This window comes from Paramacrobiotus metropolitanus, unplaced genomic scaffold (genome assembly GCF_019649055.1).
Source record: "Paramacrobiotus metropolitanus isolate TYO unplaced genomic scaffold, Prichtersi_v1.0 Parri_scaffold0000096, whole genome shotgun sequence".
In the NCBI taxonomy this organism is placed as follows: Eukaryota; Metazoa; Tardigrada; class Eutardigrada; order Parachela; family Macrobiotidae; genus Paramacrobiotus; species Paramacrobiotus metropolitanus.
Window position 1 is genome coordinate 469983 of NW_026570316.1, and position 69762 is coordinate 539744.

General features: G+C 43.4%; 8 protein-coding genes across 17 annotated transcripts in view; 4 read left to right on the forward strand and 4 right to left on the reverse strand.

The window, feature by feature from the left end:
- Nucleotides 1-1088, forward strand: part of LOC129596789 (ATP-binding cassette sub-family G member 4-like) — a 7169-nt gene extending 6081 nt beyond the window's left edge. For 2 of the 4 annotated variants that reach the window (XM_055494137.1, XM_055494136.1), the window contains exon 3: nucleotides 1-738. This exon is cut by the window's left edge and continues 224 nt beyond it. In XM_055494137.1, coding sequence (XP_055350112.1) covers nucleotides 1-408 — 408 coding nt within the window. In that variant the 3' untranslated portion in view covers nucleotides 409-738. Of the gene's footprint in view, nucleotides 740-830 lie in introns of those variants that run through there. The other 2 variants (XR_008691485.1, XM_055494138.1) reach the window with 2 other exon arrangements.
- Nucleotides 1089-2636: 1548 nt separating this feature from the next.
- Nucleotides 2637-19676, reverse strand: LOC129596788 (clustered mitochondria protein homolog). 3 transcript variants are annotated; one of them, XM_055494132.1, is made up of 22 exons: nucleotides 19445-19676; nucleotides 18184-18360; nucleotides 13963-14369; nucleotides 13265-13436; nucleotides 12506-12652; nucleotides 11913-12180; nucleotides 11307-11435; nucleotides 10916-11019; nucleotides 10483-10634; nucleotides 9766-9960; nucleotides 9381-9504; nucleotides 9090-9277; nucleotides 8799-8883; nucleotides 8626-8732; nucleotides 8479-8535; nucleotides 7678-8098; nucleotides 6796-6944; nucleotides 6192-6533; nucleotides 5243-5434; nucleotides 5058-5147; nucleotides 4190-4669; nucleotides 2637-3378 (listed from the first exon to the last, which is right to left on the reverse strand). In XM_055494132.1, exons 2-22 carry the CDS (start codon nucleotides 18242-18244, stop codon nucleotides 3094-3096), a joined length of 4155 nt encoding a protein of 1384 aa, XP_055350107.1. In that variant the 5' UTR covers nucleotides 18245-18360; nucleotides 19445-19676; the 3' UTR covers nucleotides 2637-3093. The 3 variants fall into 3 exon arrangements, with proteins under 3 accessions (XP_055350107.1, XP_055350110.1, XP_055350108.1); XM_055494135.1 differs by lacking the exon at nucleotides 19445-19676 and adding an exon at nucleotides 19063-19390; XM_055494133.1 differs by lacking the exon at nucleotides 19445-19676 and adding an exon at nucleotides 18923-19052.
- An 877-nt stretch (nucleotides 19677-20553) lies between these two features.
- Nucleotides 20554-22464, forward strand: LOC129596843 (traB domain-containing protein-like). The gene is made up of 3 exons (XM_055494222.1): nucleotides 20554-20909; nucleotides 21327-21423; nucleotides 21625-22464. Exons 1-3 carry the CDS (start codon nucleotides 20739-20741, stop codon nucleotides 22380-22382), a joined length of 1026 nt encoding a protein of 341 aa, XP_055350197.1. The 5' UTR covers nucleotides 20554-20738; the 3' UTR covers nucleotides 22383-22464.
- An 8618-nt stretch (nucleotides 22465-31082) lies between these two features.
- LOC129596809 (proton-coupled folate transporter-like) lies at nucleotides 31083-34134 on the forward strand. Its single transcript, XM_055494180.1, has 6 exons — nucleotides 31083-31821; nucleotides 32002-32158; nucleotides 32273-32412; nucleotides 32760-33165; nucleotides 33227-33491; nucleotides 33603-34134. The coding sequence occupies exons 1-6, from the start codon at nucleotides 31588-31590 to the stop codon at nucleotides 33922-33924; spliced, it is 1524 nt and encodes a 507-aa protein (XP_055350155.1). The 5' UTR covers nucleotides 31083-31587; the 3' UTR covers nucleotides 33925-34134.
- Nucleotides 34135-35855: 1721 nt separating this feature from the next.
- On the reverse strand, nucleotides 35856-38903 carry LOC129596840 (uncharacterized). Its single transcript, XM_055494218.1, has 4 exons — nucleotides 37788-38903; nucleotides 37336-37471; nucleotides 36480-37232; nucleotides 35856-36190 (listed from the first exon to the last, which is right to left on the reverse strand). Exons 1-4 carry the CDS (start codon nucleotides 38671-38673, stop codon nucleotides 35971-35973), a joined length of 1995 nt encoding a protein of 664 aa, XP_055350193.1. The 5' UTR covers nucleotides 38674-38903; the 3' UTR covers nucleotides 35856-35970.
- Nucleotides 38904-43743: 4840 nt separating this feature from the next.
- Nucleotides 43744-49610, reverse strand: LOC129596810 (uncharacterized). Of its 5 annotated transcripts, none has more exons than XM_055494182.1 (6): nucleotides 49468-49610; nucleotides 48392-49308; nucleotides 46435-46552; nucleotides 45711-46298; nucleotides 44353-44565; nucleotides 43744-44253 (listed from the first exon to the last, which is right to left on the reverse strand). In XM_055494182.1, exons 2-6 carry the CDS (start codon nucleotides 49302-49304, stop codon nucleotides 44040-44042), a joined length of 2046 nt encoding a protein of 681 aa, XP_055350157.1. In that variant the 5' UTR covers nucleotides 49305-49308; nucleotides 49468-49610; the 3' UTR covers nucleotides 43744-44039. The 5 variants fall into 5 exon arrangements, with proteins under 5 accessions (XP_055350157.1, XP_055350159.1, XP_055350158.1 ...); XM_055494184.1 differs by having other exon boundaries at nucleotides 44353-44520; nucleotides 49377-49610; XM_055494183.1 differs by having other exon boundaries at nucleotides 44353-44529; nucleotides 49377-49610.
- Nucleotides 49611-54259: 4649 nt separating this feature from the next.
- LOC129596828 (proton-coupled folate transporter-like) lies at nucleotides 54260-56956 on the forward strand. The gene is made up of 6 exons (XM_055494202.1): nucleotides 54260-54599; nucleotides 55171-55327; nucleotides 55433-55572; nucleotides 55923-56328; nucleotides 56399-56663; nucleotides 56740-56956. Exons 1-6 carry the CDS (start codon nucleotides 54360-54362, stop codon nucleotides 56954-56956), a joined length of 1425 nt encoding a protein of 474 aa, XP_055350177.1. The 5' UTR covers nucleotides 54260-54359.
- A 7129-nt stretch (nucleotides 56957-64085) lies between these two features.
- Nucleotides 64086-65666, reverse strand: LOC129596829 (uncharacterized). The gene is made up of 2 exons (XM_055494203.1): nucleotides 64918-65666; nucleotides 64086-64579 (listed from the first exon to the last, which is right to left on the reverse strand). The coding sequence occupies exons 1-2, from the start codon at nucleotides 65507-65509 to the stop codon at nucleotides 64086-64088; spliced, it is 1086 nt and encodes a 361-aa protein (XP_055350178.1). The 5' UTR covers nucleotides 65510-65666.
- Between the last annotated feature and the right edge of the window lie 4096 nt (nucleotides 65667-69762).

Genomic DNA, 69762 nt, shown 5'->3' on the forward strand with positions numbered 1-69762 from the left:
GCCAATGTCATGTCAGTGGGCGTATACCTGTTCAACTTGCTTCTCTGTGGATTCTTTGCCCCCCTTGATAACTTACCACCAGCAATTTCCTGGGCGCAGTATTTGTCCTTTTCTAAACAAACATATGAATTGGAAATGTACGTCATTTACGGGTCGGATCGCTGCCCGGATGGGTTAGTGTCCAAAGCGTTGATCATCCTTGACATTCAGGATTACAGCGCCACCGAATTAAACCTATATATTCTGATTGCTCACTTGGTTCTAGTAAGAATTACGGCATTTTTCTTTCTGGTGTGCAAGGCGAACCACTACAAACTGGAGCAGCTGATTTACAAACTAAAGGTATTGATGCGTTGTTGTGCATCGCGGTGTGGTGGATCGTCTCGTTTAGTCGAAGACACCGTTTGAAAGCAAAGAATGGTCCCAGTCTTTGAGGTTGGTGGATAATTATTTCAAGGGAGCGCTAGAAAAACCATAATGGTTGTCGACTATAACAACTGCTCGGAAATGACATAATATTTTTATCGCATTTGATTCAAAGTTTTATACCACCCATCGTTCGGTAAATTTATTTCTCCTACAGAAATGTTTTTTTAACCACAACGATTTCAGTTGTATTAAGTTATGCTGACATTGTTTTACCGGCAATAAATGGAGCAATAAGTTGTTTTTGTTTTCTTTATTCTGAAAAAGAATTGTGTGTGTGTGTGTGTGTGTGTGTGTTAAAATACCCAAAAAAAATGCATGATTGTTTGTAAATTACTGAATACACTTCGTCCGGCTTAACATACAGCTGCTCTTTGTCAGATTGTAAGATGCATTACTTGCAGATATTGCACGGTGTCATTGGTACGAACCCATCGGAATATCATTTTTACGAACAGCTGTGGATTTCGCATTCGGCAGCTCCGAAAACTGTCGTTAATGGCAGTTCTGGTGGCTGTTTAGAACTTTAGAGCGGAGGCCTTGTGGTCAATTTTTCGGAAACGATGAAATCGTTTCGAATAGTAACGATGGCTGTTTCTGAGAGTACGATTAAATACTGCTCGTTTACCACCTAGACGATTGGTAATTGGCGCTACCCGTCTGTTTTACTGCTATAGAAATTCTGCTGGCGAGGATGCCTCCGGAATTATACCGCAAGCAATAGTCGAAAATACAGAGCTGTTGCGCATGTCTACTCTGTACGTAAAACCGGCATAGCGTGTGCCGACAAAATTCATCGTTCTGTACCGTTCCGTACCATACGGTTGCCTTCTCTTAAATTTGTTTTTTTAAAATTTCCCATTCCTTATGTACTTAATGATGTAGCGTGGTACGATATCTCATAAAATCAAAATGAACACATTTTCATATTCAAAGCAGATGGTAACCTACCGCACAGAGAAGGCTATAAGCGCCGGCCGCACTCTTTCGTTCAATCATTTTTCGATATATGTACTCGTACATAACATTATTATCAAGAGCAGACAACCCGGTTAACGGGACTTCAGTGTTTGGTCGTGTATTTATCAGGCCGCTTGTTAAATCACTGGATACATATCTGTATGTTCTATACCGGATGCTCATTAATATTTTTTTGTATAAGTTTTCCATTTTTTTTTACATAATTTTCTACTTTTTTTCTTTTTTTTTATTTTTCTTTACATAAGTTTAATATTATGATGAATTACAGTTTAACACACAATTGCGGTGTACTGCTTAAACCTTGTAAGTACCAAAATTAACCCTTGTATTCTGAACTAGCGCAAGCGCGCAGTTGCGGTGGTATAAGCGGACGCCGGTATTTCCACTGATCGCTGATGTCACAGCAATGTGTGCGAAGCGTGACTAGCGGCCTGATATCGCTGCACTGAACAAACCTTTACACGGGCCATGGAATTTTCGGTTACAAATCTGACAGTGTCAACAGAAAGTGGGGATCGTTACAGTATTTGTATTTTCTGGTATCCCGCTAATTTTAGCAAAAACCATCATTTCTCTTTATCGCAGTGAAATGCGGCAATAATGCGGAGTAAACAGTATAGGCCTGAATTACTGATAAATCACGCGGCCCTCGTGCAGACGGGAAACCAGTTAAGTAAAAGCAGAATACCGTACCTTGTTTGCGTAGCGATAATCTAACGGATGTATTCTTACACTATATGTGTATGTTCAAGACGTGAACCGTAATTATCGAATTTGCCGCACTGGGCGGCAAATAGTTCGAATACCATGGAGCAGGTGCGCTTATTTCGGGGAGGTGCCTTTATTTTCCAAACAATAAATTTTAGAAGGGGCCGTTATTTTTCAAACATAAATTTCGGGAAAGGACCGTTGTTTTTCGATATCTATATAACAGGCATCCTGCTCTATTGTAACTGAGCGCAGTTGGTCTGCTCAAAGGCATAAAAATAAACTGAATCTGTATTTACCGCCATACATTTTGGTACAAGCTTGTACAGGCTGCAGATCTGTAGTGTAACACGCCGAAAAACTTTGCTGGATTTGCTTTTTGCGCACGTCAGTGACTTAATCATTTCTAATCGTAGTAATCGCTATCGCTGCCTGTGCCCGGAAATCTAGTTACGCGAATTCAAACCATTAAAGTGTCAGCAACGCAGCAAACGTGGAAGTACGGCTGAACCCGTACAAAATACGAACCACATTAATTTTATCCCAATAATATTATCAATCCGCGCGACCAATATTAACTGATCAGTTAAGTTATTAACCCAGAGCAAAATACTATCAAATAGAAAAAAAAGAAACAACTGGGGGGTGCCGTCCATCACACATCCAAAGTGCATTACTATTAAAGCGCTCACATTCCCATCGAAAAAAAACGCTAACAAGAAGAAAAAAACAGGGAACACGCACACGCACACACCGCCGAAATAATCCACCACACACCGAAGAAACCACCATCCTCACTGTCCGCTCTCATCCGGCCCATCCTCTCACCAAATCCACTCCTCCTCCCTTCTTCCGCCGCACCAACACGATAACAAAGTAAAACAAACCAACAACATTTGTGTCAGAAGAACGCCATAACCCCGCCCAACCAATCCACCACAGCAAACATCTATTAAAATCCCCTCCCTCACGCACAATTTAGTCCAATTCCTCGGTGGATAAGGGCGCGTACTCGTGTCCGTTTTCCTGCGGCGTTTTGACCAGGGCGGCCGTCGCGCTTTTCTCCTCCGTGATGGCCGGAGTGTTGTTGGCGTTGTTGGAAGAGTTGACGAGGAGGGCGGCCACCTGGTTGAGCACATCGGCTTCCGGGGTGGGCGCGCAACTGCACAGGTACAGGCCCGGCGTGAGATTGGCCACGCGGTAGCGCATGTCGTTCTTGATGGACAGGATCTCGCAGATGGACATGTGGGTCAGCGGCAAAATCTATCCAAAACACCGCAAAATTACTAAGTGGAAAACAAATTATGACAGAAGTTCAAAGTTATATTATTTTATTAAGACAGCAAATTTAATGCATTATTTATGTCAGTAAATTTCTGTTATGAGGATTTTCTAATATTAAAATACAAATTTCGGTTTTGGTATCATGCTGGTGATCACTTTCATGAAAATTCGCTTATTTACTTACTTTAATTATCAACAACTAGGAACTATTTCCAATTAGGCTACTAGATTTAAAAACATAATTTTGAAAATGCAAAGTGTCATCGATCGATCTGTAGTATAATCACGCAGACAGGATACTTTTTTTCTAGGTACATCTATATTACTATAGCCAATAAAATTAGATACCGTTTCCAAAAAACCTCAATCAAAACTGCTACCAATTTAGACGATCTTTCGATTTTTTGGCGATTTTAGAACAAGCAGCTAACGATTTGCGAGCTGAGGTGACAACCTGCCACTGCACTACAAAACTCAGTTAACAGCAGACATCAAGTAAGCTGAATTCCGTCCGCTGCATGCTTTGTATATCATATTAAAATTAATAATTAACGGTGATCACAATTATTATTATATATTATATACTAAAACCAGAAACATCTACAGCTTTCCCAGAAAAACAACTTGCTGAATTTTGTTCTGTACAGTTCAGTTGCGTTTCCGTTGTTCAACGTTCAACAAGTGTCCCAAACTGCTACAAAGCGGTTGTCCTGTACATCAAGTTATTATATTCTTCTAATGCTGTTCAAATTTAATTTCCTAATGAAAAAGCACAGTAGCTGCAACTTACAAAGCTGTTCTGCATGAAGGTAATGGCCTTGGCGCCCTTGCGCTGGATCTCGTTCAACTGTCGCGCATAATTGACGCCCTGCTCCGTCAGCTGGCCATAGATCTGGCAGGCCTCCAGCGTCTTGACGGCCGTCTCGCCGAGGATCTTCTTGTACACGCCCACCACCACTTTCTGGTGCTGCAGAGCCTCGCGGAATTCCCCGCGGCAGGCCTTGTCGCGGGCCAGGATGTAGTGCGCCAACGCCGTCTCCAGGTGCTCGGGCCCGTACAGCTTCTCGGCCACGTGGACGGCGCTGGTGAGGAAGGCCACCGAGTGCTGGTGGTAGCGCAGCCCGTGCAGCATCACGCCGATGGACAGATCGATGCGGAAGAGAAAGCCGTGCGCTTCCGTGGACGGGTTCAGCAGATTGAGGAGGTAGCGGGCGCGATAGGCCAGACGTAGGCCTAGTAACGGGTTCTCATGATGATACAGCATCACCGCCTGCAAACGAATCGATTTGTCATAATTTGCACTATCAGACACATTTTACGATAATCTTACAAAATCATTCAGCTTTTACATTCTGAAATTATATTTTCAAAAAAATAAAAAACAAAAACGCATCAAAAACAGACAAAACGAGTTTCGCAAAATATCTGAGAAAATTACTGTAGTTTCAAAAATTCAAGAACTAATAAAATTTTACAATCACAAGTTTCTGTTTAATGCAAAATCAGCGGTTCCCATTTTCGTTCATGTCAAGAAATCCATAACCAATGCGCGAATAACATTAGTAATTCTAGATAATTCGAATTAAGCGGCTTTTTTAAAAATAGTTAATAAATAAATTAAACAGTTCCATTCGGAAAACCTTGGTTGATTTTCTTACCAAAACCAGCGTATACTGGAACGTGGTCTCGTCGTCGATCCCACGTGCTCGTTCCGCACACACCAACGCCTTTTCCATTTCCAATACAGCCTGCAGAAACCACACAAGGTCATATCTTCGTAATTTTACCGACATGGAGCAGTTTCTTAAAAAAACATTAAACTGCTTATCAGCGCAACACTTACGAAGCCGACTTCCTCCGACAGATAGTGCAGCTGAGCCGTTTCGTAATACAGCAGCGCCAGTTCCATGGAAATGCCGCCCTGGATGACACTCTGACTGGATAGGCACTCGGACAGCACATCCAGAGCACCGCGGATATTCCCCGTCTTGAAGGCCGCCGCCGACAGTGTCCGTGCTTCGTGAATGATTTTCAACTGCAAAGAGTATCCGGAAAACATTAACGTAAAATCCCCATGCAGTTAACAGACCAACGTAATCATCAATGAAAGTTAAATAACTAGGGAAGTGCACCGCCGTTTGCTAGCACTGAAAGACCGAAGCGAAGCTAAAAATATTTTAAATAGTGCCTAAAACTTGTAAAGTAAATTACATGTTGAACTAATTACAAAGAATAAACAATCAAATTCTGCCCCAAATTACCAAATTCACCATACCATTAATTTTATCAAAAGCGTGTACAAAGAAGAAAACAAAACACAAGAACGCGACGCATTATTACGTACTGAACCTAGTCGTGTAAAATAGAAATTGTTCTTTAAAAAATTAATTGAACTACTACCCAAATATCATGCCATCACAATTCTTTCCATTTATATGCTATGAGCAAGCCAGTATCCAGTTTCTTACGATTTCTTTCCGCTGCCACTACACTACACTACACACATATTAGCCGACTAAGTTGCTAGCTATTAAAACGCTTGAGAAAAATTCTAATTAAAACTCAACGACCAGTCAATTAGCAGATTCTTCGATTTTTCTATTTACAGTTCAGTATATTGCATTCGCAAAATCGCTTCCCTTACCACTGAACCATTGCACTACAACTCGCGCGACAAGCACCGCTCCAATGTTTTATATTTAATTATTTCAAAACTTTTTCGCGCATCTTACCTGCGCACTTTTGTACCTGAGACTTTTTAGCCCTTTTATTTCTTTTTTATCTGAGCTTACCAACGGACTGACGCATTTGACCAGCGGGAACAAATTGACGATATCGTCCTCGGTGAAGGGCGGCGCCCGTTTATTGGTGAAATTGTAGTCCTTCTGCGCGATCTGGATGCCCACCTTCTTGCAGACCAGACGCAGTAAAAACACCCGCCGCAGATTGTACGCCGCCAGCACCGTGTCGCAGGAATCACCGTCCAGCGTAAAACCGTAATAATCGGCCATATCCGCCTTCAGTCGCGACCACAGGGTCTTGGGCGTGAAACTGCGATAGTCGATGGACTGCTGCCGGTGCACTTCGGCCTGGGCGCCCTTCTTGGCACGCCGCTTCCGCACCTGGACGTTGGCCTGCAAAAATACCCGCCACAAAATCAAATCATTTTATCCGTCAATAATTCCGAATTATTGCAGCACTTCCAATTATTCCATGAAATAAAACCAATGGAAAAATAGCATGAATTATATTTATCGACTGTTATTTTTATTTATCGCATCGCCGAATTATTGCAGAAGTTCCCATAATGTCAAAAAATCAAATCAATAAAAAATGTTGTGCAATACATTTATCATCAGGATTTTTGTTTACAGAATCGTCAGTTTGTCTTCTTACCAAACTTTGCGGCGTGGGGGCCTGCGGACTCGGGCAGGATCCGAACATGCAATTGAGGAAATGGCTGACGGCCCCGGCCAAATTCTGCTGTCCCACGGACTGGCTGTACTGGCGGAACAAATGTTTGGCTGATCGGCCAATTAATTCCCCTGTTTGACGAAAACGAACTCATGAAAAACCTGATCCAACACCATCTATTCATATAAAAATTTTATCCATTTTTATACAATATTACATAAATAAAACCGTCATAAAAAATTTCGAATTACCGCGATACCAACAAAAACTTTTGTATAGATCTGCAAATTTATTATCACGTACAGCCAATAATATATATATTCTAGCTAGCATATAGAGACTTAAGAAAATCCCCCCTGGAAGCCATTACACTACGCTAAGTTCATAACGCTAACCTACTCTATATTGTACATTGAGAAATCGGTGAGAAATGGGCAATAAGGAAAACGGCGGACAACGGGTTTGATGTGTAAAAGCAGTAAAAAAACGCCGACTACAGAGTCTACCGAAATAAAATCCTGACAAAGTAACATTTTAATTAACAAACTACACTCGCATTAAAAAGCAATTTTTTTGTGTGGATTTGTAAATCAGTAGACAAACAACTCTAACTGCAATTTTGCCCGTTGTCGTTAGCACAATCAATGGAACACAATCAATGGAACACATGTGTATGCAATGGAGCCATCGTACTACGCACAACTAACAACGATATGATAATATTAAGTAAGTCCATTGTAACTAACCACTACACCATCGATAATCAAGGCAACACTAAAAAAATCGGCGGCTGCAAATGGATTTATAGTAATAAACATTTCCATAGAATAAATAAATTAATAAAAATCCCTGCCAACCACGTACCAATAATCACCGTCAGTGGGTACGACAAATCCGCGCGCGCCTTCAACTTGTCCGCCAGCAGTCCCAAATACCGTATATTAATCCCGTAATTATTCCGCAGCCGCACCAAGATCCCCTCGGACAGCATGGGATCGTAGCGCAACTGCGTCAACTCCGCCACGAACGCCGGGATCTGCTGGGCCAGCAGGAAGCGGCCCAGACTGACAATCTGCTCCTTCTGCTGCGCCACCTCCGTCCCGCTGGCGTCCACCTGCGTCACGGATGGTGTGAACACGTCCGGATTGAAACGGATGTTGGGCTCGGGTTCCACAGGGTCCTCCGCCTCCGTTTCGGGGTGGGAGGCGGGCGGGGGAGCCGGGGCCGCCTCCGGGGGACGGTTCTCGGCGTCCTCCACCACATCTTCACTCTGCAGCTCTTTCTTCTACACGACACCACACAAATACGGAAAAAATTAATATTTATGTCATTTATTGTATGTATTTAGTAATTAATTACTCATAAATCTTATTTATTAGCTATTGATCCTAAGTTTTCACACGTAGAATTTAAACACACACAGAGTAGCATTTTTTTCCCACGAATTTCAGGTCTGATTACAGCTGTACATCGAAATTTTCGGCGGCAATTTTACTACTATCTCATCAAAGAAAAACGCCAGAAAAAACAACGGGATTTTCTCAATTTTCCGTACTGCAAATGTTCTGTGAAATGAGACTAGCACTACTTCCAATCGAGGCTCACATTTGTCAGACGAACCGATCAACATGCCTCCACACTACGCTTTCCCACAACTTTACTCACCCGCTGATTCCGTCGCGCTCGGGCATTCATGCGCATTTCATAAGCTTCCTGTTTTTCTCCCTGCAGGATAAACCAGCAGTTTACAGCTAAGTTAACAAAATTACAAACCGATTATCGAAGCGCAATAATTATGAAGCGATGGGCGTACATGAGATAGGAATCAACCAATTCCGGCCGATATGACGGCAGTTTATGGGGGAATTTCCGCGGATAGCCTTCTCTGCGGGCTTCCTCACACACATCCTTGCCAGTCGCTGTCAAAGAGGCCGAATTGAACGCATACAGACCTTGCAAAAGCGTCATAAATTTGGCTTCTTTACCGACACCATCCATAAAATGGATATCCGGCGGGAACATACGAATCAAATCCAGAATGTAATGCCGCTTGTCATTACCAACGATTCCCTGACAAAAAAACAAATACGTCAATTCCTTATTTGAATTTTGGTCACCATTTCCATGCCAAGTTCTAATATTCTGGTTTAAAGTTGCAATGCAAAAGCAATTAGTATTCACAGTTATAGCGTTTATTTTACTTGAAAATGACTTTTAAGAAAATCACACAATGAAAATATTTTTTGAAAACTAATTTGAAATAAATTTTGATTTACCTTTAATTCAACGGAAGTTGTCAGTTCCATTTCTTTGCCGTCTCCACTGCGAATCATATGCGGTGCCAAATGGAACCATTTGGCCACCGTCTGCAGTCGCTTCGCGAACTCCTCATCATACTGCACCGTCTTACCGAAATCCACGGAGCCATACTGAACGGCATTCTCCTGTTCCCGCTCCAGAATACCTATTCCAAAAAATACAATTATTTGGTTAACGATTGTTAAATTATTAATTTTTATGCCCGATACAATCGACAATTAAACAAGAAAAGTGGAATTTTAATGTACCTGGAATGATTGTCTGCGCGGTGACCCGGTATCCGCGATAATCAATGACCGCGGTGCCCAGCGTGTACAGCTTCTCATCCGAGGGAATAAACGTCAAAAACTTCAAGCCCAGTAAATCATTATTCTGCAAAAAAAAAATAAGTAAACCTCGCAATTTTGTACTCACTCAAAACATAAGGCTCAATAACAAATTCAAAAGTTAATAATTGATGTTTCGCGAGAGAATTCACAGAAAAACACACCAAGTCAAAATGCAAAAAAGGCATGCAAACATGCAATTTCTTAATGCAAAAACAGAAGCACAGTAAAACTGATTGCGATGGCATGCACCTTTTTTACAGCAGCAAAAACCGGCGCGATTTATTTGTAAATAATCGCTGCTTACCGGAGCAGCATGCGCCGCGGCATCACCGCCGAGATCCTTAAAATGATCCTTGACATCGAAGCCCAAACTGAAGAAGATGTTGTTCCAGATAAACAGCTGACTGCGATAATCATCCGCCGGGTTAATCGGCGAAATACTCCCGTCCACCACGCCCTTGGCGCCCCGGACGGCCATTTGGATAAAGTCAAACTGCGTCTAAAAACGGACAATATTCAGGAAAAAAGATTCATCATTATCAGTCAGCCAGAGCCCGGTCCGCAAAATAAACCACAATTCAATTCCGAAAGAGATACAAAAAGATCCATTATTAATATGATTAAAATTTTTAATTAGCAGAAGAGACAATAAATAAAATATTTTTGCTACGTTTAAAAAACAGTTACCCAGAAACTGAAAAACAACAAGAATTTGTCAAACTCGATACTACACATATGTAATTACATGATTGATGAAAACTCGACTGTCAAGAAGTGGGCGCGCCTGTAACCAGCCCCAACACTACGTTTTCCTCATTCTACCAACCCGCTGATTCCGTCGCGCTCGGGCGTTCATTAAGTCAAATCAAGTTTTTATTTCAGAAATATATTCATTCTAAAAATATTACAAATTTAATCAAATTTAATAATAAACTGATTACTCTACGATTAATATATTAATTATCTTGATTTTCTGGCGTCCGAGCAAGAAACACTGGAATGAAGATAGTTAGCAACATACTCGCATCAGTGAGCGTTCTCTTTGGTTAATTTCCTGAGGCGTATTATGCGGCAAATCACGAAACGTCTGCAGTTCCTCATTCCAATCACGACACTGAAACGGGATCACATCTTCGTATCCTTTTGAGCAGAACAATTCCGACTGTGGCAAAGCTGCAATCCCACATACCAAACCGTTACAGGACGGAATCGTCAACGCTTCACCAACAGTATTAATTTTCTTTGCACAATATCACGATACTTCTAATGATGTACATAATATTATCATTATTATGTATCTGTATTTAGTAAACACTACATCAGATATTCAGATAACAAAGAACTTCATGTCAATAATTTTATCCTGCATTAACGCATATATACTCAATACAAAATTACCAAAAAAATTCAACACGAAATCATTATTTGTAGCACGAATGCGTTCCGTAACTTACAATCTTCCCAGCGGAAGAAATCCCATGTAGGCTTCACTTTGGGCACCACCCACAGGTAGTTTGGTCGGCTGAGTGCCACCCGGGCAAAGGGCGTCAGCATGGCTCTGCAAAAAATAATTATAAAATGAAAACAATACCGGAAAAGCAAAAATCCGCCGAAAATGAAAAGTAGGTTCGCTGACGTTTAAGCCGGCATTTTTATTTGTTCGAAAATCGCAAAAAATAGTATAAGAGCAAAAGTAAGACCGAAGAGTGAAGCACGATGTGGCAAAATATTAATATAATTTTCAGTCAAAGGTTTCACCATGAAAATTAACTGTATGGTCGACCATAAAGAAAAGTTGAATAAACCTGAATGCACAGTCATCCGTTTCTCAGATAGCCAACGTACTTGAAGCGGCGTTTAATCAGCGCGTTGTAATTGCGCTTGAACCCTGCACTGACATCGCGGAACAGATCCACCAACGTCTGATACACGGCTTTGGTTTCCGCTTCCGGATTGAACTCCGATTCCGTCGATCTGGGGAGAAAACACCGATTAATCCCTTCACCCGATCTTACTGCAGTCTGACTATCAACTTCTCCATAAATCTTATTACAACTAACAACCAACCAACTGCTGCCCACACGCCTTTTTGTGGCATCTTATTAAAACATAACTTTAAAAAAATAAAATTCCAATTCTAATGTACAAAAAATACGGAAACTTCAGCAACTTTTAAACATTTATCACACTATTGCTAAACAGCACATACAATAAGCATCCGAACAATTGTCCGCCATTAATCTACATTATTTGCACTCGCACAGCGCATCGAACGCCCAAATTGAGCCGGCGGATTTTAGATTATGTTTCGACAAACATTATCATTTCAGATGTGAAAACATTTAAGAAAAAAATCACCGTATTAATGATAACAGAAACAATATATTACTTTCTTAATATGAATGTATGGAATAATGGACTTACTCGCGTAATACAATGCACAATACTTACTTGTTGATAAAAAAGCCCGCCACGCCGGCCGTCAGATGGAATTTCTTTTCCTCCAGGGTTTCCGCGTAGTAATAGTACAGATCGCCCTTCATGCGGCGATTACCCTGCGGCGGATTCCAGCCGGATGGTTCCAGTCGTTTCAGACATTTAGCCTGCCGCTCCTCCACGCCGGGAATGAGATGGGCCAGTGAGACGTCACTGACATCCGCCCGGCAATATTCCGGCGGATCAAACACGCCCGGATTCTCAATGGCACCGTGCTTTTGCTCTGTCAGAAATGCACAATTATCAGGCAAATTCCAAATATGCAAAATGCTATCAAAAAAGCCTTCAGAGGACGCTGCGCATAAAAAAACATTTTACTTAGTAATGTACTCACGAACTCAATAAATTACGGTATGTTTAAACTTTAAAGTACACCAGATTTGGAATTAAGATAAACCATAAACATTTCGAGTAATTTCTACAGATACGCAAGACGCAAAGAGTCTGCAGTAAAAAAACTTTAGAATATATGATTTGAAAATTATAATTATATTAAATTTAATTTAAGGGAAGGTACAAAACACAGTACAAGAAACATAGCAACTCACGGATATTTTCCACTTCAAAGGTAGCCTGAATCAGGAAGGACGGCGCTTGACCTTCTTCATTACGGCATGCCGTTTCGTTGTCCAAGGGATTCTGCAAATCCAGGAACTGCCGCACATGCCGTCGCACCTCCAGCGGCGTATAAGGCTCTGCGAAAAGCAAAACGCGTAAAGCTTTGACTAATGTCAAAGATACTCTAGGAAATTCCAGTCACTAACAAAGAAGAACGGTCAACAACAATTCAAAGAATACAAGCCGAACAACATCGTAATAAAACACTAAGAATTACGATAACTCTTCGTTCGGTTCGCTACACCAGTCACCGTAAAGATATCGAGTGAATTTTAATTACAGCATCTTTTCGAAGGTTACTGGTACATATTAATGAAGAAAACTTCCTAATACAGTAGCAACGAGCTGATAAATGATAATACAGTGTATACCCCCGTGCTGGAAAAATAGTGAAAATATTCCGTATTTCCGAAATTCAGCTAATGTACACAAATATCAGAACATAACCTACAGACAGAATAAAAAGAAAAATGCATTATCGAAGGGCGTTAACTGCATGAAGTGTATCAAATCGTTTATTTGAAACAATAAACCGCCAAGGGCAGTTACTGATACACTGCACTACAAAATTTCCCACCACCCTCTGCGACGACGATTACCGCAGTCTGCAAAAAACTCCCAAAAATCCAGGGGATAACCTGTCGACTATCACAGCCTGTTAACTACATGTCACACACAATATACCGTACCATCCACCAGACGAATCGTGCATCCATCCTTAATCTGCTCGTACTGCTTGATCTCGGCAAATAAATCAATGGAAGTCCCGTCCACTTGCAGCGAGTAGCACGTCCGGTGACAGCTCGACTCCCGATCACTCAGCACCAACCGGATTTCGTGCACCAAATCACCACTGTTCATCTGTCCAACCACAAATAAAAATGCAATCTACACTCTAGAAAATCAAATGCGCCAAGAAAAAGATTACCGTGTAAATTAATTAGGAAAAAAATGAAAATATTCATCGAGCAAAAAAAACCGAAAATATTCACCAAGTTTAAAATTTTAAAAATACAAGGATCCAAAAAACTACGAAGGTAAAATACGTAGTGCGTACTTATAGAGAAAATGCGAACTGAAATACCAGTATACAACAAGAAAATAATTAAGGATACAAAAAACGGAAAAGAAAGAAAATATAAAATATGAAAAAACTCGAGACATTATTTTAAACCAAAAAATAATAATGTGAAAAAGGCGACATGGGAATAAAAAGAACTAACCATAAGAAGTGAAATGAAAATTGCGGAGTTATAAAATATCCGTTAATTCATAAAAGAAAAGCCGAAGTAGTCGCCACTACTCTTTAAAGACTTTTTATACATTCAGAACGATTATAAAATATTCCAAATTAATTACTACAAAATCAAAAAATATTTCGGCTTACCGGCAACTGAAAGGTTTCATCACCCGTTCCCTGAGGCACGGAAATATTCACCAGAATCTGCTTCTCCTGGCACACCGGGACCTCCGACGGGCCGGCAGCGGAGTCGCCGGCGGCCCCGCCCTCCCCGCCATCGGCGCCCTGCAGCCGCTGCAGACTGGTCAGGTTCTCCAGATTGGAGAGAGGAATCACGTACAGCGGCAGATAGTGGGAAATTTCCCGCAGATTGGCGTCGGACACCGACGTCGCCGTCGGCGGCTGGGTGGGACTGGAGGCACTGTTGGGCGGACCGGGAGATTCACGGGATGAGCTCTCATCCGGCGGCACGGCCAGATTATCGTGGCTGCCGTTGGTCATGCTGTCCACCGAGAGGCCTTTGCTATCACCGCTGCTATTTACCACAGATCCATCTGAAACAATATTTATTGCAAAAAATTAATTTTAAATTTCGCTCTACGTATTATCAGTCGCAAACTGTACAGTTACTATCTGCTACGTATAGCCTGCTTGTTGTTTGTCCATGAGACCATGACTGAAATGGATGACATGCACCACTACCATAGCCATTACACTACGAATTTCAGCCAGTTATAACTATCACCTGCCGCGTTCGTAATACCGAATATATCTTTTACTCAGAAAATTAAAACAAAAATTAACCACAATAACCACAAACTATTTATAACCACAATAGCTACCATTTCAATCCAAAAAGATTTCAATTCCTAATTTTTAACCACAACCGAAAGCGCATGCACTGACATCCAAAAATGTAAGTACAACGGTAAACACCGCCAAATATTTCCGTACGACAGTACGAGTATTGAAGCGAAAAGTTCTGCGCAACGAAGAACGGAATTTTTCAACTCGTAAAAATTGTCAAAACGATTTTATGAATATTTTCAATAATTTTAGATCAGACAACGATGACCAGATATTTTACCTCTTTTGGATCATAAAAAATAATAAATTATTCGCGGATTTCTCGCAAATTTAGCACTATCACGAAATTTACAGGCACAAGCCCACAGCAGCACGAATAACACAGTTGTGATAAATCTCCGATTAAAATCGCCATAATCACAGAAGCCGGTATTATTACCGCACACTCTTGCCCCAGAATTTACACCCCCCGCTCCTCACGTCCCAACTTGACTCCCAAGTGGCACACACGATAAACATTCCTCAACTCTCGCCCACAGTTAGCGACCGGACCCGGCGCCACACTCCACCGACCTCTCACGAGAGTGAAACATCTTCCGCGGCCATATCAAGGCCACTCCCTTATGGCTAATTTTACATTCTCAGCATCCCTCCATAACTATCATCCATTTATCACTCTCCAGTCTATCTCCCAATCTGATCGGACTAAACTCTCGCGTTTCTGTACGGCGATGTGCTCAACAATGTTTACAGATCAATATATTATTATTAATCAATGCAACGGCCCTGTCTGGGGTCACTTGTTATCATCATCGCGAGATTTGCGACAGCCTACTTTCGTAACCGGTTATCAATACGATTTCAGTTAAAGATTTCCGGTGATTCTATGCAGTTTATTAAACATTTAATTATTCCCACGTAAAGATAAATCAATCGGAAAAACAATTCAAGATGAATAAAATGCGAAAAATTTCCACAAAAACTGAAACTGTCAGCTATTTCCTATGGCTTATGTTGATTTCATTTCCTTATACAAATCAATTAAAAATTCTTAAAAAATAATATTTTTCTTTCTTCGAAATTCAGATTTTTTGTCAACTTTTCGAATCCAGCAAGGAAACAATTACTTTGGTCATGCCCATACACTACGATCGATCTGCGATCCACATGGTAATGTACGGGCAAAAGTAATAAACCGGTATTTCAATTTTTTTGTCAAATATGCTGTCGCACACAAACCACTAATGTTGCAGCTTGCTACTGACGGTTCCGTTGAAAGAAACCTCAAAATCAATTAGGTGGCCAGCGTGGCCTTTAGGCACTGCTGCAGTGCTGCCACGAAATGGACTTTGCTAAGCAGATAGTTGATAAGCGATTAAAGCGTCGCGGTTGCCCTGCAAAAGTGTACCGACAAGGATATAAATTATCTATTTTACGGCGTATATTTTATTTCGTTAGATTGCCCTGTGTACTATTTACATACCTTCGCCGTTCGCGCACACACACAGCCGTCGTCAACGCTAATAAAACGCAGCATGTGAGCGCTCAAGCGAATGTGGTTGTAAAAAGGCAACCGTTTCCGTTTCAATCAGATACGATACGATACAAGTCGCCTCTTTATGTGCACTTGAATAATTCAAATACACTCCGATAAATGATGCACCCTTTGGTGCTCATCAATAGACAGAAAAGAGACCGAACAATCTTTCCAACTTCCCACGATACACCTTATCAGACAGCGAAGCCGGGATATTTGCACAAGGGAAAATTTTGGGGAAATTTTCAGCAAATGTGCCGACAATTGTCATGGTTCCCGGAAATCTGCTGAAACGTATCTTCTCTACACATAAGACAAGTTATCAATCTAACGGTTTTACTTAACGCAAAGAAAACAAAAATTTTGTCATTTTAAAAATAATCCTAAATTAAAAACCAATGAAATTAAAGAATTAAAGAATCTTCAAAGCAAAAAAAAAACAAAAAATTCTGTCATTTTAAAAAATTCCGTCAGCCACTGTCTCAAAAAAGCGCAACTTCTTATTATTTTTTTCTAAAAACAAAACAAATTAAAAAGCATGAATTAAATATTACAAAAATTTACAACAATAGTAACAGCTGAAAAATCGCAAAACCTCACGATGCAATTTTAAAGAGAGCCTGTCGAAAAAAATCGTAAACATAAAATCAAACTTTTTGACTAAACCCTTGACAGTTGATTGACACGTAAACGTCTTATTAAAATTCTAAAATTATTTTCCATCTTTTGCGAATGTCATCAGCAAGGCTCGACTGCTTCGGAAAATTGTTATTATTACGCACAACATTAACACGTTTGGACAACACTCCGACCAGCCGTCTGCAAACCCCGCTTGAACTGCGTCGACTGACCGGAATTACAATAAACACCGTGTCGTGCAGTAGCCATCGCGCGTCTCTTTCTGACCACAAGCTATTTATAATATCGCCGATCGTTAAGCAAACAGCCGACAGCCACTCTCACCGAGGTCCGCCACAATGTACGCACAGGAAAGAATAACAATTAAACTGCAAATTTTCCCCCTGCTCTCATATGCCAATCCTGCTCTGATCGATACAAAATCCCCATTCAACAAAACATATTATCACGCTATTCAAAAACGGAGCAGCCAAGCGCGCACCAATTCGGCCTAATATAACCGTGCTGTAATGGAAGGGGCTTTGTATTCAGCCGACAGCTCCCCGACACATCGATTGAGGCCAATTAGCGTTTAATAAGCCGGAAAACTTTACAGGAAAATATTTGCAAATATTTCTGTACTCAATGCTCATCCACCGGATCTTTTTTTAAATTTCAGTTTCGGTGGATGAACTTAATTACATAATTTCAAAGATGAATCGTGAAATCAAAAAAGAAAAATAATAAAAAGTACTGGATCTTTTTTTGCATCACTTTCGGTGGACGTAAAAAATCGTAAAATCAAAAAAAAAGGAAAATTAGAAAAAATACCGTATATTTTTTGTGTATCACTTTCTGTGGACGAGCTTAATTACCTAATTTTGGAATTAAATCGTAAAATCAAAAGAAGGAAAAAAATTAAATACGAAAAATTACCGGCTAAAATAGGCATCATAAAAGCAAAATGAAACAAACGAAATTCAGAAAAAAAAACGAATTAAAAGTGATTTTGCTAACAAGACCAAAGTATCGCGTCCTAAACTAGAAAAATGTTTAAAATTTTACTCAACGTTATAGAAAATAAAAAAATTTAAATTAAAAGGAATTCTATTTGAAAAATACCGCATTCGCTCATGCAGCACAAAACATACAAAAAATAAATACCAAAAATTTCCACAACGTAACAATACTGATGAAAGCAGTGCAAAGACTTGGACAAATTCCAACTGACTGCCAAAACCATCGAAAAAACGATACACTACCCGGTACGCATGGCGTGCAGTAAATGCAACCGGGAAAACGATAACATTTCGCAGCGGTCTTTAAACTTGGTTACTTGCAGCCAATTTGGCCGTCGTCATATGACACACACCGAAATTCTATGTATTTAAACTGAGCGCTCTTACCGGCATGGTTCGCAGATTCCTTGGCTGGCGCATCATCCGGCAAACCGACGGTATGCACCATGGCGGACGACAAACAATCCACAAACACTGCGGCTGGGAATTCCGATTAAATAATAAATATATTCTCAAATCCCCGCGCTGAGCCAATCAACATCCACCGTACATAACACGCACCACCTGCAAAAAAACAGCCGATGTTCAAACTTCAAACACACGACTGCTCCAACTGGGAAACACCCGGGAGGGATTGCGTCAGCCCGCGTCTAGTCCGGGTCGTTAAAATATGAATCAAAACTCGTTTTACCTTCACCGCCTGCACCACGGTCTGGTATTACGCAAGAGAATCAAGCATGCGGAAAACCCAGATAAAAACAACGAAATTATCGGTAATTAAATGGTAAACGCGGCGCAGCTCAAGATGTCAAGGTACAGGTAGTATCACGCAAAATTGATTGCGAAAAACGCTGCCTATTAAAAAATCTTTAATTTCAGTTAATGATGACAGAAACAATTTAAAAGAAGTTTTTTTGCAAAATAAAAATTTTACGGCGGAAATTTTCAGATAATCCAAAACAGCAAACTGCAACGCATTTTAGGCCCTTGAATAAACAAACAAATTCCGTAAACATTAAAAAATGATTTTCAAAATAACGTGCTCAATAATTTCGAAGCCTGCAAAATAAGAACGGAAAGAAAATATGAAATAAAAAACAAATTCACCGTGTTGACGCTTATTTACCCTGTTCATTCAGTTAATATCCGCAGCGCTGTACAGAGAACTCACTACAACCGACGACCCAGCCTGATGCAAAAAAACACCATTCAAAACTTTCCGCTGACGAAATGCAGCACAAATTTTCCAACCACACTTCACCGTACATTCAGAAAAATCTCTCTCTAACCCACGAGGAAAAGTGCGCCGAGCTCACACTGCAGACGACAGCGAAAATGGCGAAAGAAGAGTGATTCGTCTGCGTCAAGACGGGCACTCTTGGCCGCGTTTACTTAACATCTCTCCCGGTGATAAAAATAGATCATCAAAATTCAAGCCCCGCTGCCGAAGCATGCGAAACGCTGTTCCGATTGCATACACGCAAGATACTCCTCCGATCGCTAATTAAAAGACGGTGCCCAATGCGCGTCACGTGATCAGAACCTTACCACAAAAGCGATGATGCAAGAGCAGCTGATTACGATCACAGTGCAGAAAACTACAAGAAACCCGAAACCCTGGCGCGACTAGCGCTGGCGGAGTACTTACGTGAACATGGGATTTTCACGCGGATCGTGTGCTCTACTCCCGACACCGGGGGGATTACGGGGAAAGACTTTAGCGATCGAAAATATCGATAAAAAACACACACGCGATTGCAACTTCGGATCACACAGTGTATTATCCGTCTGCTAGTAGCCTGCTCCTACTTGAGCGCGCTTCGTTCAGTGCCAACCGGCGTCTTGTGTCGGATCAGTGGAAAAGTTACAGCCAGTTGAAATTCTGCCGCACAGCTGCGAGAGTGGAGAACGGGTTGCGCTAATTGCATCAGTGTCTAGCAGAGTGGATTAGTGCGGCGCTGGCTAGCCACTCTGAAAGGGAGGTGTGGCAATGCCACTTCCACCAGGGCGTATTGGAAATGGGGGGGTTGGTGCGCCTACAGGCGGCTGGCAAAACAACAGAGTGCGATTGAGCGGTAGTGTAGTTGCTAACTAATTTTGCTATAAACTTACCTGAGTAGACTTATAATATATAATATTATACTGTATTAAATTTTAATAATGTATCAGGTGATTCAGGTCTAAGAAAGAAATCATAAATTAAAATAAAGAACAATGCGGTGCGCGCATTGGTGGATTTAACTCAGGATTGGTGGATTTTTAAATCAGCAATGTAATAATGTACACTGTACAGTATGCTGCACTGGAAAGCGAAAATTTAATATTAAATTTTATTATATTATATTAACTTTAACGGTATGAAGTACGTACCTTCGGAAGTATCGTACTAGAGTGGTCGTACGAGTGCCAGTCGGATAGTGCAGTACGTCAGTGCAGTACGTACAGTAGTCTTACTGCAAAAAAATCGCACTTACCATTAGAAGAGTTTTAACAGGCATTTACAGTTAAACTTTGATTTCTGTTGACATCCAAATTGAGCACATCAAAAGAAATTCATCAAAACTAAAGGTGTGCATGTTTTGAAAACAAAAATTATGACAGTAAGCACTTTCTAAAACAGCGATTGCCGTGGTCTGTACGTTGTACATGCGATCATTCTGTTTTCAACAGGTGCCTGGGTGCGGTGCATAGCTTTTGTCCGCCGATAGACCATTGCGCAAGCGGCAGTACAGTATTTACTTCCTGCTGTCTGCTGCACGTGCTGATCGCGCGTATTTCCTCTGTCACGCAGCTTCTGCATTGCACGTTTACTCATACTCCTGTTTCCCGTTTTATGGACTGAATAATAAATTTTAATATTAATCTGGCAATAGTTTAGCCCTGAGCAGTTTGAGCTGGTTGTCATCTGTGCGCGGAGACGTCCACCACTGACTGCGAGCACAATGGAAGACGGCTCTACTTCTGGCGATGTACCACCCGGACCGTGGGGTCTCTCGATTCAGTATGATGATGCGGTTGATCTGCCAGCACCGACGGTTCGTCCCGTGAATCCCGTCCTGCCCGACACCGTGACAATGCTGGAGCATGCGCCGTCCGGTGGGCGAGTGTACATTGTAAGTGCCGAATGTGGGTGTGCGAGTCACTGGCAGAAATAACGTTTTGATCACATTACTGTCATTATAGAAACATTGTCTCTTTAGTTGTGTTTTAATCAGTATTTGCAACGCTGCACCGAAATAGAAATTCTTTTGAGAAATTATTTCTCAGCTCATTCAGTTGTTTGCAATTTACTGCGAAAATATCTGCAGATAATACGGGCTTTTGGCTTCGTTTTTATTTGAATTTCACTTACGTAATTAGTTGTTTACCTGTACGGTATTATATTGTTCATTTCGCAACATTTCGCTTTTGTACGGTATATTTGTTGTGTTAATTTACTCCCATTATTTTATTTCTGTTATCGAGTAAATTCGTAATTTTTTTGGGGGTTGATCTTTTTATTTTATGTATTATAATTCGGCACGTTGTAGGTCGGAACTGTACATTTGGGAGAGAAAAGCCAGGAAGACGTCGCTGCGACGATTCGGACGGTCAAGCCGGATTCGGTGATGCTGGAACTGTGCACAGGTTTTTGCTATTTATTTATTAAGTACATTTATCGTTTGCTCTAATGTTTATTTATATTGCTTATATTTGTATATGTGCGTCTATTTACGTACGTATTAAATTTATATTTTGCATAGATTATAAATCATTAGCTGAAATACTATTTTATTTCTATTCTTTGCATATAAGGGAGACTGCAAGGTACAAATCCTGTTGTTGCAGAACGGCTGGACATTTTAACTGTGGATGAAGACGAAGCCCGGCGTGCACTGAGTCCACTGAGTGAACTGAACAGGAAACACTTCCATATCTTGGCCCAACAATTGGGCGTCGCACAGGCATTCCGGGTGTTCTGGGCGCTGAAACAATCCGGACAGCACGCCAAGAATTTAGGCATTTCTGGCAGCGACATGCGCACGGCCTTCCGCGAAGCCGCCAACCTCCCCAACTGCACGGTGTTGCTTGGTGATCGACCACAGAGTATCACGCACCAACGCACCTACGGTGCCTTAACATTGTGGGAATACATCCGGCATCTGTGGATCGCAGTGCGAGACCTATGCGTGCACTGGAATATTAGCCAGGACGATGTGGAAAAGCTGAAAACCAGCGCGTTTCTGGAGGCCGACGCAGCGCGAATGTCCGCGGCGTGTCCCACGGTGCAGCGCGCCATCGTGCACGAGCGGGATGTCGTGATGGCCGAAGGGTTGAAGTGGTTCTTGGCGCAGCCGGTGATGACGACAGAGGGTCCGCGGAGCCGGGTGATGGTGGGTGTCGTGGGAATGGCCCATGTGGCCGGTATCCAGCGGGCCTGGAACCGTCCGTCATTGTCGCAGAATGAGCAGAAGAATCTTTTCACCATCCCACCGACGGCCAAATGGCGGGAGCGTGCGCCCGTTGTTGTAAAGGTCTCCTGGTTGCTCCTCTGCGGATATATTACGAGTCGTGGTGGGAGGTTCCTGGCTAATCTAGTGCGTTGATTTCCGCATTTGACGTCCGGATACAAGCAGGGATGCCAGCCGCGGCTGCATTGAATCCCTGGGACCATGGATGAAGCAGACAAACCCGGTGATTTTTTGTTATAATCGTGTAGTTGTTTAATGTTTTTACTGTTTTCCGGAATATTCATTTCATTGGATAATATCGGAGAAGAGCGTTTTTGTTCATTACTGTTGACTGTAAATCTGTAATTACGATTGTTTTTCTGACTGAATCACTGTGTAACGCCGTTCAAGTAAGTATTCAACTATTTGTTGAACTTGTAAGTCGTAATCGTACTTGTAAAATCACGCCATTATAAACGCACAAAACAAATTTTAATCCACAGTTGTGTTTTACGCGATTGCGATGTCGTGATCAATTTGCACCGAAATCCATCGGACGTACGCGGTGTGTCCTGGAGCAGCACATTCTTCGAAGTGCCAGGCTGCCAGCCGCCCACGCCTCTTGCCGATCGGCAGACGACACTAGGGGACACAATAGTTTAAACTTCACTAGCGTCAACCGCATCCTCGTCGTCCAGGTTCTGAGCTTGTTATACCGTGGCCCCCGTGGGACCAGTGCAGCGCACGCCTGCCTATCGGACTCCGCCTTTATGTCCCGTCCCCGCAACCTTCCGCGCCTTGCGCTGCTGCCGCGGATCACGTGCGCGATGACGGAACCTCAAGCTATCTACGTGATCGCCGTCGAGGGTGGTCGCGACTTTTGGCGCCCTCCGGGAATAGTTTCCCGAACATGCGCAGTCACATACTGTAGTCTGGGTTCATAGTGATTGGATTCGCATCGTTCGCCGTACAGGCCTCTCGTAACCAGCAGCGGCCTCCCCTGAGCTACCGACCCCACCCCAACGACACTCGACAACGGCTGGCGCTCTACATATGCCAGTTTCCGGCCGTCATGGTGGACGCTGCTGCACAACTGCAGTGCTGCTTCCGGGCGTTGTGCGCTAGGCAGACGGGCCCGTCATTAATATATATTGTTTTACCGCGGCAAGAATTCTTACATAAACGACTAATCAATTTATTTTTTGATTATGGGTATGGCAACGGAAAAGGGTATCTTCCCTCTCGCGATAGAACCTTCTGGTAAAAACTGGCTGAATTCTAGTATGGGGAGGCGCGCGTTGGTTTAAACGGTTTCGCTTCCGCTACGCGACTTCCAGTACAACAATGCATGAATGATACTTCGCACCGGAAATTCTCATCTTTCCGGAGTCGCGGCCGGTATACCACGCTGTCTGTCACGACGTACACTCGCTCGGGATGTGCTGCGCCGACATGATTCGGTCATCGTGCCGGTTTTTCGGCACCGCCCCGTGACCATGTTACTAACAGGATACGCATTACATGTTAACGTTTACATTCCAGAGTTCCAGGTAATAATAGGCTCTCTCGCCGCACACCTTGAAGTGCTTTCAGCTTATAGTTTTTGCTGCGTGCAAAGTTATCGATGTTCTGCCTCTTAGAGAAATCCAGATAGTAGGTTTAACTCAAAGAACACTGTAAAATTTGAATGTGTTGGTTGGTGTGTTATACCGAAATCGTACTTTAACTTACAGAGCACTTTCATGGTGTATAGCGAGAGAGCCTAATGGCAATGCATGCAAAGATAAAACATAAATTTATCGAAAACAATATCTAACTACAGAACCGTCAAACAGTGTAAATTCCGTGGCGGCTGCCTGTTATTAGAAGGTACCTCCATTAGCCTTCATGTCAACATCATCGCCTTCGGAATGACCTACCTCTCTCATAATGTTCCTGATTGGTAAGGTACCGATCCAAGCTCGAGCATACTCTAGAATATGACCGTGCATGGATCGCTATACCTTACCGTTACCGAAATAATGGATTTGATGTGGATTCGCTGGATGCGGGAATCCTGGCATACAGCTGCATTCTGTATCAGCTTGCCGAAGATCTTTGGCATGCTTATGCAGTCGGTACGCCAGAATCCCCGCCAGTATTGCAATTATATATAACCCGAAGCGCGGGATCATGACCCATTCCTCACGGACAACCGTACGACGGAGGCGGCGACGTTGCAGTAGGATCATCGTAGACTGCGATGATGCCCCACTTCACCACTGCCGCTGTCGCGCCGTATGATTCATAGTCGACTAATCGAGACTTTCGCCAATTAATATTTGAAGCATTAGAATTAATAAAGTGTACAATAAAGAGTAGGCCGCAGTGATTTCATTATCACGGCTCAATGTGTAAGTAAGATTTCTTTTGGAGCTACTCGCTCCGGATGGCCTGAATGCTGCACAGTACATGGTATGATTTCGCTCGTTCCTCCAGAAAGTGTCGTGCGGGAAAAAATAACTTCTCCACTAACAGTTGCCAAGAAAACACGCGACGACCAGCATGTCCAGTACAATGCGTTCCGAGAGGGGCACGCGGATGCCAAACATCACTGTGGCACGACTACCCTCAGTTGCGGTAACATAAGGAGAGTGGGGCTTGAAGTCGCGGCGCGTGATCAGCGGCAGCAGCAAGACACGCTGCCGAACGCGGGGGTGGCGATGCGGACGGAGCGGAGTTCCCGGCGGTCACGGTAACATTGAAAATCTGAAACATGGGGATGTAGTTGAGGCGGGAGAAGCTGTTTTTGTGTGATGGGGCGTCCCCTGCCGGCAGCAGACGCGTAGGTCAGCCGCATCGAAGACTGTGCGGCACTGGTGCAGCCGGGCACATCGCGTCCGTCACTTCCGGCTAGCACTTCGCAACGGAACGTCGTATTCTTCTCGTGTCGCGGACAGTACACCACGCTGTTCGTCACGCCACCGCTTCGTGCCGGCCGCGTCCAAATGATCCGGTCGTTCTGCCGGATTTTCGGCATCGCCTCCGCCAGCATGTCGTCGACTAAAAATGTCTTAATATTCCAAAATAATATTCAGTAAAAATACCATGTAATAATCTAACGCAATATCTAGATATTATTCCAAAATAATGTACAGTAAATTCCATGGTGGCGCCTGTAGAAGTAGGCACCTACATTAGCATTAATATTCATCTCGACGTCATCGCTTTCGGAGTGATATTTCTGAATTAATGACTAGATTCGGCACCTTAGCAGAATTCGGTTTGGATCAGCTGGGAGCCTAGCTGGGATCAATGGGCTGCTTATATGCCAGAATTCCCGCACCAGTTGGTGCGGGCAAACTGGCCTATAAGCAGCCCAAGGATCTTTGGCATGATTATGCGCAACGGTAAGGTCAATCCTCGCCAATACTGCAATTACAATAACAAACATGGGAGTGACCCAGTCCTCACGGTCACGCGTACGGCGACGACAGCGCTGGCGGCAATGAAACAGAACACAGCGGTCTACGAGACAGACTACTGTGACCTTGTTCCATCGCTGCCGCCGCAGCTTTGTACGATTCGTAAACGACTGTTTCGAGATTTCTGCCAATTAATAGTTAAAGCATAAGAATTAATAAATTGTACAATAAAGCACACCCTCCCTTTAAGGACGAAACTGAGTGGGCACTATGAAACGCTGACTGTTTTGTAAGCGACTGGTCACTAGACGATGTTCTCGTATTCATACAGAAGTATTGTATTCGATGATTCAAATGTACTGATGTGAAAACTGCACTGCTCGTATATATATAGATATGTATGATTTCTTTTGGAGCTACTCGCCCGCAAGTCCATAATGCCAAACCCGAAGTCACAGCTGTTGGCGCTAAAGCGGTCTCTTATCTTGTTGCTGGCCAAAAATAAATCTATTCTTAAGCCATCACCATAAAACTAAAAGTAAAGGTGCTACTAATACAGACGCTCCGCCATCGTTTAATTGGCTTATTAGTCCAAAATGCATCTAGATAACTGCAAGCACGCAACATGTAAGCTCGTACACGATGTACCCAATTCAGTTTTAATTCAGTTGGTGAAATTTTAATCAACCAGACGCTGTTACGGTTCGAGCAGTCAGTCACTCTCATCGTCCTCGTATTCGATATGGCCTCGTCATCACTTGCTGCGGCATGGACAGCGCTCCGCCTGGGAAGTAGAGATGGTATGCATAGCCCGCGCCCATACTGTCGCCGGTCGGCGCTTCTGTGTACCCAGTCGGGACTGATGGTACTTCACTTTTATAGGAAACTTGTGACTGTATCGTTTTGCCAATAAATATATTCCACTGATGGTGAGAATACGTATGTACTCGCACATTAGCAGTATAAATGCTATAACGCCATGCATACTAGCTTCGGTTTTCTCAACAACCGGTCACTTTTGCTAGAAGTATCCATTGTGAACAACTTTCTTTCTGTTTTTTTATGTCCGCTCCTTCATTTAGTAGCGCAACTGGATGAAGCCACAAAACTAGGTGTATGATCAGACTAGGTGTATGATTGTAGGTGTATGATCAGACTTTACTTCCTTCCATTTTACTTGTTGTATGTTGCTTCAACTGGGATCGCCAGTTCACCATGCAACGCGCCACAAGTCGGCCGGTAACCGGATGTTCAAAATGTATAGTAAGCGTGACAGGACTGAAATGCCGAAGTACGGGTGGATCAGTGTTAACACCATTTTTTTAAATGCAGTGCAGTTCTACAAGCACATACCATCAGACTACTTTAGCGTAAAAATACTGCGGCGCGCGACTGACTTCCTGGCCATGGGCCATGGCGGACCTACGCAACGTAGCTCAGGCCCGCTGAAGGGCGCGAATGCGCAGCCCGAGAGGGCGGTAATACACAATACGGATCCCCGGGAGGCCACGGTAACGTTGAGAACCTGAAAGATGAGGACGTGAATGACGCAGGTGAAGTTGTCGGTGTATCGTGGACCGTGGTGTCCTCCGTCAACAACGTATAACGGGCGCGGCCGGCCAGCTTCAAAGACGGTGCGGGCGTATTGCACCCAGGGCACATCGCGTCCATCGCTTTTGGCCGGCAGTTCGCCGGGGAACTTCACATCGTCTCCGAGTCGCGGCCGGTATAAACCAAGCTGTCCGTCACGACAACACTCGGGGCCAGGTGCGTCAAAATAAACCAGTCGTCATGCTGGTTTTGAGCAGCGCCTCCGCCAGCATTTTCTTGACTAGCAAGATATCCTTAAGGCATTTCAGTTAATAATGTAACGATAAAATCTAAACTAGTATGAAACAGTACGAGTAAATAATTATAAATTCCGTGGCTGTACGCCTGTAATATTAGAGGGTACCTCCGCTAGCATTCATCTTTACGTCATCGATCTCGGACTGCCGTCCCTCTCTCATGTTGGTGCTTGGTAAGGCATCGAACCCAAGCGCGGACATACTCGAATGGATTAATCGAATCCCGGTAAGGTAGTGATTCCACTCTCGCACGGTGCCCGAATGGAAGGACTACATAACCAGGATTCGATTTGGATTCACTTCAGTCAGAAGCATGGGATCTGAACCCATCCTTACGGTCGCACGTCCGGCGGCGGCGGCGACGCTGGAGTAGGAGTAAGCTCGCTGCTCCCACCTCCCCGGCCCACCGCCGCTGACGCCGTTGTGCGATTCGTAGTCGGCTATTTGAGATTTTTGCCAATTAATATTCAGAGCATTAGAATCAATAAAGTGTACAATAAAGAGTCGGTAGTGTGCAACGTCGATCATGCTGTAGACGACATATAGTTGATGATCGAATTGCACGGATCTGCAGTTTCCTGCTCACATCTGTGATTCCTTTTGGAGCTCTCGCTTTGCAAGCCCAAAATGCCGAATCCGTAGTAGCATAGTTTGCCGCGAAAGCGGTTCTTATTTTGTTCATAGCCATAAATATAAATCTATTCTTAAGCCGCCGCCATAAAAGGATATGGTGCATTGCTACAGCAGTGTTTTTAGGACTTTGTGTTGCATTACTGCCTTGGCTTACGTAACAGGCAGCCTGTAGGTTATTTATATAGATTAACGTTTACCGGCACCTTTTACTGTCCGATTTCCAGTGTTCTGCCGAGTGTGCATTGTGCATAGTGTATACGGGCAAAGTAAACACGTGAACAAAAATAATTTCTCCACAAATAGTTGCCATAAGAAAGCATAAGAATACAATGAATTCATGCCGCGGTAGTACTAGGGTATGACTTAGTGCATAACGGCTACATTTCTTTGCCATTGATTTTTTGACGCTTTTCTTAACGTCTTTAATTTACATGTGAAACGTGAAAGCAGATATTTGCTGCGACCTGTAGAACGTACGTGATCTTACAGTTGAGCCTACATATTGCTGACATTCAGTTTGATTTGTTTTGTAATTCAACCAACAAAACACTGGCAGGACATATGCAGCTGACGAAAATGAAGCTGGCAACGAGTCGCCATTAAGGCAAAAACACCACCTTTGGACGATTTCTTGGTCGCCAAATAATACTGGCATTTGACAGTTTGGCACTAAGGCAAGGAAGGCAAATTGGTACTAGCACTTAATAAACTGTATTTTTTTATCGCTGCAGTAAACCTCATGGATGGTAAAGGGGTTGTTTAGTCAAAATAGGTAATCGGGTCATCTTCGCTAGCCTTTCTGATGCCCCTTAAAGTATATCTGCCCTCGTCATCCCGCTCGATCCTCGCACGGATGTACCTTCCGGGTTCACCAGTTCCCAGGCGGATCTACAAGGGTAAAACAAGCCCAGGCACATTTTAAAAGAGTGAAATTACGATTGGTCAAAAGGCTTGGGCAGTAAAAGTAGCATGGAGGACGTTACCTTGACAAAGTAGTCCGGGTAGATGACGGCAGTGATATCCGTTCTACTGCCGTATGACATCGGAATGAGAACGGTGTCGCTGCTGACCTTAGTCTTAGCTCTTATTTCCTTGGAAACTTCCCTTTTTTGCAAATGATATAGCAAATTGATTAGATACTCAATGTACGGTATGTACTTCTCGTACGAGCATGTTAAAGAAGTACGCTACAAAATTTTAAAGAATTTATAGAAGAGTTTTCAAACCGCAGATAGTTTACTAATTTTGCCGGAAACGGTAATGTGTTCACTACTCTAGCGCTTACCGCTTCGACAGCACGCTTATAAGCATCCCAGTGGAAATATTTGATGAATGTGACTTCTGGAATGCGTGGCTCAGAATTGGGAGAAACTAATCCAGCAATCATCTATGAGACTATGTCGAAACACTGGAAAACACAAGTGACTTTGCAGGAAATGGCTCTTAAAATGAAAAAACGGGTGGTTCTATACAAAAACGTGCAGGTATAAAAATGGACGAGGCATTCTGCCACAGTCTGTGTCACTACGAAACCAGCTCTTGGGACGTTGTGCTTTTGCAAAGGAGTTGGAGTAGGAAAACTGGGCAGACTGCCGAATTCAACAAAGTTTTCTCGGGTTTTGTGTCTCTTGCATCGGATTATGTAAAGTCTGATATTTAAACGAACGATTTATTAAGCGATTACTCACTGAATAAGCGCTGAAGGAGGAGCGGCTCGTTGCAGAACCGGTTGCAAACCACTAACGTAGTAATCACCCGAGATTCTTACATTCTTATATCTTATAAAGGTACTTCGCTTTTTCTCATATTTCGGTCATTTTGAGTGCATCATATTCCGAAGTACCTTTATAAGATATAAGAATGGAAGAAGCCCTTTATACCTGGAAGTGTAGGAGAGCCATTTTCTTACTCACTTATTTAGGTGTGCTGTACAATACATAACACCTGTAGGTTGCAATTGATTTTTTGAGAAACACCGAATCGAAAAGCAAAAAATGCCGGTGTACCGAAATATGTAGCTGCAGCAGAAGATAATGGAACCGTATGCGCTCCATTTTTCAAGATGCACAAGCCTCACGCTCATATGAGGAGTCGCTGGATTTCTGTCATTATGTTGGTGTTGAGTTTTGCAGTGCGCGAAAATGGGGAGGGTAAAAAATGTGTAGTGGGATGGAGCGGCAAACAACTTGCCGTACCCTAGCACCCTTTCGTGATGCTTAAATTTTCTACTGTATCTCAAATTGGACGGACGCTACTGTCCAAAAGCATCTGCCGATAAGGATGTGTAGAAAGCTAGAAACTCTACAGTTTCAGTCAGAATTCTGCAGTTTGTTTTGAATACTCGTAAACCGGACCAACTGCCCGTTCATAGTGCACAAACAGCGCGCCAACAATCTGTGCATGTACAATACACTGTACCGTTTAGCTGTAGGTAACGGACTGTACGATTTATCGAATCAAGTTTGGGTTAAAACCGCCGTACGGCCTTTGCATACGGGGCGTATTAGGCGTAGAATTATCGGGACAATACAAGGCCGCGTTTTCTACCAGGCTTAGCGGCTTATAGATGTACAAGTACACGTCCGCAGACACCCACTAATCAGCGTGTGCATTTAACGTAATTTTAGTACTTATAAATGTACATAGGACACGTCCGCAGACACCCACTAATCAGCGTGTACATTTAACGTAATTTTAGTACGAGCACGTTGTTTATGTGCACACAAACATAAATTGTATTATTTACGTACATTACTGTATGTTACTGCATAACATTACTACATTGAGCGTTCTTTACCCGCGGAAAACTGCAGCATCACATCATGTAATTATGGTAGTACTGGTTTGGACGGTTTTACCTGACGCGGCATTACGAGAAAGCCGCCGCACAGACCCACCATACTTAAATACTACGAAGAAACTGCCGCATCATGTTATTTCCACTCCGTACACCTGAATGGAAACGTTTGTCGGAATACCAGCACTACCTAGTTTTTACACAATCATATGCGGAACAACACGGATAGGGGTGTCATGTATTTAGCGGAAACCATCCGTCTCGCTGCAGCGCTCCGCATTATGCCGAATGATAATAATTTTCTCTATTGTACTTGCCAGCTTCTATACACACACTGGCAGCCATTTACCATCTGCTATTACCGGCAACGGAGAATATACAGAAAATGTTTTATATTACCATTGACGCAGCCGTTATGTAAATACAGCGGATGCAGTTTTACCTGATACCATCACGTGTCGGTAAACCGAGCCCCAGTGCGCGCGCCACTTCATAATGCCGCTGACCAAGCTGCCGTGGAGTTTGTTTTATCTGGCGCATTAATCGATTTATCCCAGCTCCTTCCACAATACTATCAGTGGACGCAAAATGCCCTGATTAATATAGACCTATCCCGCAGCAGGACTGCGTTATCCACGGGTTGTTTGAATAATACGTAGTGCTCGTATATAATTTGCACAATGGGTGCCCTTACCTTCGATATGGACAACAAGCCCGAGTCGGGTACGGCACGGCGGCGGAGCTCCTTCAAGTACACGCCCTCCAAGGAGGATCTGCTGGCGGTGGATAATGAGATCAGTGTCGATGCATTGCCCACGTATTATACGGCCATTCGGATGGTGCCCATTATGCTGTGCGTTGGGTTGGCCACCGGGACGGTGCAACCGGTGCTGACGGAGCTCATTAAAATCAGGGTATGCGCGGGAAATTTGTCAAGACAACTGTGGTTTCGGTGCTCAATAAAAATATAATTCAAGAAGTGCAAATATTAACGTAACGCTTATCTGGTTCGAAAAACATTATACGTGAACTTTTAAAATTATGCTGGTAACTGGTAAACAACTTCCGGTTATAGCGATTGGTTCTAATTACAGACCTGCCAGGTGGAATTGAATTTTACCGATGAAATCTGTGATCATATTAATAATCATACACGGGAAGCGAAAGCCGTCCAGCGGGTAACATCCCAGATCAAGATGTACGAGACGCTGATCGACAGCCTTCCTGCCATGTTTTTCTCACTATTTTTGGGTCAGTTCTACTAGATTGTTGAACTTAACAGCACAGTCAAGAAACGCGAGGGACAGCGTTCAGCCAAATCAAATGGTACCACTACAGCCATAAGTTAACAAATGTTAACAACAGGTTCCTGGAGCGACGAATATGGGCGAAAACTGCCCATGATGCTCCCTTTTGTTGGACTAATCATTGCGCATGGATTCACATTAGTTAACACTTATGTCCGCATATCGCCGTACTTCCTCATGTTAACCCCATTCATTACGGTAAGCAAACGGTTTTTCCCAAACGGTTTTTCTGACAGTTTTGTTTTTGTTGAAAAAGTTCAGCTTTACTAAATTAATACAAAGCGAGTTCGTAGTAATTATTTATAGCTATTATAATTAAGTATATTTTAACGCATAAACACAATTTTTGCCTGAATATTAATGTTTTGTAACGCAATAAGAGTGCCATATCTCAAATTTTTTAATATACTACATGCACAAAACGGCTTGGTTGTTAATAAGAAAAATAAGAAAATTAAAAGCTATTATAATTATTGACAGCGTGACCAACAGTACATGCAAGCCTTCCAGCGAACTATGGCTTGAGAATTATGTATGACCTTTAGGCTGCCACCGGTGGAATGATTCTGGTCAATGTCGCGGTCTTCAGCTTCGTCGGAGACTACACCAACGACCGCACCCGTTCGCCCAATCTAGCCATCGTGGATGCCGCCCATTTCCTAGTCCGCTTTGCCGGCTCGGCCATTGGCGGCCAGTTGATGCGCTTCGGCGAATCCGTGCCCTTCTATCTCGCCATCAGTCTGCACGTGTGCTCGTTCTTATACGTCTTCTTCGTAATCCACGAGAAGCGCACTTTTAGAAACATCAAGGAATGCAAGATGAGCGACGTCATTACCTTTGAACGCGTGAAGGACAACTGGAGGACACTGAGTAAAAGACGGCCGGGACATAATCGGTTGTTTCTCTTGCTGATCATTGGATGCATTATCATATCAGCTATTTGTGTCATTGGTGAGCTTTGTGTATGAGCTGGCAAATTTTTCAGTTTCGGTCACGTGTGGTTATATTACAGGTGACATGTCAATCACGCAGCTGTATTTGGAATTCGATCCATTCAACTGGACGCTGCAGCATTATACCCTGTACAATGCCATTAACGGAGTGATAGAGGGCGTGATCATGGTGCTGGTCAACATAGTACTGCGCCGCTTCTTCACCATTTCCGACACGATGATTGGAGCGATTGCGTCACTGTCGGCGGTGATGCATTTATTGTTCTACGGTCTTGCAACCAGTAGTACGCTGATTTACGTTGCTGCCGGAGTTGGAGTACTCAAGTAAGTTAATGTTGCTTGTGTCTATAAACGACAAAGAAAGATCAAAGCGTTTTTCTCAAATAGGTAATAAAATATATAAAGAATATTAAGCTAATAAATTTTTCGTTGCAGGATGTTGGGCTTCGTCTCCATCAAGTCGGTGACGATCGCTCTGGTGGATCGCGATGAAATCGGGAAGCTGATGTCGACGAAGATGTCGCTGATGTCTATCGCGCCATTTATCGGCGTCACCATCTTTACCAACATCTTCACGCACACCAACGAATGGTGGCCGGGCTTCTGCTTCGTCCTGGGTGCGTGCATGACCTCGCCCGTGGTCTTTGTCTTTCTTGCCTTTTACCTGGTGCAGCGCCGACAAGCCAAGTCGGCCAGTAGTACCGGCACAACCGTTAGCGCAGCAGAGAGTCTTGATGACATCAAGACTAAAGTATGAACACAACCGGCTGTTCGTTCGAACCCTTTTTTTAAAGTTTCCTATAACTGTTAGTACCGCAGCCTTTTCTGGCTATGTACGAAATACTCTGTTTTCTCTGCGCACCTATTATTATGACATTGTTGCAGTTAAGTATGCAACTCAACATGTGTGTGTATGTTGTTATAAACATGGACCAATCCGGCAGCAAAAATTATCTGCTGCAATATTTTTTAAGGGATCCTATGGCGTAAAGTAAGGTAAAATAATATTTAGCCGCGCGAAAAGCGTTGTACGAGTAAGCAAGCCGAACACGCAGTAATTACACAATTATTGCCTTATTCACAAAAGTAAAATCATAATTTATCGCCAGCAGACAGTCTTATTAGGTCAAACGTTCGGTGTACATGTATTTAGGGAAAATCAGCCGCACATCTTTTAGCACCAGAAAGGTGCCGTCCACCAATACCCTGAACATTGTATGGTACAAGCCGCCATTAAATGTTGAAATGACGGATAATAGTTCATTTATGTAACTGGAACACAGGTTAGACTTTTCCGGCTAGTTTGCAATTATGTCGCCTTATTAAATTTAATTGAACGGATGCATTTTATGTTTTAATTACAGTATGGTACTTGTGGAATGTTGACCGCTTAGCAAAATGCACGATTTGCTAACTGCCGCAAACTACGCGTAACCACAGTCGGTAAAAAGCTAAAGCTACTCCAAACAGCGCACGCTGGCTGCCTTTGCTCCTATGGATCAAGGCTCCGTTGCTCGAAAGCCATATAATTCGCTAAAACATCGGCAGAATGCCGACCTGAAAGAGTGAATGCATTACGAACAATGGGTTATGTCCGAGATATACCGTTGCATTCCGATTGATACCGTTGCATACAGCATAGTGCATAACAAGTTAGCAACATTCAATAATATAACACCGCTGCATTTATTTTTAGCAAATGGTGATTAAACTGATTAAAATACTAAAATTTAGATATAAATATACTCGTAGTCATAGCCTGTTGACATTTAACGTTTGCTAATAATGCATTTTTGCAGTAGTTTAGACATATATTGTTTTCGAAATGTTAGGGCTTGTTATTAAACCACTCGATTTTCACTTGAGAGATTTGGTTGTCTATTAAATTTGGTTTTTTCTCTGCAGTTCCAGTACTGCGTTACCGAAAAATGCACTGAAGTTCTGCACTCGATAAGTCTGCAATCTTTCAGGATACGCCCATTTCTGCCGATTTCCATAGACTTTTGTTTACTCCATATTCTAGCCTATTCGGCTTTTAGCCGAGTGTCTCAGCCCTGGGGTAACTACTCTATGGTACTTGTTCGTATAGCGGAAGTACAGTGCGGAAAGTACTTGCAGAACTTTATGTATTAAGTTTCTGTATTTCGCGTTACAGTACCCGTTCTAAGAATTGCGTTCACAGCCAAGTATTGGACCTGCAACATATTATGTGGTTTGTGTTGCCGGTTGCGTAAAGTTATTTATCGGAAATATCAAAAATTAATAATAGAATAAATTGCAAGTACCGGTAACCAGATATTTATTTTTACGTGTAAAACGGCGTATAGCCGAATCGTAGGGTACGGCTTGCCGGAAATTCAGTTCGTAAAGTCCAGTTTGCAAAGTTGATAAGAACGCGAACAAAATTTCAAAGACCTAAAAGTGATTTAAAGATAAAACAAGATCAACTCTTGCTGGGAGGGAGGGAGGATTCGAGATGCTCCATAATACGGTAGGTGTCCAGAAGCGCACGGAGCGAAGAAGAGCATCCACAAAGAGCTACAAGTCGATCTATCAGGACGCTTTAGTGTTTGTTCTTGCGGAGTGGCCGACTGGCCGTACGACTTAACGCAGACGAAGCTCGTACAAACACACGATTTTAACAATGTTGTTAAATGTGTACCAAAATACACAACTATTGCCGGCAAAATTCGCCACACGAGGCCGATGCCACGTTGCTATAGCAGGTCAATAAAACGTCAGTACGTGATGAATATGAAAACCAGTAAACGGACAATGCAAACACAGGGGCGTACTACTAGGGCTATTCGACTGCATCGTCGTCCTCGTAATCATCGTCATCTTCATCGTCGTCTTCGGTGTCACCCTCTTCGTCATCTTCGTCGCCATCTTCGTCGCCGTCGTCTTTGTAGCACCCGTGCAGGGCTGCGAAGGTCAGATTGTTCAAAGCGGAAACGTCCAGTTGGCGTAAATTCATCGTCTCCCATGGCCGAGGAGTATCGGTGACATGAAGATTGTCCAGCCTGATTTAACAGACAGAAAATTATTGGCTTTTCGCTACGCCAACCGTACGATGTTTTCCCACACCATAATCCATTTTTTAAGTGAAGAACTGCAGCCGCCCAACCACGTTAAACCACAGACTGCGTGAAAGGGAAGATACCCGGTGTGCGCACAGCCCTGCGTGTGCGTATACCAGTAGCACACACGGTGCAGGTGCTGGTTTCCCATACTCCTACTCGTTCACGCACTCCGTGATCTGATTTGGTCGGGAGTCTGCATTCAGTTAATTACTGTATTACTGCTGCTTACAAAGTTAGAAATTTGCGAATGCCGCTCCAGTCGGCGTCTCCCAGCGTCTCCACCCAGCGGGCGTACAGTGCGGTGATCTTCTGCTGGACCTGCTGACTAACAGCCGGACAGCTCTCGTTGGCGGCGGCTAAAAAGCGCCGGCACTGCTCTTCGACCGCCTCCCCGCGGCGAAAGCGGAGAATCGGAATGGCCACACCCAAATCGACCAAGGTCCGTTTGCGGTCGGGCCGCAGCATCTCCGGGGTCGGTGGGTGTCCGTCGGTACAATCGAACAGCAACTGCTTTGCGGATTCGGTGATCGCTCGCGAAGCCATGTAGTTGATGAGAACCAGCTCGTCACACACGGTTGCCACATCCTTCATCACGTCACTCACCCTCATTTTGTATTGTCCATCATCGATTGTGACGGCAAATAACGGGTCATCTGGCCACGCAGCCACATCATAGCCGTTTTTCACAATGAATCTGCGCACGTGAATTCCCCTGGCTTGCAGAACAGCTACGGCTGCAGACATTTTGAGATAGAGTTCGAAGGTAGGTGGATTGTGCTGGCCGTCATCAATCAGCACCAGCGTTGTAATGTGCTTGCTAACGACGCGGTCCAGCGTGGCCAGCAGCTTATACTCGCGGTAGTGGGATTCAATAAAGGACTCTTGAGTATATGGCTTTTTCGGCCACATCTCGGCCATGTCCAGGATGACCACACGCTTGTCCGTGTATTTTTGCACAATCTCCCTCCACAACGCGCAGACTCTGGTTCAAACAGCAAAGGATACTATTGCTTGCTTATAATTTATAATTTATTAAAAGCACTGCCGTTGCAGCAAGGTAGTAAAAAAGATCAAGGTGAACTAGCCTGGACGTGCGTTGCCGGCCCTCTGTATCCAAATCACCCAAAAGACACGTCAATATCGGTGGCGAAAGTTCGTTAATGGACATGTCGCCCACACCAGCCGTGTCGTCAGCACAGGAATCCTTGAAGGAGGCCAATTCTACCGTACATGGAAAATACCGAACTGAGTAAAAATGATGTACAAACAGGTTTAATACAATCAAGTTTACATTAAACAAGAAATTCAAACAGGGATAAAAACAAGAACAGAACTCGTATTAGATTTTTATGTACATGTTGGTATGGACAAGTAAGTACTGTACATGTACAATATAAAGCGGGTGCGGCAAGTGCCCGTACTTAATGCGCACTCATGCACTGCTGATTTGCTTCGCTATACATACTAAAATTTATACGAGTACATATCAAGCTTGCTATTTTGCCACTAAAACCGATTTTAACATGCAAATACTGACCATTATCTAAAGCTCCTGGAAAAGCGTCGATACTGTTCACTGAATGCAGACGGAGGTAATTGTTGCAAGCTTTTTTCAAAGCATCCCCATTCCAGGACATTCGGCGCCCGGCTGCCTCATTGTGGACTTCCACGCACACAAAAGTCACCGTGTCGATTCCGACGCGCACAAACACACGGCACCCTACGTACACCCCGTATCGGGCCTCTATTTCTCCAGCTGGCACCCCCAAACGCGGACCCACGGAGTAGAAGCACGTGGAACGGGAACCCCCGTACACAGCGATCCTCGATCTACCGAACAGACGATCACCCTTGGCCAGCGTGAACTGGCATGCCGGGCCCACGTACGCTGACAGACTGTCTACGTTGCGCAGGGCGTTTGCTGCCGGGAAGTCGATGACGTGTTTGACGAACGTCAGACCATCCGTGCGTCCGAAGAAACTCTGCCCATCACCGGGCACGGGCAGGTGTTCCACGAACTGGCCGCGATGCACGAAACGACAGTCCGTAGTGTTCTTGGACGAGTCGTTCTCGTCCAGGCGTACAGCCAAAAACTCGGCATTCCATTCTGCAGTGACGGTGGCGGGACGGAAAATCATCGGTCCACGGTAACTGTCCCGCAGTGCTACTTGCAGGGAGCAGTCGATATAGTGGTCCAGATCCGTAACCGACAGGAAATGATGCGGCCACAGACGGTTGGTATGAATCCATTCGGCCGTCACTGTGCTGGCATCGAAGTCGACGAGGAAGAGTTCGCCATCGACGTCCTGAACGTATCCCAACCACCATTGGCCGTCGTCGCGATGCACCAGCACCGTGTTACCGTAGTTGGTTTCCCGCGCACCCGTCCACAACTCGCGAAAAAACCGCGGTGTCCCGATCATGCCCGCGGTACTGCGAAGAAAACCGAAAACCAGAGTTTACAGTTTCATACCGTCCTACGTCAAAGTCAACACCAGCTAGTCTGTTACAGTGCCACGACGTTTTAGCACACTGCTCGCAGCTCACTGTTTTAACTAAGTAAATCAATTGCAAACATCCGGGAAAGCAAAACGTAGCAATAAATCTGAAATGAATCGATAGCAATAAAATGAAACGATGAAAGACGATTGCATTTCGGAAAAACGGAAAACTGCGCACTGCACCTTCATGGCTGCGCTGAACACACCAAACTGTCTACATGAGTCGGTGAAGCAAGTAACTGCCCCTCGCTACGGTTGTGGATTTCCTCCTAGTATGCGATCATGCGATGGCCACTTGCGGCGTATTATTCAGGTGCTTTCGAAGGTTTGGACTTTGGCCGTCAACGTTTCTCTTTTTCGAAGACCTGCGAATGTTTCCGGAAATTTTTCTCGGTAAATAAGTTTGGCGGCTACCGTATACAGAGTACCGATTACAGAAACGGGATAGAAATTAGAAATACAGTATATCATTACTTAATTACTGTCTACTGTAGTGATACTTATTAATTAACGATATCACTACTTAACTGAATTTTTTTTAAAATAATAAAAATAATTGGCTTAGTACGTATCGAATTATTGTAAATAAGATGTTTCTTTTGCCAGGATGTTGGGCTTCATCACCATCAAGCCGGTGATGAACTGTCTGGTCGACCACGATGAAACTGGGAAGTTGATGTCGACAAAGATGTAGCTAATGTCCATAGCGCCCTTCATCGGGATCACTATCTTCACCAACATCTTCACGAACACCAACGAATGGTGGCCGGGCTTCTAAAAAAATACAACCTTTATTGCGATTTTGTCCCTATAGACACATACGACAACATCAGTCTACGGTGGGCTCCTATTAGTCTTATACTTGCCGCGGTGGACAGGTCGAGTAGTTGTTGTAAATTTTACCTTATAACTTCTTAGGTTTTTTTTTTTAGATATGCACGTCAGTACAAATCACTGAGATTTGAAATCTCCCCGGCTGACCAAAAACCCGCTACCTATCTACAACTACTTACAGGTTATCGGAATTGTTTAAGAAAGTTTCCTTTTAAAATAAACAAAGCAGTTTCGGGAAAAAAGGAAAGACGGGGAAATTTAACTGTCGAGAGACTATCGACCTGTCTAAACCGAGGCTGCCCGTCCATTACAGATACAAATACACAATCGCAATAAGGTAAATTGTAACAGAACATCGAAGTCACAGCAACAATCATCGTACACCATGAGAGTCGTTATCAGCAGCATCATTTTCGGCCGTGCTGAGGACGACCGGCAAGGAAGAGTAAAATAACGGCTAACGAACGCATGACGTGAACAGGTTATTCGGACCTGGAACAGCCCAGTCCTTATTAGACTTATTGAGAAAAATAATATAGCTACAGTTAAGCGCAATAATTGCCAGATTTTTAAATAGTGATTTAGTCTGGCAGACTTTCGAACTGTGGCGGATGGTATTGGCAATTCGTTCAATGCTGGACATAGCAGTGCGGGCAACCATTCCCCTTGATCCAACAGCGAGATGGTGGTAGTGGGTCTGCCAGCCGGCACTAGTTAGCTCAGCGACCAAGGAAGCATACCGGGCGTGCTTCCTGGCTTCAGCATTCGCAAATCCGTTCACGGTTTCAAAGGGAATGGTCAGTTCTGCTAACACAATGCGCTTTTCGGCGCGGTTAATACAACATAAATCAGGACAGAGAGAGGTAGGTAGAACATCAACGGGAACAGTATTAACATGGTTTTCATATTTATCAGAGCGTAAATCACTTATAATCTCCCATTTACTATTATCAGCCACACCGGTCAGGAAATTGAAAATAGATGACAAGACACTGTTATGGCGCCAAGTATAGCGGTGGCTGTTTAAAGACATTGGGCAGTAGTTGACAATGTGACAGAGAGTTCCCTTGTCAGCCCCACATAATTCGCACTTCGCTGAGACAATTTTGCCCCACTTAAACAAATTAGTAAAGGAGGGAGAGATATTAAGTGCCGCTTCAACCATAAAAGTAACAACCTTTTCTGACAATCATACAAGACATATTTCCAGGAAGTATCAGCTATCTGTGCTTTTGTTACTTCGTGCCAAGCTCCCTGCTGCACTAATGAATCTAGCCTGTTTTCCTTCGCTGTCGACATGTGCTGCTTAACGTTCTTGTTAACAAGCTTCCTAATAGCCGCTTTATTTGCTCCTCGCTCCCTACCTGTTGCAGCCGAAGTTTGAACGATGTCCACAACTACGCCGTATCGTTTGCACATGCCGTATTCAGGCAATCATTCGCTACCTGCGCCACAACAACATCGTTCGAAGAAAGTGCATCCGTGATGAATGTGGCATGCCCTTGTACGTAAACTGATTTTATCGATTTCAGGTTAATTCCATCCGGTATGTAAAAAATATCACAATTAGAAGACCCCGGTAAATTAAGCCACTTTTTCAAAAATTTATTCGCAATAGCTTCGAGCTCGTTCACAGTAGGGGGAGAAAGGTCATGCATAGTTAAGGCAAAGCGCATACATGCAACAACATAGTCATTATAGGTACGAACTTTATACGTAGCACGTATATTAAGCCGGTCGACTTTTTCCATTAAAGAATTAAACGCAGACTTGATTAAGATACCGCTAGACGCTGACTGGTTCTTTTCAAAAATATGGACCCCAAGGAACTTCATGGGATCTTTTGAAATATTAGTAACATCTTGCCCGTCAATTTTAAACGCGGTTTCACATGAAATACCTTTAGAAAGTGAGAAGCATCGGCACTTTTCAGCATTTAAATAAAGGCCAATTGAATTCATTTTGACGCTAATTTCCCGAAGCAGCCGATTCATGCTCGACTTGTTATTCGTAATAATAGTCAAATCATCAGCAAAAGCATGGCCAACAATTTTTTCTTCCGGTAAGGCATCGAACGCAACCCCGCACTTTTTATTTTCCTCTAAAAATTCCTGAATACAATTGAAAACTACAAGGAACAGCGCACAGCTCATAGTATCCCCTTGAAACAGGCCTACGTTAAATGGGATATTTTTAGAAAAGTTATCGTTATAGTTAATTTTTATTGACAACCCAGTATAATAATTATCAATATAGTTAACAATGTACTCAGGAATGTTATATCGACGCAAAGCTGCCAAGAGGACTTCCTTTCTGATAGCGATGTCAAGCCAGGCCACATGCATTGCCTGCCTTTTATCCCTTTGTTGCTCAATTAATTTCAGCAGTTTCATAGAATGCTCCCCACATCCGTTGGTAGCTTCAATAAACCCCTTTTGAACATCCGTGTTAATCAATTTATTTTTAATGCAGTAAGTCATTAACCGATTTGAAATAACAGAGTGAAAAACTTTCCCAATGCAACTGGTCAAAGTTATAGGTCGATAGTTGCCAGGCATATTATATTCTCCCTTCTTATACAAAAGAACTGTCTTCCCCACTTTCCACGAACTACACGTTGTACCAGATGTCAAGAGTCTGTTAAACATATTAGCCAGAAATTTATGAACATCCGGGTACGGCTTAAGAAAAGAATAATTAATGCCATCCAACCCGGAACCTGCTGAACCGTCCTTACGAGAAAATATAGATTTTATATCGCTAGGCAGAACATCATAATTAATAAAGCCGGTGTTGCACGGTTTACATTTTAATTTATTTATCCATGCAAAATCAAGAAGAGAGAGATTCTGAGGATTACAGATATTTTCAAAATAATTCTCGATGTCTGTCATTTTCATAGCATTAGAAGGGGCCGAAGAAGAAGATTTTATTTTAACTTCAATAAAATTCCACATACGTTTTGTGAACCAGCTATCATTTTCGCGGCGCTCGGCATTAAAGCGCAGCTGTGAAATTTTCGCGGAAAGAGTTTTTCTAATTAATTTCAAATGGTGCAACCGGTCTGCATAAGAGAGGGAAAAATCACGATCAACCACTTTCATTCTTCGCTTTTTTCTTTTAAGTTTGTTAATCTCGGTAGAAACAAGATGCCTTTCCTTGATTAATTCAGCCGGTACTGCATATTTCGAATTCTTACTGAAAAATTTTCCGGTCGATTGTTCGCAATGTAATACAGTCAGAGCATATTCCGCTAGCCCCCATGAAAATAATTCCATAATTTCATGCGCTGCCCACAAGCCCAGATCACAAGCAGAAATAAGTTGATTACAAAAATCTCCCAGGAAAGAGTGAAAGCGAACCGGTGCGGACTGATGTAACTTATGCCATTTCGGCGGTAAAATTTTCATACGAGGAGTATTCGCAGAAATAATATTATTTAAATCGATTCTTACGGTACCGAATACCACGTCATGCAGATGTTGCGTTAGCCGATCTTCCTGCCGGATTGGACGGGATTGACTGTGTGTGGAAGTAGTCATGGTAAAACACAATCCGATGATGATGCTAGTGACTAAGATAAAGGTTCCGTAATTCTGGTAGATGGAGTACGGCAGTTCTCAAGAAGAGAACGCCAGATTTAAAAGGTCACCGCTGTGTAGGGTGGATTTCACACAGCAACTCGGTCAACCAGCTCAGAGCAGCATTCGCGAGTGAGCAGCATTCGCGAGTGAGCAGCATTCGCGAGTCCTGGGTGCATGCATGACCTCGCCCGTTGTCTTTGTCTATCTTGTCTTTTGCGTCTTAACTTTTATCTGGTGCAGCGCCGTCAAGCCAAGACGGCCAGTGATACCGGCACAACCGTTATTAGCGCAGCAGATAGTCGTAATGACATCAGACTAATATTGTTAGGACATTAGGTTAGTATGCGTGTTGCGAAACTCGGCCTGCAGGCTTTGTCCACAGCATGCAGCCTGTCGGCTATCGGCAAATTCGCCTTAAAAGAGAAGGGATGTTTTACACTTTTACAGAGTACTTACACAGCTGCAGTAATACTCGTACTTGTAGACCATTCAGCAAAACGTAAATCAAAACATACAGCGAAACGCGTCTGTATATTTTCACTGCCGCGTACAATGAGTAGCTGGGATACTTTTGGCTAAGAGCAGTCAAAGGTTCCGACTCAATCAACCCGCTTACTACAAGCCGATTTCATTAGAAATTTTTAGTCAACTAAAGGACACCCATGTAGGATTGTTCATGACCAGTTCAACACATGGGCTATGAAACCAAACTGTGACCGGAATAAATGCAAAAACCCAGCAAGTACTGGTGCAACGTTTACAAAGGTTCGCAAGAAGAGAACACGATCAGTACACCATCTCCTCAGACTCCTCTTCAACAAGAAAACAAATAAAATACAACAAATGAACGGTAATGAAGGCACCCTGACGCTACTCGACTGCGGCGTTCTCTTCGTAGTCATCTTCGCCGTCATCTTCGTCGTCGTCTTCGGTGTCGTCCTCTTCATCGTCTTCATCGCCCTCGTCTTTGTAGCACCCGTGCAGGGCTGCGAACGTCAAATTGTTCAAAGTAGAAACGTCCAGTTGGCGCAGATCCATGGTCTCCCATGGCCGAGGAGTATCGGTTGGACGAAGACTGTTCAGCCTGATTTACACCAAAAACTGTCAATTTTTCTCTGAGCCCAAACATATCATATTTTACCACAGCACAATAAAATTAATTTCTCTAATTGGTACTGCTTACAATGTCAGAAACTTGCGAATACCGTTCCATTCGTGGTATTCCAGCGTCTCCACCCATCGAGCGTGCAGTGCGGTGACCTTTTGCAGGACATGCTGACTAACGGCCGGACAGCTGTCGTTGGCGGCGACTAAGAAGCGGCGGCATTCTTCAGCAGCTTCCTCCCGGCAGCTAGGGATGCTATAAACGTGAATAAGCAACTGGACAGTCCAGTTGCTTATTCACGTTGAAATCACGCTTTCACCGTTTCACATTTCACTTTTCATTTCACTTTCATTTCACAATCACGCGGACCCTCGTGTGAAATGTGAAAGTGAAATGAAATGAAACGTGAAATGCGTGAAATGGTGAAATCGCTTGAAATGCATTAAAAGCGGACGAAATTAGAGCGATTCACAATATTTCTTGCAATGAAAATGTTCACTCCGTTGAATGTTTTGTGTAACCGCTTCTAATTGGATTCCCTGCATTAGGCAGCACTGCGCGTAAGCATTAATCTTGCAACTGGAAGAGAAGAAAACGTTTCTCGTACGCTTTTATTGCAGGTAGTTTCAGAATTCCGAGATCTCAATTCATAGGTAGCCAAAACGCAATAAGATTTCCGTACGCTACTGCGCTGTTTTCTTGAACAGAACTGAGAAATGAACACTTTTACTGTACGCCTTGTTCTTATAAGAGCGTATACCGATTACCATTTTCAAACTTCTGCTCATATTTTAGTTTTAAACAGTTTTATCTTATTTTGTACTACAAATAAAAGCAAGTTGCAAAATCTTTTGGCGCTTACTGTTTGGTCTGTACTGAATAATAAATTTAGCAATCCACTTACAACGAATTTTTTTGAAATTTGAACTTTTACTAGTACTGTACAGTTGCAATATTAATGTTTTAACTGCTTTCGGCTGTTTTCCAGCTCTAAAAAAATGCCAAAATAATCAGTTTAAAATTAATTTTTTATTTCACGTTTCATTTCATTTCACTTCATTTCACTTTCATTTCACTTCTTTTCACAAACGGGTCTAAGCCTCGTGAATTTCAACCCTAACTGGACTTGCCCTTTAACTCGGTTTACCAAAAGTCAAAGTTTCTGAATTACCTAGACATCTGATCTTATTAATTTGTTTTACCTGAGTCGAGTGCTCAAGTCGAATTACTGTATTAAAACCTGAAGTCGACGTCATGGCGAGCCGAAAGCGATAGTAGAATCTTACTTTCAAACACCAAGTCGACACCATCGACTTGGCTGGAAAGAATAAGTTCAAATTATTGACGTGACTTTTCTCCCAGGTTTTATTCGATTAACTCAAAGCCTCAAGTTATTAATTAGACACTCGACTTCGCCAAGTATTTGGCAACCCTACCCGCTGCGAAACCGGAGAACCGGAATGGTCACACCCAAGTCGACAAATGACCGTTTGCGCTCAGGCCGCAGCATCTCCGGGACCGGTCGGTCCCCACCGGTGCATTCGTACAGCAGCTGGTTTGCGGATTCGGTGATCGCTTGCGAAGCCATGTAGTTGATCAAAACCAGCTCGTCACACACGCTCATCACCTCGTCCCACGTCGCCTGGTTCATTTCGAGCATTTCTTGCCGGATTGTGACGAACACTACCGGTTGCATTGGATACGCAGCCACATCATAGCCGTTCTTTACTATGATTCTGCACACACGAATTCCCTTGGCAGCCAGTACAGTACTGGCAGCGTACATTATTTCCTGCAGTTCGCGAAAAGGTGAATTGTTCTGGCCGTCGTCAATAATCACTAGCGTTGTAATGTCCTGGCTAATGGCGCGGTCCACCGTGGCCAAGAGCTTGTATTTATGGCAGTCGGATTCAATGGAAAATTCCTGAATATACGGCTTCTTCGGCCACATCTCCATCATATCCAGGATGACCAGCCGCTTGTCCGTGTATTTTCCCACAATCTCCCTCCACAACGCGCAGACTCTGGTCAAAGCAGTAAACAAAATGAAACACAACCACAGCTGTACGCTACCGCATACAGCAGTTCTGTAGAACGCTTTCTGATCTATAAAGAACAGCCGTCTTTGTCAGATGGAAAGAAGGACGAACGTGAACTTGCCTGGAGAAGCGTTGCTGGCTCTCTGCATCCACATCCCCCAAAAGACACTCCAAAATCGGAGATGGCAGTCCATTAATGGATATTTCGTTCACATTAATGGTATTGTCATCGAAGGAGCCTTTGAGAAAGGTGGTTTTTGATGCACATAATATCATATGAATAAAATAACGGAGTAATTTAAATACTGTGGAGTGTGGACAAACAGGTTACAGTTAAGTTGGAAATAAAAAAAATTCAAATGTACAGATACAATTAACTCGTACTAATTTTATGGTTTACAGTATTCATGGAAAACATCCGAAACAATAGTACTGCAAGTAGGGTCATCCCACCCAGATTTTTGAAGTGAAAATGATGAGACTGTGATTTTCACTTCAAATCACAGTCTCATCAACGTGAGGTGATGAGCGCGAGGTGATGAGATCTAGATTGGTGGAACGAAGAGAACATATAGACAATTTTAGCCGAGTACCTTAAGCATTCAAATATGAAATGCGCATCGTCATTTTTTGAAAACAAGAGTCTGTTACCAGCCACACAGCCCCGTGTGAGCTATTTTAAGATACAGCCTGGCGTAAACAAGATCGTTAGCCACAAAGAGAACTGAGAGAATATCATTTAATTCTATATTTGGGCATATGTTGATAAGACCTGAACTGACAGATTTCCCGTCTTCTCTGCATCTCTTGTTATGTCGTGTTAATGTTGTTATTGAGTGATCTAAGGCTTTGAAAGTTTCCAGAAGTTTCTTAATGTGGATGTTTACCCGAATGTGGCTATATAAGCGCCAAGCTTGCAGATGCTAGATGGTCCACTCTGGTTTAGTCCACTGGAAGTCATCTAGCAGTCACTTGAATTGTGTTTCGTAAATAAAGTCATAAAATCCATGTCGGAATTTCTACGTTAAACTTAGCTACGTACAGTGCCAGGGGCAGCACATAACGTTAGTGGAGTTTATAACGTAACAAGTCACACGTAAGAAATTTTTAAACAAGAAAATCGAATGGACTGTGGTTGAAGCGGTGTAGCGTACGGTAACAGAATACTCAAATCCACGCTTCTACAGAGTAAATTTCCCATTCTGCAGCGTTGGCTTGATTTAGAAAGGAGGAAGAGTTTGGAAGAAGAAAAGTTTAAAGTAAGCGGCATAGCGGAAGCAATATAAATTTTTACGTTTAAACACCTATTTTAGGGGCAATCCCTTCCCAATCCCACCACTTCATCAAATCACATTATCACGGCCACAATTCTTCGGTATAAAAACATGAAATCGCGTGATTGCGATAGCGTGTGATGACCACCACAGGTCCACAACGGCAAATACTCACTGTGCATTCTGAATGCACAGCGAGTATTTGCAGTTGTGGTGGTCATCGATTTCCATAAACTGTCGATTTCGCTCCATTGTAACAACAGGCTCAACAGCCTATCTGACTGCTACTCTAGGGGCGGCGATCAGCCTTTAACAACTAGCATGCGGCTGTTGGGATGAAAATTGGAGCGGCCGGACCGTTGCCGGGCAACGGTACCGCCGAGGACGCTCTTGACTGAGTTAACACAATTACTCAGGTGACTCCTCCGATGAGAAATTTAGATTGACACATGTTCGGGCAAACGCAACAACGTAAATTACGCCAAGTTTAATGACAAGGCTTCCAAAGAAACGGAGCAAGGTTTTTTTGGTGCAAGAAATCAGGCAAGAAGGTACAAGCGGTAGCAAGCGAGTGTAAGACTGAATTCTAGAAATGTTAGAAAAGGACAGCTAGTCGGTAAAATCGACGGAAGTCCATAACCCGATGAAATATTGAATGATAACTGTGTGCTCTTATCAGTCACACAATTACTACCGTTTCAATATGTTACACGTTTTATGCTATATGTTATATGCTATACGTATTATAATTTCATGCCCTGTTAATTCGCTACCCAAATCAATTCCGACACGCATGTAACCTACCTGCATAATGACCATCGTTCAACGCTCCTGGAAATGATTCGACGATATTCGCTGCATAGTGTTGAAGGTACCTGCTGCAGGCTTCCTTCAAGGCATCCTCATTCCAGGACATTCGGCGCCCGGCTGTGTCATTGTGGATTTCCACACAAACAAAAGTCAGAGTGTCCAGTCCTACGCGCACAAACACACGACAACCCACGTACACCCCATATCCGGCCTCTTTGTCTCCAGCTGGCACCCCAAGAGGCGACCCAACGGAGTAAAAATCCGTAGAATTCCCGAAAATAACGAACCGCGATTCACCAGTCATGTCCTCCCGGTCACCCTGGCCCAGAGTGAACTGGCATGTCGGGCCGACGAATGCCGGCATGCTGTCCACGTTGTTCAGAGCGCCCGCTGCGGGTAAGGCGATGACGTGTTTGACGAACGTCAAACCGTCAGTGCGTGCAAAAAAGTTCTGCCCATCACCGGGCACGGGTAGGCGTTCCGCAAACTGGCCGCGATGCACGAAGCGACAGGCCATAGACTTCCTAGCTTTCTTAACAGGATTGTTCTCATCCAGGCGTACAGCTAAGAAGTGGACATCCCACTCCATAATAACGGTGGCGGGACGGAAAATCATCGGTCCACCGTACTTGTCCCGCAGTGCCACATTTAGGCAGCGGTCGACATAATGGTCCAAAAAAGCAACAAACGGGAAATGATGCGGCCATAGATGGCTGGAGTGAATCCATTCGGCCTGCACTGTGCTGGCATCGAAGTCGACGAAGAAGTGTTCTCCATTAACATCCTGGACGTACCCCAACCACCACTGGCCGTCCGCACGATTTACCAGCACCGTGTTGCCGTAGTTGATTTCCCGCGCACCCGACCACAACTCGCGAAAATACCGCGGTGTTCCCATTATACCCATGTTGCTGCGAAAAAAGCGAAGAGTTTACATCCACACCAAGCAGCAGCAGTACCAGAGAATTTAGCACCCTACCTGCAGAAGGAGAGCGCACCCAGAACAGTAGTGTATATCTATACGGACTACCTGTACTCCAGAACACTATAACTACCTACTCGCAACTTACTCATTAAAAATAGAACCATTGGTAAAGCAAGTGCAAACAAGGACAGGCAAATGTGGTATTAAATCAGAAACCAATTACTGCAAGACGACTAAACGAAGGAAGACTTTATTTAGACTGTTGCTATTCTTGGGAACAAATTTCTACTGACGGGTTTTCCGAAAATATTAATTTTGATCGAACGATAATCGAACACGTCTGAATTAAGCAAGTAGCTGCCTCTCGCTAAGGTTTTGCACAGCCTTTGTACTGTGTCGTATGTAATCCTCCAGTTAACTATAACGGGTTGCGGAAGTGCCTTGCGCCGTGTTATCGCTGGCGAACACAGAGCCTTCATAGCTTACTTGTATCGGAGACCTGTTGATCTGAAAGGGGTGGTTGGGCTCGTAACTTTTCAGGTTTGTGGGAGGCCAGTTGGCAGTCGCTCGTGGCTTTGTGCATTTTTCGAACATTTGTTCGGATTGGTTTGGAGGCGGCTTATCACAGTTCAAAACTACTGACTGCGAGGGCTGAATTTTTGCAAACGCAGATAACAACTGTTACGGCCGTGGTGTTGACAAGTGGACGGCGGCTATCGTGGTTTGATTAATTGCCAATGTGCATGGTCTGCGTGCTCGTTAGTACGAGTATTAATTATGACCATATGTGTGTGCAGATATTTATATCTTTACCGTATCGTTCCTTATCTCTGTAAGATCGCTGACTGCTGGTCAAGTGGAATAATGAGGAGGCAGGATGAATGTGGCCTGCAGATGTGGTTAATGAAACACAGTGATGGGATTGGTGCATGTGTTTTTCTAGCTTTGTGGCTGGTGCGAATATGAGCATATGATGTGGTATATAAGTTGATGCAACTGTGGGAAGGCGGCACAGTTGTCGGAGTGCAGCTGTCATGATGTGGAATAAAGTTTAAGCTTTTTCCCTTAGTGTACGTTACGGTGGTAGACGTAGTACATTAAGGGTTATATCATTGGTGCCGAAACCGTGCTATATTGTTGGAATATTGGGATAATATCCGACAATATAACGGGTGAGGGGGAAAAGGTCATCGTTGGGGAAACGGTGAGCCGTGGAGTTTAATATTGTTGGTATATTGGGATAATATCTGACAATATAACTGGAGGAGAAGGAGGTCACCGTTGTGGGAACGGTGGGCCGAGTTGCTGGATATTGTTGAGATATTGGGAAATATCTAACAATATAGCGGAAGGAGAAAATCAGCGCTGTGGGAACGGGTAGCCGTGCTGTTGGACATTGTTGGGATATTGGGATAATATCCGACAACATAAGAACAGGCCATACCTGTGGAAACGTGAACCGTGTTTTGGATATTGTTGAGATATTGGGATAATATCCGACAATATAGGAAGTGGTCACCGCTTGGAAACGGTGAGCCGTGGGGTTTAAAATTGTTGGAATATTAGGCATATACCTCCGACAATAGAATGGGCGACAAGGATAATGTTACCGCTGTGGGAGCAGCCGGTGTGAAATATACCGTGAATGTAAACTCTCGCCAGTTAGCGAAGGAGTTTACTGATCTGAAATTGGCCAGTGACACCAAGCCACCGTTGTTTAGCGGGGAAGCTAAAGAAGTGGTGGAGGAATGGTGCCGGCAATTTCAGCGCATAGGTAATGCACTTGAGTGGACGGATGCTGTCTTGCTGAAGCAGGCGCCGATATACCTGCGTGCATTTGCAGCCAACTGGTATGATAGGGAGACCAGTGACGGAGCGAGGATTCCATGGGCTGACTGGGCGGCATTTAAAACGGCATTAATTGCCCGATTTCGTCCTAAGGACATGATTCAGCGTTACAAGCGTGAGATGCGACGCCGGAAACAATTGCCGGATGAGGACGTAAGTACGTATTTCAACGAGAAAGTTTCGAAATGTTACCTTGCTAATCCGAAAATGGACGATGCGGATGTTATCGAACATTTGAAAGATGGATTACTTGAATCGTACTACGGTTATGTGGTGCTTTCTCAAGCGACTACGCCTACGGAGTTTTACGCTGATTTGGTGCTTGCACAAACTGCTGTGAAGCGCAGTAAGCGTAAGGAGAATAAGTACGTCACTGGGCCGGTGGCGTCTGATGAAGAAGAATGGGAAGAACATGAGCACCACCGCAAATATTACGGGCAGCGGGATGATCGTCAAGAGGATGAAGACAGTACTGATATGCGCGGGAGCGACAGGTCGGTGATGCGGGTGATGACGATAGTGCTAGTGCATGCAGCGACGACGCGGTTGAGGACAACAGCGTTGTGCACAGTGGCGGCGCCGGTGCGGGCAGCACTGTGTATAATGCCGGCGGCCGGGATGAGCCGGGTGGCAGGACAAAGGACAACGGAAAACGGGGTTCAAAGTTTACGGAAGGTTAGCACAACGCGGTGCGAGGTCGTGCTATAAGTGTGGTGGCGTTGGACATTTGATGGCCCAATGCACGAACAATAAGCCGCAGGTGAATTAAAAGCGGTGGAGGAAGATGTGTGCACAGAACAATAATAGGTTAATAATCGAGGCAGTGTAGTCGGGTTGGCTAATGTGCCCATTATTTAATTGGATTCCGTGCAGTTAATTAAGGATCAGCGCAATATCGTTCTCCGGATGGCCGTGATCTTGATGGTGCATTCAGATCAGCTGACCTATTCTTCGGGACGAAGAATCTAAGCGGAGGGTAATGTTACGGCCGTGGTGTTGACAAGTGGACGGCGGCTATCGTGGTTTGATTAATTGCCAATGTGCATGGTCTGCGTGCTCGTTAGTACGAGTATTAATTATGACCATATGTGTGTGCAGATATTTATATCTTTACCGTATCGTTCCTTATCTCTGTAAGATCGCTGACTGCTGGTCAAGTGGGAATAATGAGGAGGCAGGATGAATGTGGCCTGCAGATGTGGTTAATGTGAAACACAGTGATGGGATTGGTGCATGTGTTTTTCTAGCTTTGTGGCTGGGTGCGAATATGAGCATATGATGTGGTATATAAGTTGATGCAACTGTGGGAAGGCGGCACAGTTGTCGGGAGTGCAGCTGTCATGATGTGGAATAAAAGTTAAGCTTTTTCCCTTAGTGTACGTTACGGTGGTAGACGTAGTACATTAAGGGTTATATCACAACAGTAACACGTAGTGACGTAGGTGCTTATGAAGGGTTGCAATACAGAACTCACTCTAACTTTGTGCGAGATGATACAGCATTGCAAAGGCAACTTCTTGTTGCCCCGATAAAAGGAGGCTTGATGGTTTGTCGGTGACCGCCTGTGAAGGGAGACTAAGTGAACTTACCATTAATTAGTGAACTGCAGAAAAATCATACTACATACGAACATGTTGATCAATACTGGCACCAGGTGCCGGCACGCCACACGCACGATCGTCAAAGTGTACCCCCATTTTTGATCAGCTGAAAAGTCATCATGGAAAAAATAGCAAGGGCACGAGCAAGACGAAGTGCATGGATGACTTCCGACATACTCAGAAGTCTAGAAAAGTGTCAGAATTTCAGAATTCATACAAGTATCGCATTCTGCTATTTTCTGATTCAGCTAACACCAATGAAATGCATTTCTTCACAACCGACCTCTTTTGTTCGGCTACTATAGTATGCACAATGCATTATACACAGAATACAACTATTGGCATGCGATTATGGATTTCCGGCAATACGTATTGCCGGAAACCCAAGCTCATGTCACAAAGAAGTAACCACTATAACCGTGAAATCCCAAAAGGGATGACTCGAGTCACGAGCCACATGAAATACTACATACAACGCGCTGCGCCACACTGTTTGGGAAATCACAAAATGATTTTCAAACAACGTATTGTATTGCCATATAAGTAGTTACTGTACGTCCTGTATTATGCTGCAATTGCAGTACTACTGCAGATTTTATTAGCTAAAGTTTTTAGATCTAACTGTTATTACTGAAATGTGAAGCGATACTGTTGTTAAACAAGAAAGGCTACGCACTCGAACTTCGGCAATGCCAGTGCATTTTTGTTATAGAACGCCAGCGCAGCCATCACACTATAATCTGCACGACTGGTTATTGTACGAGATTTCTGCGTTAACCCTTATAGTGGACCTGTTTATGAAACGGGCGTGCCTTTGCCCTTTGAGCACTGGAAACAGTGACGTAAACTGCAGAGTTGCTAACGGGCGCACAGTGATCCTATTTCTTGCAAGATGGGTGCGCATCGGTGCAAAATTTCTCAACTAGAGTAGGACATTTATATAAATGAGCTGGATATGTTGCTCTGAATTTTTCATCATTTCAGAAAGGCGTATACGGTATACCTCAGCGATTTGCAGATAAAGTATACTATATTCACTACGGTACCAACGTGTTTCTTGTGCTTTCTAGACTGCATAAGCATGTAATACCATCGGCACCGCGCACGCTGTTGTGCAAATCAAGGTTAAGCACCAAAACTACCTGCTTTATGCAGGATCATAAGCGAAACTTCATAAACAGGGGACGTGAATTGCACCCGTGACCATCTGTCTCGTTACCGCTCCGCATCGTGTCTAATGCTAATAATGCATACATTGTGCCTAAGCTGCTTAGATGCTGACACTTATATTTAACCCAAACTACGTCCGGTATCGAAAAAGAAAATATTTCTATGGGACATGGACGATATATTTCTGCAAAGACAGCGGATAAAGTTTCATTTGGCTTAGACCGCATCACGAGCGGAACACCGGTAATACTGTAGGTCTACAGTACTGCTTTTTGTGATCAGTACCGGCGTTTTCGATCGTTTTACCGACCGGCACGCGCCAACGTTTCCAAACCGCTTTTTTGAGAAATCATTCGATCAAAAATGCCATAATTTATTAACATAACGTTTGTTAAATTACTTAGCTAATTACTGCATAATGGGTGCTCTCACTTTCGATATGGACAAGAAACCGGCACCGGATGCGGTGCGGCGACGCAGCTCCATGAAGTACACGCCGTCTAAGGAGGATCTGCTGGCGGCGGATGTGGCGGATGAGATCAATGTCGATGCGCTGCCCACTTACTACACCGCACTGCGGATGGTCCCGTTGATGGCTTTCTATGGATTGGCCATGGGCACGGTGCAGCCGGTTTTAACGGAGCTCATCAAAACTCGGGTTCGTTGAGTTGATGTGAGCATGCTATAAGCACTGTGAACATGCTATAAGCACAATGTACGTAAATTATTTGAGCTCAACTCAAGCTGAATCAAAGAGCACCTACTCTAGCTATGCTTATTTACAATTTGCAACGAAAACAATTCAATAAAAGTGGACACAATAAATGCAGTTTTTTACAATTATCTGCTAACGCAGATTAATTTACTAGCGCATAATTTATTAAGTACTAATTTATTGGTATTGTTTAGCGCATAATTTATTAAGCGCATTATTTATTAAGTACTCTTATGGTTTATTAAAAATAAATCCCGAAATAGCTTAAGATTTTCGAGCTCTCGTAATACCCTTAATACCCAGTATGATATAAATTCGTTTACTCCAGATTTTTATAAGTACTTACATGTATTCTTTGTACATCTTGATAATAATTTGATTGCAAACTATCCAGTATACCGGTAAGTACAGTAACATTTCTCACATAGCGTCACGTGTTACGTGAATATTATGTACACGTTTCTGTAGTCGCCATTTTTTAAATATGAATTAATTACATGGTTGTTCGTTGCAGACGTGCCAAGTAGCGCTGAATTACACCGACGAGATCTGTGAGAATCTCAATAACTATACCAAGGAGGCGAAGGCCGTGCAACGGGTGACCTCCCAAATCCAGATGTACCAGACACTGGTGGACAGCCTTCCTGCCATGTTCTTCTCACTGTTCTTGGGTAAGTTGTGAAGTTACCGTATGTAAACGAGACAATCTGCACCGTCAGATAGGATACATGTGCAACGTAATTTCCATTAAGGATTAAGAAGAGCCGATTCAACAGGTTCCTGGAGCGATGAATATGGTCGAAAATTACCTATGCTGGTACCGTTTGCTGGATTGGTGATCGCGCATGGATTTAGTTTGATTAACACTTTCATCCGCATTTCTCCGTATTACCTTATGCTAACCCCCTTTATCACGGTATAATAAATAATTATCACGATAACTCATCAGCGCTTTGATATTGTAACCAAACTTTGTGATGTTACCGTGTTTAATGAAATAAAAAGTCAATTTTATACCAATAATTTTTAAATACTGTATAATATTGTAGTTGAATGCTCTTCGATCGCTAAGTAAAAAATTAGTAAATTGATTTTTTGCACAAATAATTTTATTTTGTGGTGTTGTATTTTTCAGAAGAATTGTTTTACTGCGAATTTTAAAATTACGTTTTAATGGTTATTTAAAATGCACCAGTTATCTGCGTTAACACTAAAGCACAGTAACGGTAGATATCTTAACTGCATTTTTTCCGATGTGATCTTTAGTCAGCCACGGGTGGAATGGTGCTGGTCAATGTTGCCGTCTTTAGTTACATGGGTGACTACACCAACGATCGTACCCGCTCTCCCAACGTGGCCATCGTCGACGCCATTCATATGTTGTTGCGTTTTGCCGGTTCGGCCGTTGGTGGCCAGTTGACGCAGTTCGGAGAGTCTGTGCCGTTTTACTTAACCATCAGTCTGCACGTGTGCAATTTTATTTTTATATTCTTTGCGATCCATGAACTGCGTGCCTTTAAAAGTATCAAAGACTGCAAGATAACCGATGTCGTCACCCTGGAACGCGTGAAGGACAACTGGCGAACGCTGAGTAAAAAACGACCGGGATATAATCGGCTGTTTCTCCTCTTGATCATTGGATGTCTTCTCATCATCGGTGTTTGCGTCATCGGTAACCAATCTTGACCTTAAAAATTTTTGCTAGGGATTATATACTGTACTGTGTGCAAGCGCATTTGCAGGTGACATGTCAATCACGCAGCTTTATCTGGAATTCGACCCGTTCAACTGGACACTGCAGCATTTCACCATTTACAACGCCATTAACGGTGTCGTTGAGGGAGTGATCATGGTGTTCGTCAACATTGTCCTGCGCCGGTATCTGACGATTTCCGACACCATGATCGGGACCATTGCGACCTTGTCGGCAGTGCTGCATCTGCTGTTTTACGGGTTGGCAACGAGCAGTGCCTTTATCTACATTGCAGCTGGCGTTGGTTGCTTAAAGTACGAAAGTGAAATTAAAGGTCATTCCATTAAAAGTGTGGTATGATGCGAATTGATGATTGCAAAACTTTGTCAGGATGTTGGGTTTTGTCTCCATCAAGTCGGTGACGATCAGTCTGGTGGACCGCGATGAAATCGGGAAACTTCTGTCAACGAAGATGTCGCTAATGTCTATCGCGCCCTTTATCGGCGTCACTGTTTTTACCAACATCTTCACGCACACCAACGAATGGTGGCCGGGCTTCTGCTTCGTCCTGGGTGCGTGTGTGACCGCGCCCGTGGTCTTCGTCTGAAAACTAATGAAACGAGTAATGACCACTTTGTTAGTGCTGACAGCATAGCATGACCAAAAACGATGTTGCTGTCGGTTCGAAATATGTACAAACAATATTTTGGACTTTCCCTGATAACAGTATACCAGAACAAAGGCTGATACATCAAAAATACCACCAATAGAGACAATGTAACCGCGCCCGATTTCGTGACTGACATGAACGTATAAAACAAACATACAGCAGCGACTGGCTTACTTCGGTGTTTTAGAATCCTGTTAGTGGGTGCACTTCCCTAGTTTAAAGCACATCTTTTGAATATCCTTGATTTGTCCGGTGACGTCGACTGGGAAACAACGACAATCAGCAGGCTGGTTCTGCGAAGCAATTGCGCGGCACAGCATGACTATTAGTCAACCATAAATACTTCGTTGATCCCATATAGTGCCATTTTGCTCAGTTCGCTGGGATCCACTTGTCTCAGATCAACGCTCGACCACGATCGGAACGTTCCATCTGGATGAAAGCCACTATACCTACAAACAGTGCTCATGTCAGTATGAATCCGTTTACAAATCGATTACCATTACTTTCATTTCACGGAACTGGGCAGCGATCACCTACGTTTCCCAAAGAACAAGCCGAAAATTAGGCTGATCTTTTATTTTATACTCAAGTAAGCTTATTTCATTTTGAAAGCGAAGAAAGGAAAAAAACAACAACACCCAACCTTTGGGTTTCAGCAACAGGTCCACAGTTTTGTGAATGGATTCCCTTTTCGAGAAATTATTTGTAACTCTGTCATATAATAAAAAAGTGTTTAAAAAGATAAAAAATGTAAACTATTACAACGGCGTAAAACTGTCATTTTTAATCAAGTGCTTTTCGGAAAATGTAAGACGTGGGCGCAACCGTGCTGACCCGTACAGCAGAACGCTTAGTATGCGAGCAGAATTTTGAGTGCTGTGTAATGTGCAGGTTGGGAGTAGATAATGTTTCAAGTTGTTCGCCACAGTAAAATAAATGCCTTTCTTTTTCGGTGAGAACTTACATTGCCAGAAATCTGCGAACAACGCCCCACCCAGACGGGTATTCAAGCTCGCGCGTCCAACGGGCGTGAACGGTCTTGACCTTTGCAAGCATGGCATCCGTCACCGGCGGGAAGTATTCGTTGACGGCCCACATAATGCGGCTGACCCGGTGAGTGCGGTGTTCGTCCCGGTACAGGACAACGCGCGGCACAGTGATCTGGATTTGATCTGGATTTGATCAATGGCCAGTGTATGATCCCCACCGAGCGGCAGCATTAGATTCTTTTCCCCAGGTGGCAGCGCGCTCAACCGTACAAATTCCTGCTGTACAAAGATTTCGTCCAGTGGACGGCCGAAGAGTTGGCTAACGTTCCAGTTGTGCAATACGATGCTCTCACACATGCGCTCCAGCATTACTGGATCTCTCGTCATAGGATGTTCATAGAAAAAATTGCCCTTGGTATAACTGCTTAGCATGTAGTCCTTCAATACTAACAGCGGCACGCAAATCCCCAGGCCGTATTTTATGGCCTCCAGGAAAAAAAACCAAAAAATGCCGGTTTTTCTGAATCTGGGAGAACGAAGTCGTTACTATCGTCAGGCTTTTGGTCGCCGAGTTCACAGTGCGAGTAAGCAGCGCTATCAGTGTGTAGCAGTTGTAGTTGTCGGAAGTGATTTCGCTAGTCAGGCTGTTCCAACATACGCGGATGTGCTCGGTTGTTACGGGACTGCTCAGCAGTTCGTGCCATAAAAAGCACACTCTGTCCATAACATTGGCAGATAGTTAATAAGTTGGTAATGTACAGATTACAAATCATACACGCTGTTCGCTGCATTATGGTTAACGGAATAGGTTAAAATGTGGGCAAAGATTCACTCTCTTTCAGAACCATTTGCCTATTTGTACAATGAAAAGAGCGGCACTGATGAGAATGTAGATGTAGATCAGGATTAAGGATTAATCAGGTGATCAGGATTAAGTCACGCAAACTGACATAATGTCGCGGGTCTCGTCAATTACCTAGTATTACGCTGGCCAGTGTTGTCAGACTTTAATTTTACTGTGCTGGGAAAGAAAACTGCAGATTATTTCTTTACTGGGAGTAGTAACAGAATAGACCACCCTTATAACGTGAGAACGTACCGCGTGAGCTTCATTTGAGAATGCAGATCCATGTAAGAAAAGATTTCGCTGAAGATCCAATGGGGCATATGACATAAAAAGAATTCTGAGCATGGTAGTTCCATTTGATCGCCTAAATTATGATTCCTTTGTTATATGCGAGCAGATCACTCATTGCTTGGAAAAATTATAAGTATGCAGAAAATATGCTGCTTTGCTTCGCTCCACGAGCGGCGATTTTCTTGATTTTCGAATCTATAGCGACTGCCGGCCTCAAGTACCACGGATACGAGGCCGTTCCTTATAAAACCGATAAAATTTCTTGTAAAACATATTCGAATTATTACAAGATAAGCAAACTGCACGCAACCAAAACACGTTTCGTAAAATTCCGTTAATTTAAGCCCGTCAGACAATATATAGCAACCAACAGGCAACACCAACCTGTTGTGCTGAGACTGGTTCCGCTGGTGGATCCCTTCTCAAAACAAACCGGCATCAAATCCGCCCGGCTCGCTAAATGCCGCTCCAGCACTCTCGCCAGCTTTGTGAAGATCATCTCCCTTGTATCCGCGCTGGTTTGAATTTGAATTTATTGTCTTATGCATCGGGACACGGTCCCCTCAAAGCATTCGACACTCGAGACAAAAGAGAGAGAAAAAAAAACAAAAGTCGACATAATCAAAGATAAAGAGTTTTAACATTTCTTAAAGGTCATTTCACGTTTACGTGTTAGTTGCACATACTCATATTCCGGCAAAACAATAAACATAGAAAAGTGGATGCAGGTGTCATTAGTCCGTTCATTGTCAGTAAAATTATACAATTTAAAACTTAGTACAACAGGTCGGTATCGCAGTTTTTCTTGGTCCGCTGCAGTTTACTCCACTGCAGTTTACTCCATGTGACTCTGTCGAGGGCATTCCTAAAGGTGTTGACTGAAGAATAGGAGTCTTTTGGTAAGACGATTTCATTCCATAAATCGCAGATTTCATGAACAAAGGATTCTGGCGTCGGCATTACCGAGGTTCCACAAAGCACTGTCGGAGCTGGACGAATTGGATATGGGTGATTCAGGAGTCGATGTACGGACCGGGTGTTCCCTGCAACAGAAACAAAACCAGCAGAATCGTGTTCATATGGAAGATAAAATCTCTCCCCGAGCGGGATGCGACAAAATATTAATTTGTAAGCGAGGGTTAGACATTTCTTCACCCTGCGAACTTCGAAACAGTCCCAGTTTAACTCTTTCAGTTGATCTTCAAACTCGCTGTGACCCAAAGGGACGGTTTTTAAGAATCGCTCCATGCAATGGTCAAGCTTATCTCGGCTGGTTTTGTGAAAAGGGGGGACAACGGAACAACAATAGTCAAAAACTGGTAGCACTAAGGATTTAAACAATTGGATGCGTGCAGCAGAGTCTACTCTTTTAAATAAAAAATTTATCCATCGGATTCTTTTTCGGCATTTCGAAATGACAGCGTCAGTATTTTCCTTCCATTTTAATGAGCGATCTACGATGATACCGAGATACTTTACACTATCACAACGCTCTATTGCAGTACAATCAAGAAAATATTCATGCGTACTAGTAAGTGACCTTTTCCTCGAAAAACAGACATGAAAGGATTTGCTAACGTTAAAGAAAAGTTTATTCTCATCAGCCCAGTTTTTCACATTACTGACATCCAACTGTAGCGCAGTTTTATCGTTTTCTGTTATTATTGGGCGATAAACAGCGATATCATCAGCAAAAATTAGAAGTTCGCTGCCGTGGGTAAGGAAAAAAGAAAGAAAATTTAGGAGGCAAATAAATAAACATGGCCCTAAGACAGAACCCTGCGGGACACCACTAGTTACTCTCACAAATTCCGAAACATTACCGTTTATCATAACGCACTGCATACGGTTTCGTAGGTAATCGTCTATTATGTGAACTACCTGACTGCAGATTCCCAATTTGATCAATGCTTCCAGAATTTTTTCATGGTCACATTTGTCAAATGCTTTGGAGCAATCAAGAAAAATGGCATGCACATCGGTACCACGTTCGATAAAGTCACTAACAGATTTAATTAACCAAAAATTTTGCAGTTCGCACGAACGTTTCTCGCGATAAGCGAACTGGTGGTCAGTTAATTTAAGGTGTTTTTTGAGGTATTCGCGAATATGTTCGTCAATGCACCGTTCAAAAATTTTTGATAAAGGGCTTAACATGGAGATCGGGCGATAATTATTCGGATTCATATGGTCTTTCGAGCTTTTCGGAATGGGGACAATAAAAGACTGTTTCCATTTTGTTGGGAAACAACCTTCATTTAGAGCGCCTTCGAAAACAATTTTTAACGGCTTGATAATTGCTGGAGCAGCTAATTTTAATAAGGTGTTAGTGATTTTAAAAGGACCACTGGAAGATATGGACAAACAGCGTGCAATATGGTAATAAATCATGCTTTCTGTTATTATGGCCGGCTCATTGTTCTCTATCTGCAAATTTAGACCTGACCCTATACAGTGATTCTGGCATGGTCCCTGAGACTCAGAATAAACATGATTTAAGGTAGATGCTTTCTGGGAATCAGAAGAAACAAAACTTCCGTCATTTAGCTTCAGCGGGGGGATACCGATTTTGTTACTGGTAGACTTAACAAAACGCCAAAACTTTTTAGGATTATTACGACTTGCTGTAGCAGCGTCACTCAAGCGACTACGTTCAAACTTACATATCAATCGTTCAGCTTTTCTCGACAAATTCTTCCATATCAGTTTAAGGCGACGTTTCAGCGCTTCGTCCGAACTGGTAATAAAAGCACGATAATTTTTGAAAGCTTTATTTCTACGATTAATTGACTTTTTTATGTTTATCGGATAGGGAACAGGGCCGCGAAGTTTTTTGCTTTTGTAAACAAAGTAACGTTCAGCAATTTCGACAAATACTTTTTCGAACGTTTCTACACGGTTGTTGGTACTCGAAGATTTCAAAAGGTCAACCCAGTTTACCCCACTTAAATCAGTTACAAAACTTTGTACATCGGCATTTGAGATATGCCAGCTCGGCGGCATATACGGTACAGACTTTGTACGTCGGACTGAAATAGAGAATTCAAAGGCGATATGATCGCATTTGACCGACGGTGGATTAATTGGCTTCACATATGCCACGCACGTCTTAGGGGAAAGCATGCATAAATCTAAACAGTTTTTTTTGTTTCCGAGCTGATGACCACAAACCCACAACCTGTAGCTTCGATGCACAAGCGAAACCTACAAACTTCCTCGCGAGCAAAACCTCCTTGCTCCGCCGGATCGAAAGCATCGCGGAAATGCTTAATAATCCGCGATCGGTCGGCCGGTTCACTGAGAACCTGGTGAGCCATGGCGCAAGGTACAAAGTATTTTGCACATAAAAGCCCGCTGTTGCGGTATAGCAAAGGCGGCTCAGTAAACCCCTCCTGACCGAGGATTTGGTGATGATCCACTAGTTCGATGCGAGCCTTGCCCGGATCTCCGCTTGGGATAATTGTTTCGACGTAATACATATGACATCGATCACATGCCGCAATAGCTTCTCTTAAGAAAACAGGCTGGAACCGGAAGGGACCGTCGTCTTCGTCGCGGAGTGCCGCATAAATAGGTTTCTCGCGCTGGTTATTCCCCCCAATGATTGTACCATGGCAAAAAATAAACACATGCAGCATCGACCCACCTGGCTTTTTCTTTGCTGGAGTCAAAATCGACCAACAACTGGTCCCCGTTGATGTCCTGAAGAAACCCCAGCCACATTTTAGTCTCCTTTAATGGAGTTTGGCTACTGTAGTGCTATAATAATAATCAAATATTTAATGTTAATTGCCTAGCCTGGTGGTAGTACGTCTGGCTTTAAGATTGTATGTCCTGGGTTCGATTCCTAGGTGGGTAACTTTTATCTCATAAAATCAACCAAAAAAAGTATAAAATTTTCAAAATTAAACAAAAAAATTTTCCAATAGCCTAAACACCCAAAAGTTTTCACTTTAGGGTTAAAGTCTCCTTTAATGGAGTTTGGCTACTGTAGTGCTATAATAATAATAATAATAATAATAATATCACACTTCTCCCTGACGGCAACAGTGTTCTGATAGCTCATCTGACCGGTACCCGATAGCAGCCGCCTGAAAGGCCGGAAGGGGAGGCTTTGGTTTGGCCACGGAATTCTTTGTAAGAAATTCGACCGCGGATGCCATTGTGCGCTCGAATCTGCAGAAAATCCTTTAGGCCAAATGTGGATGACCTTTCAAACACCTTGAACTTGTTAGTAACAGTAAGTCAGCCAATCAGGTTACTGTCGGCTTCATCCCTTCCAAACTATCTGTGATGAATGCAGGATGACGAATTAATCGCTGTGAGTCTGTGACGTCCCATAACATAAAACACGCGTGTCCAAAATAAAACTTTGAAAAACCGCAACTTTCAGTAAAATCATAGAATTCAAAATGGCACGTTGTTTATAGCTGTTGCTTTTTATTCGCTAAGATTTCAAGAAAACTTCAAATCGACAACTGAGAGTTCACAGACGCAGCAACTTCAGGTGATGTATTGCAGCTTCACGTACCTGTCCTTCGTCTCACAGGAAAACAAAAGATATTTCTTACAATATGTGCATCATATGCGAGAGTTTGACGATTTTTATAACTGCAGTATCGTGAACAAACTAATCAAAGTTCGCTTCCACGACGAACTATATTTGAAGAGTCAAACCATAAATTGCTACAAAATTGTATTTCATACCGCATGAAGCTTTACAGCACTCGAGTTTAGTGTCCGCATGTGCAGATATCCTGATGGAGTAATTCACTAATTCCAAGAACGACCAAGCTTGTTGCAACATAACGAATGCAAAGATTGTTCAAATTAAGGATTTTTATTACAGTTGCGACACTTTGACAAAAGAAGCCAGTAGCCGTATACTGACACCCGCTGCGTCATTAAATTCTTTTTCAGCACATAATGCATCACTCTACCGTAAGTATTTGACGTAAGTGTAATGCAGCCGCGTCGACTGCATCCTCATCATGAAACTGAACGGTAGCTCCAGGAAAAACAGCGCCGCCAACACATACCAGCACCTCTGAAAAAAGAAGGGCTTCTCGGATGTCGTGGATACCAGCACGGCCGGCTTGGATCCGACTATATCAAAGACTTCCTCCAGAGTGTAGTGTTTGTCCCGCCATTTGTTCTCCTTGATGAATGCTTTTCGCTGCTGCTCGAAGGCCGATGTCGTCCAGCTATCCGCCAAGACGTAGCGCTTGAAAAACTTGATGCGGGTCATCTTGTAGACGCCAATGTTGTCCAGCTGCCGGTCACTGGAGAAATCCTCCCAGTGCGTGAACCGAAAAGCCCTGGTTCCTTTCCAGATGGTCTCGTCGGTGTAAGTCTCGATTGTTCCTCCCATTATCCGAGTGCGTTGTACTTTTTGATTGCATTTCATGTGCCACACAATCGAAGGAACACCTGCAAGAAAACCGCGCTGTTATTCTGCTTTTAAGCTGCGTATCAATTTTCATGGACTTGTTAGAAAAAATCCGGTTTTTCAGTAGTTCAGTGTTGTCGCTGGAAAGTAGTTTGTGTAACGGATATATGCTAACCGTAAAACATGCCAAAACTCCTAACCTTTATTTATATACATAATAACTCTTAGCAAAATATCATTTGTCTCGATTCCGTCAGGGCGTTAACGTTACAATGAAAAGAATTTCAATGTTGAAACTGAAAGGATCTGCTTAAAGACACATCACCGGCAGTTTTTTAAACTTATCCACGAGTAGATTATGAAAGTGTTTTCGCCGTACCGGCTCGGACACGCTCCATGTGTTTGTTCAGTTCGGCTACGCTGATAACATTCGTAAGGAACGCCATATTAGAATTGCCCACAAACACGTCTACCAGGTAGAACATGTAAAATACCGCGAACATCACACTTCCGACAGTTAACTTCCATTCTTGGTCATCTTCCAATAAATAAAAGAGCATCAAGGACAGGCCGGTGAGGCTGCCCACAACCAGGCAGAGGCGCCAGTACGTCGCACCCTTGCTGAACATTTCGCTGCAAACCGTTCTCATGTCCTGCCATGCGCGCGCATCCTCAGGATGGCTGGCAAAAGGACGTTCGTTGTGGATGATATCATCGTACAAGGGCGGCAGTGGTCGCAGTACCGTGTCGGGCCATCCGTCGTGGTCATGGATTGAGTCGTCGAGCATTGGCGAACTGGGGACCGGTGTTTCTGGGAGAATTTCCTGGTAGGACGGAGGTAGGTCGGGGTGGCTGCGTGAAGATGGTTTTGGTATGTGTGGCGAGACGCTTCTGACATCCCTGTGGTCTTCGTGATATTGGACACCAACCCTACTGGGGACGGGGCAAATCGGCCAATCGGATCCGGACATCGGGGCTGTGATGTAAAAGAGAGATCGCAAATGCAGCGTTTATGCGCTGTACTCCAAAATAAATAGAGTAGATCCACTGCGGCGAACTTCCGGTGGCGATAAAATGAAAAATCATGATGAAAACCGCAGGTTTAGTTTGGTAGAGTGGCTAGCGCTATACGATATGCGGCAGGACTGCCCCACCAGGCTGCTGCTGCTGTCTGCACTTAAACAGGAACAATATTTGATCAATAATCCCATGGTTTGCACTTCGCAGAGATGCTCACATGGTATGCAACGTCGAACTATGTGTACCGGTAGGATTGGATGTCAGTGATGTGCGCAGCTAAATGTCCACTGTTTAAGCACCGGGGTGAACTAACCTGGTTATGATATAAAGCAGACGCAGTTGACTGATTGAAAGGCAGCATTATACTCGTATCTGTAAAATGTTTAAGTCACGCTGAGGACAGCCTGGTTTTCGGGCCGGAACACGGGCTGCATTAGTTTCCGACCGCAGCGTACTGTACGCTATACCGTACACCTTCCTGGTTGTGCGTCAGTACGCCGAAATATCTAGTCCAACATAAAGCAGATTTGACGAATGGCAGTTACGATCGGTTTACGCACAACAACCAAGCTTAAGCACACTTTGCGTGTAAAGCAGAATGTAAGTTCAGAGTCAAACTCGTTAGATCATATCATAATAATATGTACACATATTGTTCGTGATAAAGATTGTACGGCGTAGTAGAAAAAACTTGGATAACTGAAGAATAGAGAGCCATATCTTCGCCAATGTCTCGATATACCTAGGGGCTCATAGCCCTTCCGAATATACTCGTACATATTTGACATAAGTGTAATTCACGCGCACCAACTTTGTTCTCATCATGAAACTGAACGGCAGTCCTGGCAGCAGGAACACCGCCACGACATGCCAGCGTTTCTGGGAAAAATGGCTTCTCGGATATGGTTGACACCAGTGCGGTTGGTTCGAATCCGTCTATATTGGATGTTTCGTCCAGTATGTAGTTCTTATCCGGCCATTTGCTTTCCGCTATAAACACCGCACGTTGCTGCGTACAGACAGCTTCTGTCACTATGTCAGCAGCTAAGATCAAGCCTTCGGAAAACTTGATGCGTGTCATCTTGTAGTACATAATTGAAGGACCACCTGGGAGAACAGGTGCTTCTTCAATCCTGTAACACATGTCGATAATCTTTCTATTGCAACAATTCGGTCACGGTACGGAACGACGAGGCTTGTCGGCAAAACATGATGACGATTTTGAGGTATTAAATGTGCTGGAAGTACAAGTGCAATATGTACGACTGCTCTAAAAATGTAATATTCTATATTACCGGTATGTGGTGCAATCCATTTCGCAGAAACTTCAAACTTCAAAGCCAGCACAGTTTATCCAGCATTCAGTGCTTGCGCTTTAGGTAACAATCTAATATTGCTGATTTTTTACTGGTTCATCCCATTCTCATAAATTTGGGGCATATCAGCCACCAGTGTCGCATAATGCATTCACATTTTTATTTCGCGATATCTTTCTCCAAACGTCTAGTTAAGGCGAAGTATGCTTTTCGGGGTACTCCGTAGCAATTTTTGGAAAAAATAACAATGAAAGAGTAGCAGTTTAGCTACAGAATGATGTATGGGAAATGGCTGTCAGCGCTTCGGAGTACTCCAAAATCACACTCCGCCTTAAGGTTGATTGGCTTACAGTAGTACACATACATACAAAATGTAATCAATAAAGTTTGAATTTTGTACTCGCATTGGGAAACAGAAGCGCCTGTATTCAATTTGTTAAACAACTTGTGAACTACACAGTCATCATTATTGTTCGAGACCGTTTTCATCGTTTTCGGAATGTTGACCTCAGAGTTTCCGCTCTTACTAGGCACAAAAACTGACAGTTTTCGAACCCGCAGACTGCGGAATCCCTCGCGGTGCGTCTTTTTGTAAAAGTGACTATTCATTCGCACCAGTGACAATGTGTAATATGGTATCTGCAATTTTACAATTTAATGACTGCAATGTGCAACTTTACGATTTAGCATGGGTATAATATTACACAAATACGAGGCATACGCGGGATGAAGCGTTCCGTGTATGCTTGCGCAGAGCGTGCACTGATGCGTACTGTTGCAACCTAACTTAGGAGATGAGACAACATTCTGGAAGAGGAAATTAGTGACTGTCGTAAATTGTCGTAATTGTAGGAAACTTCCTGCGTCTTTCTGCTACTGCCGTCGGAAGTAGGACCTCGTGTTTACATGTGCTAACCGTCGCGCTCGGAAGCGTGCTGAATAGCTGTATGATATTGTTCGTGATCAATGGCCGAGTCTGTGTGCCGGGTTACACTCGGGTGTTTCTCCTGTTGATCATCGGATGACAAACCATCATTGCGGTCATGGATGTCATTGGTAACTAGCCATGACCTTTGTAATTTTTTATTGGTACACGCATGCAGTGTGGAGTCTGTGGACATTAATACTTAGGATTAACATTTAGGCTGGCATGACATGTCAACCACCCAGCTGTACTCTGTATTTCGAATTTCACCCGTTCAACTTGACGCAGCAGCACTTTGCGCTGTACAGCGCTATTTACGGTGCCGTCAAAGGCATCATCATGCCCTGCGTCGGTACCTGACAACTTCCGAAACCATAACCGGAACCACTGCGACCTTGTCGGCAGTACTTGCTGCATCTGCTGTTCTATGGATTAGCAACGAATAGTGGGTCTATCTACAATGCAGCTGCTGTTGGATGTTTGAAGTACGATTACGCAAAGGTCAAGATTACGCAAAGGTTACGCCTTATAGTACTTATTATATGAATCATATAATATGATACGAATTAATATTTAATACTTGAAAAATTTATCTGGGATTCGTCTCCATCAAGCCGGTGGCGATCAGTCTGGTGGACCGCGATGAAATCGGGAAGCTGATGTCCATTGCGCCCTTCATCGGTGCCACCATCTTCACCAACATCTTCACGCACACCAACGAATGGTGGCCCGGCTTCTGCTTCGCCCAGCTGAGGCATGCGTCGCCCGTGGTTTTTGTTATAACGCGGGGCCGTATGGGCGCCACGCGTATCCTCGACAGCGAAACAGCGGTGAACCCGGATGAGGCTTTATTGCCGAATCTAATGCGCACCGTGGCGCAGCAAACACCAGACTAACCAGGAAGGATTCTGCAGCCAGTGCAACTGTGCTGCAGATCCGTCAAAACAGCGCAGCAATGTGCGGGGTGGAAATCCCCAGAAACAGCGAATAGCTACTCAGGAGGGCAGAGCGTCCCTCCGTTACATTGTTTTTTTTTTGCATTAGTTTACCTGGTGCAGCGCCATCAAGCTGCCAGATCTGCCAGAGATACCGGGAAACAACTGTTAGCAGTGAAAGTTTTTCTCTAGATAGCATTAAGAATTAACAAGGAGCGATAAGAACCTCTTTGTTGGTTTTACGACGGTTGCTGTCGCTCCTGTCGCGTCTTACAATATGCATCACCGTATGCATAGGAATATCCATACCAGTGAATTTAAATCAAAATATTATCCTAACGCAAGCTGTGAAGAATCTATGTATTTCTCTAAGTTCGTTCAAGTTTGCTTTTAAGAATTAATATCATTGTGTGTCAGCGTGTAAGAAGGTAAACCATCTACTGACCATTGTAACATCTGATTCCTCTACAGTATACTATAGCAAGAGTGTTATTAGATTCAAATAATTATGTTTTATTTGATTGGTCGGTGATAAAGCCGATAATGTGATCGGTAGCCTGTGGAATTTCTAGCTTCTTTGGAGATGAGAATGTGTTTACGGAAATCAGTCGGGCACGGTGCTGCTTCGCAGCCACCCGCACTTCTTCAGTTGCTAATAAACTTTCATGAGAAAGCTTTCTTCTTTCGTTCGTTCGATCGTTCGTTCGGAATGACCTTTCGTCTTCCTGATTCCTGTAATTCCCTAACTGTGTAACGTCTGCATCTTTGACCACCACTTTCGGTTATTGTGCGTCGTGGCGCGGCGTGTAGCCAATCCACTGTAAACGGAGGCTCATCATCAGCCTTCCGTTATAATACGAATATTGGTACACCTCCATAATTTATGTGAATCAACGCTATTCCACATTTGCCGATGAAAAGTAGTATACAGGCTTGATGCAGGCTACACGGCGTGTAATATTCTCAACAGCCTGATTTGCGACATACATATCTTTAACTGATGTAAACCCCAGTGAGAATTACCTTTT

Bases quoted from the DNA above. Each gene is read 5' to 3' on its own strand.
- LOC129596788 (XM_055494132.1), bottom strand. From the start codon at position 18,244: ATGGTGCATACCGTCGGTTTGCCGGATGATGCGCCAGCCAAGGAATCT. The intron at 11,436-11,912 runs GTAAGTATTGTG...TTTTCTCCCCAG, and splicing joins GCGGGCTTTTTTATCAACAA to ATCGACGGAATCGGAGTTCA. The intron at 4,670-5,057 runs GTAAGAAAATCA...ATTCGTTTGCAG, and splicing joins TCCAGTATACGCTGGTTTTG to GCGGTGATGCTGTATCATCA.
- LOC129596843 (XM_055494222.1), top strand. From the start codon at position 20,739: ATGGAAGACGGCTCTACTTCTGGCGATGTACCACCCGGACCGTGGGGT. The intron at 20,910-21,326 runs GTAAGTGCCGAA...GGCACGTTGTAG, and splicing joins CCGGTGGGCGAGTGTACATT to GTCGGAACTGTACATTTGGG. The intron at 21,424-21,624 runs GTTTTTGCTATT...CTGTTGTTGCAG, and splicing joins GATGCTGGAACTGTGCACAG to AACGGCTGGACATTTTAACT.
- LOC129596809 (XM_055494180.1), top strand. From the start codon at position 31,588: ATGGGTGCCCTTACCTTCGATATGGACAACAAGCCCGAGTCGGGTACG. The intron at 31,822-32,001 runs GTATGCGCGGGA...TTCTAATTACAG, and splicing joins CGGAGCTCATTAAAATCAGG to ACCTGCCAGGTGGAATTGAA. The intron at 33,166-33,226 runs GTGAGCTTTGTG...GTTATATTACAG, and splicing joins ATCAGCTATTTGTGTCATTG to GTGACATGTCAATCACGCAG.
- LOC129596840 (XM_055494218.1), bottom strand. From the start codon at position 38,673: ATGATCGGGACACCGCGGTTTTTTCGCGAGTTGTGGACGGGTGCGCGG. The intron at 37,472-37,787 runs GTCAGTATTTGC...CATGTACGGTAG, and splicing joins TCCAGGAGCTTTAGATAATG to AATTGGCCTCCTTCAAGGAT. The intron at 36,191-36,479 runs GTAAGCAGCAGT...CTGTTAAATCAG, and splicing joins ATTCGCAAATTTCTAACTTT to GCTGGACAATCTTCATGTCA.
- LOC129596810 (XM_055494182.1), bottom strand. From the start codon at position 49,304: ATGGGTATAATGGGAACACCGCGGTATTTTCGCGAGTTGTGGTCGGGT. The intron at 46,553-48,391 runs GTAGGTTACATG...CCTTTCTCAAAG, and splicing joins GAACGATGGTCATTATGCAG to GCTCCTTCGATGACAATACC. The intron at 46,299-46,434 runs GCAAGTTCACGT...TGCTTTGACCAG, and splicing joins AGCCAGCAACGCTTCTCCAG to AGTCTGCGCGTTGTGGAGGG.
- LOC129596828 (XM_055494202.1), top strand. From the start codon at position 54,360: ATGGGTGCTCTCACTTTCGATATGGACAAGAAACCGGCACCGGATGCG. The intron at 55,573-55,922 runs GTATAATAAATA...TGTGATCTTTAG, and splicing joins TGCTAACCCCCTTTATCACG to TCAGCCACGGGTGGAATGGT. The intron at 56,329-56,398 runs GTAACCAATCTT...GCGCATTTGCAG, and splicing joins CATCGGTGTTTGCGTCATCG to GTGACATGTCAATCACGCAG.
- LOC129596829 (XM_055494203.1), bottom strand. From the start codon at position 65,509: ATGTCCGGATCCGATTGGCCGATTTGCCCCGTCCCCAGTAGGGTTGGT. The intron at 64,580-64,917 runs GTACGGCGAAAA...GTTTTCTTGCAG, and splicing joins CATGGAGCGTGTCCGAGCCG to GTGTTCCTTCGATTGTGTGG.